The following is a 72,089-nucleotide window of genomic DNA, read 5'->3' on the forward strand; positions in this document are numbered from 1 at the left end:
TTTAAAGAAAGCCCAATGTCCAGTGAAAAGAAAGTTGACTGTGACCGATGTGGCTATAAGCATGAACAAAGAAAGTGCCCAGCCTATGGACAGACGTGCAGGAAATGTGATAGGAAAAATCACTTGTGTCGTGCAAACAGTCAACCCAAAAATAGGAAAATGCATGTTGTGGAACAGACTCAGGACAGTGACAGCAGTGAAGAGGAAATGTTCATTGGAACAATTGAGATGAGAAGCATAAAAGCAATTGAAAATGCAAAAAGTGACCAAGACAGATGGTCTGAAGAGCTGTTGATAAACAAGAAGAGGGTCAAATTTCGAATTGACACTGGAGCTGACTGTAACGTCATGTCAGCCAAAACGTTTCACATGTTAGAAGTCAGTGGAAAGCTACATACATCCAGCTGCAAGTTAGTGGCATATTCAGGCCACAAGATGGAGCCTTTGGGCAGGACGTCAATCACATGTCAGTACAAGGGTCAAAAACACAAGATTGACTTTGAAATAATAGAGAGAGATGCTCCAGCCATCCTGGGAAGAGAATCAAGCACAAAGCTGAAGATGGTAAAAAGACTGTATAGCATGGAAAAAGAAGAAAAAATCCAAAAAGACTATGAACATCTCTTCTCTGGACTTGGCTGTTTACCAGGTGAGCACAGCATAAAGATAGACCCTGAAATAAGGCCTGTGATTCATGCACCTAGGAGGATCCCAGTTGCTCTGAGGGACAGAGTGATTGAACAGCTTCACAAAATGGAGCAGTCAGATGTGATCACAAGGCAATCTGAGCCAACACAGTGGGTGAACAGCATGGTGACAGTAGTCACGCCCAAGAAGATAAGGATCTGTATGGATCCTAAAGATCTGAACACAGCAATAAGAAGAGAGCACTATCCACTCCTCACAGTGGAGGAAGTGGTGTCACGCATGCCAAATGCAAAACATTTCTCTGTGTTAGATGCAAACCAAGGATTTTATCAAATAAAACTGGATGAAGAGAGCTCCAAGCTGTGCACATTTAACACACCCATTGGAAGATACCGTTTCAAGAGGCTTCCCTTTGGCATCTCATCAGCGAGTGAGGTGTTCCAGAGAGCTGTGGCCCAGATGATCGAGGGATTGGATGGTGTGGTCAACATCATTGATGATCTGCTGGTCTGGGGGGACACATTAGAGCAACATGACAAGAGACTGATAAAGCTGCTGCAGAGAGCAGATGAGAATGGCCTGAGGTTCAATAAAAGCAAGTGCAAGTTCAGGATGACAGAGGTCAAGTACATTGGCCATATACTCAGTGCAGACGGGCTGAAGCCTGATGGAGAGAAGATAAGAGCCATTGTCCAAATACCCCCACCTGCTGACAAGCCAGCCTTGATGAGATTCATGGGAATGATACAATATCTAGCCAAATTCATTCCTAATCTGTCTGAAATCTCTGCACCTCTAAGGCAGCTGCTGCAGGGAGAAACAGAATGGCACTGGGAGGAGCCTCAACAGCAGAGCTATGACAAACTGAAGCAGCTGATCACCGGAGCTCCCACTCTGAAATATTATGATGTCAACAAGGCTGTGACGCTGTCTGTGGATGCCAGCTCGGAGGGCATCGGGGCTGTGATACTGCAGGATGAACGACCTGTGGCATACGGCTCAAGGGCGCTCACAGATTGTCAACGCAGGTACGCTCAGATCGAAAAAGAGCTGCTGGCCATAGTGTACGGATGTGAGAAATTCCATCAATATGTATATGGCAGAGAGGTCCAGGTCGAAAGTGACCACAAGCCACTAGAAAGCATTTTCAAGAAGCCACTGCATCAGGCTCCCATGAGACTGCAGAGAATGCTGCTGCGCTTACAAAAGTACAACATTGCAGTGACATACAAGCCAGGAAAGGAGCTTCACATTGCAGATGCTTTGAGCCGTGCTTATCTACGTGAGCAAAAGGAGGATCTGCTGGAAGAGGAACTGCAGGTGAACTGGATCACACCACAGTTGCCTATATCAGAGGAAAAGCAGGAGATGTTCAGGAATGCTACTGCACAAGACCCAGTACTGCAGGAGCTAAAGAACATGACAATGCGCGGATGGCCAAAAGACAGGTCTGCTGTATCAGACAGTGTGCAACCGTTTTGGACATTCAGAGAGGAGATCAGTTTTGCCTCAGGGCTGCTATTCAAGTCAGAGAAACTCATTGTACCACAGCAACTGAGACCACAGATGCTTGACAAGATACACTTCAGTCACACTTAGGCATGGTCAAATGTAAAGAAAGGGCCAGAGATGTTCTTTATTGGCCAGGCATGTCCGCCCAAATTGAACAGGTTGTAGCGCAGTGTGCTGTCTGCAATGAGCACAGGAATAGCAATCAAAAAGAGCCACTGATCTCACATCCCCTACCAAATAGACCATGGGAGAAGGTTGGCACCGACATGTTTCACAGCAGTGGTTCTGAATATCTGCTATGTGTTGACTACTTCTCCAAATACCCAGAGATAATGAGACTGACCGACACCACCAGTAAGGGTGTTATAACTGCCATGAAGTCCACATTTGCCAGGCACGGAATTCCGGATATTCTGGTCAGCGACAACGGTCCTCAGTATGCCAGTGCAGAATTCAGGAGCTTTGCAGAGAGCTGGGAGTTCAGTCATGTCACCTCGAGTCCACACTATGCTCAGTCAAATGGACAGGCTGAAAGAGCTGTGCAGACAGTTAAAAGGTTGCTCAAAAAGTCAGGTGACCCTTACATAGCGCTTCTGGAGTACAGAAATACACCACTGGAAGGTGTGGGCCTGTCACCTGCCCAGATGCTGATGGGGCGTCGGTTGAAGACAAAACTGCCAGTGTCCACCTCGCTACTCACCTCTGAAGTGGCACTTAGTGTTCACAACAAGTTAAAGGAACAGCAAGCTAAACAAAAAAGTTACTATGATCGCCATGCTAAACACCTACCTGGGCTGCGTGCTGGAGAAAATGTAAGGATGCAGTCTGGTGACACTTGGCAGCCAGCTGTAGTTCTGCGGGAGCACGAACAACAACGTTCCTATGTGGTGCGTACGCCTGAAGGCAGGATGTTTAGAAGGAACAGGAGACATCTCAGGGAGACGGCTGAGAGAGAGTTTCCATCCTCTGCTGCTGAGCAAGACGTGGATATGAACTGTGACAACCCGGGGTTTACTGATCAGGACAATTCACATGCACAGACCTCAGCACGCACTCCTCAGGGACACAGTGACACCACTGACTCTCTCACACAACCCTATCGCACTAGATCAGGAAGACTGATCAAAACTCCAGCAAGGTTTAAGGAGTAGAAACACAAAACGTGTTTTTTTTTTTTTTTATGCAGTAAGCACCTTTGTTTATTTGGAAGAAATGTTGCATATAGTGCCAAGTGATTTATTTTTCCAGGTATTGCTGCTATGTTCTGTGATGTTTGATTTAAAAAAAAAAAAAGAAAAAAAAGAAGATATGTTTGGTCAACTGTGAAAAAAATCTTAAGAAGAGGGATGTTGTGTATTGAGCTATGTGGGCACCCGTACTGTGAAGGAACCGGAAGTGACGAGGTCACATGATATACCGGTGTCTGTATGCTAGGCTATTACTATGCTACCTAAGAGAGAGTAAATGATTGACTCATTGATATATAAACCTGGTCTTCCTGTGTTGAGTTCTTTTACATCAAAAGACAAACATTACAGGCCTGGTCTTCAAGATACACCACAACATTGGTATCCCCCTGTATTTGTCAAAATACTTCCAAAACGTTAATGAAGTCCACGATCATAACACCAGAGGCAGCTCCACGAATGTTCAACCCAGATTTGGCTCAACAAAGGGAATGAACTCGTTCTCATGCTATTCAACAAAAATGTGGAATACCCTACCAAAAGGAGTAAAGAAGTGTAAAATAGGGGTGGGACGATATATCGATATCGCGATACTTTCTCCCTCGATAACTAATCGATATACTGCCGAAAAATATCGATATTATTTTAATTTTATTTTTTTAAGTTTGTGATACGTTGTTTTTCCTACTCTGTATTTGTGTAATGATGATTTTGAACTGTTTGGTGCTATTTTATGTGTTTATGAATTGAATACAAGGACTATCGTGATATATCGTTGGTGAAATTTCATGCAATATATCGTGATATCGCAATATATCGATATTTTCAGATATCGTGATATATCGTTGGTGAAATTTCTTGCAATATATATTGAATATCGTGATATCGCAATATATAGAATATCGTCGAATATCGTGATATATATTGTTATCGTGGGCCTAATATCGTGATATATATCGTATCGTGAGGTACCCATATCGTCTCACCCCTAGTGTAAAACCCTACTCACTTTCAAAACTGCCCTAAAGATACACCTTCAGGAGGCTGCAATTTGAAAATGGCCCCTGTCTAAAGTGGCGTACATACTAGACGGAGATGGGGATTGACGTACGTCGGGGGTGAGGAACTGGTACGTTCTTTACGTCAGTGCATTCAGTGCATTCATAGTTTGACACGTTTCTTATGCGTGATTAGGGCCAAGAGGCTATTCATCCTCCAGAGGGAAGCAGTGAACCTAAAGTGAACCTAACTAATCAAGGCCCTTTGTATTTGCATAGTTATTGAAACCATGAATGTGAACCATTTATGATGTTTGGATTCTGTAATGACACATAAAATGAATGATGTCACAACATTGTATAGATTCATATATAGATTTAGCCAAATGTGCATTGTTTTCTAATGATGAACTAAAGCAAAGTTGTGTGTATGTAATTACAAAACATTATTTATTTCTGCATGAAGGAAAAATGCATTAATTAATTATTTGGCATGAAGGCTAAATCAGAATACATGCAGAGAAACTAATTTATTTTAGCTACAAGATAGGTGTGATTACGATATCCCCTGCATGAATAGATTCAATAATTTAGTTCTCAATGGACTAGATTGCTCTTATAAATTGTCCAATGAACACTAAACCCAGCAGTGAGGAGGATTCAGAATGTATTTGTATTTATTTATAAAGCTGTTTTACAAAAGCCTCCTCTCAGCCCTGCATTCTTGGAACGTTGGTATTATAGCTCCCCCTGCAGGTTACAGAAAACATACACATACAGGAGTCCAACACATACTAGTTGACATTTTCTCTCAATGTCTCAATGTTATTGTCATCAATAACACTGAGAAAACATCCACGGTTTAATTGCCTGTTAATTGATTGACTGTCATTTGTTTCAGCTTATTATTGTATTGTATTTATATTTATCTATTAACCCGCAGCATTGTCTATTCTAGCCCTGGTTCAGAGTGTTAGTGAGTTCCCTCTAACGCCCTGGAAAGCTAGTTTGTTCTAAGTTTACATCGTTTATTTATTTCATTAACATTTATTGACGGATTCGCACGCGTGCGGGGACACCTCCCCTACAACGCCACACTCTCGGATAAGCCCGAGAGGTGTAAAGAAAAGTGTGGCGGACCGTCCAGTGAGGTCAGAGGTCAGAAAAGTGCAGTTTTCAGACAACGGTGGACACTGGACCGGCGCCGGCGGACACTGCCGACACTTCTGACATACGCACGCGTGCGGGGACACCTCCCCTACAACGCCAGACTCTCGGATAAGCCCGAGAGGTGTAAAGAAAAGTGTGGCGGACCGTCCAGTGAGGTCAGAGGTCAGAAAAGTGCCGTTTTCAGACAACAGTGGACACTGGACAGGCACCGGTGGACACTGCCGACACTTCTGACATACGCACGCGTGCGGGGACACCTCCCCTACAACGCCACACTCTCGGATAAGCCCGAGAGGTGTAAAGAAAAGTGTGGCGGACCGTCCAGTGAGGTCAGAGGTCAGAAAAGTGCAGTTTTCAGACAACGGTGGACACTGGACCGGCGCCGGCGGACACTGCCGACACTTCTGACATACGCACGCGTGCGGGGACACCTCCCCTACAACGCCAGACTCTCGGATAAGCCCGAGAGGTGTAAAGAAAAGTGTGGCGGACCGTCCAGTGAGGTCAGAGGTCAGAAAAGTGCAGTTTTCAGACAACGGTGGACACTGGACCGGCGCCGGCGGACACTGCCGACACTTCTGACATACACACGCGTGCGGGGACACCTCCCCTACAACGCCACACTCTCGGATAAGCCCAAGAGATGTAAAAAAAAGTGTGGCGGACCGTCCAGTGAGGTCAGAGGTCAGAAAAGTGCAGTTTTCAGACAACGGTGGACACTGGACCGGCGCCGGCGGACACTGCCGACACTTCTGACATACGCACGCGTGCGGGGACACCTCCCCTACAACGCCACACTCTCGGATAAGCCCGAGAGGTGTAAAAAAAAGTGTGGCGGACCGTCCAGTGAGGTCAGAGGTCAGAAAAGTGCCGTTTTCAGACAACAGTGGACACTGGACAGGCACCGGTGGACACTGCCGACACTTCTGACATACGCACGCGTGCGGGGACACCTCCCCTACAACGCCACACTCTCGGATAAGCCCGAGAGGTGTAAAGAAAAGTGTGGCGGACCGTCCAGTGAGGTCAGAGGTCAGAAAAGTGCAGTTTTCAGACAACGGTGGACACTGGACCGGCGCCGGCGGACACTGCCGACACTTCTGACATACGCACTCGTGCGGGGACACCTCCCCTACAACGCCAGACTCTCGGATAAGCCCGAGAGGTGTAAAGAAAAGTGTGGCGGACCGTCCAGTGAGGTCAGAGGTCAGAAAAGTGCAGTTTTCAGACAACGGTGGACACTGGACCGGCGCCGGCGGACACTGCCGACACTTCTGACATACGCACGCGTGCGGGGACACCTCCCCTACAACGCCACACTCTCGGATAAGCCCGAGAGATGTAAAATAAACTGTGGCGGACCGTCCAGTGAGGTCAGAGGTCAGAAAAGTGCAGTTTTCAGACAACGGTGGATACTGGACCGGCGCCGCCGGACACTGCCGACACTTCTGACATACGCACGCGTGCGGGGACACCTCCCCTACAACGCCACACTCTCGGATAAGCCCGAGAGGTGTAAAGAAAAGTGTGGCGGACCGTCCAGTGAGGTCAGAGGTCAGAAAAGTGCAGTTTTCAGACAACGGTGGACACTGGACCGGCGCCGGCGGACACTGCCGACACTTCTGACATACGCACGCGTGCGGGGACACCTCCCCTACAACGCCAGACTCTCGGATAAGCCCGAGAGGTGTAAAGAAAAGTGTGGCGGACCGTCCAGTGAGGTCAGAGGTCAGAAAAGTGCAGTTTTCAGACAACGGTGGACACTGGACCGGCGCCGGCGGACACTGCCGACACTTCTGACATACACACGCGTGCGGGGACACCTCCCCTACAACGCCACACTCTCGGATAAGCCCGAGAGATGTGAAAAAAAGTGTGGCGGACCGTCCAGTGAGGTCAGAGGTCAGAAAAGTGCAGTTTTCAGACAACGGTGGACACTGGACCGGCGCCGGCGGACACTGCCGACACTTCTGACATACGCACGCGTGCGGGGACACCTCCCCTACAACGCCACACTCTCGGATAAGCCCGAGAGGTGTAAAAATAATGTGTGGCGGACCGTCCAGTGAGGTCAGAGGTCAGAAAAGTGCCGTTTTCAGACAACAGTGGACACTGGACAGGCACCGGTGGACACTGCCGACACTTCTGACATACGCACGCGTGCGGGGACACCTCCCCTACAACGCCACACTCTCGGATAAGCCCGAGAGGTGTAAAGAAAAGTGTGGCGGACCGTCCAGTGAGGTCAGAGGTCAGAAAAGTGCAGTTTTCAGACAACGGTGGACACTGGACCGGCGCCGGCGGACACTGCCGACACTTCTGACATACGCACTCGTGCGGGGACACCTCCCCTACAACGCCAGACTCTCGGATAAGCCCGAGAGGTGTAAAGAAAAGTGTGGCGGACCGTCCAGTGAGGTCAGAGGTCAGAAAAGTGCAGTTTTCAGACAACGGTGGACACTGGACCGGCGCCGGCGGACACTGCCGACACTTCTGACATACGCACGCGTGCGGGGACACCTCCCCTACAACGCCACACTCTCGGATAAGCCCGAGAGATGTAAAATAAAGTGTGGCGGACCGTCCAGTGAGGTCAGAGGTCAGAAAAGTGCAGTTTTCAGACAACGGTGGATACTGGACCGGCGCCGCCGGACACTGCCGACACTTCTGACATACGCACGCGTGCGGGGACACCTCCCCTACAACGCCACACTCTCGGATAAGCCCGAGAGGTGTAAAGAAAAGTGTGGCGGACCGTCCAGTGAGGTCAGAGGTCAGAAAAGTGCAGTTTTCAGAGAACGGTGGACACTGGACCGGCGCCGGCGGACACTGCCGACACTTCTGACATACGCACGCGTGCGGGGACACCTCCCCTACAACGCCAGACTCTCGGATAAGCCCGAGAGGTGTAAAGAAAAGTGTGGCGGACCGTCCAGTGAGGTCAGAGGTCAGAAAAGTGCAGTTTTCAGACAACGGTGGACACTGGACCGGCGCCGGCGGACACTGCCGACACTTCTGACATACGCACGCGTGCGGGGACACCTCCCCTACAACGCCACACTCTCGGATAAGCCCGAGAGATGTAAAAAAAAGTGTGGCGGACCGTCCAGTGAGGTCAGAGGTCAGAAAAGTGCAGTTTTCAGACAACGGTGGACACTGGACCGGCGCCGGCGGACACTGCCGACACTTCTGACATACGCACGCGTGCGGGGACACCTCCCCTACAACGCCACACTCTCGGATAAGCCCGAGAGGTGTAAAAAAAGTGTGGCGGACCGTCCAGTGAGGTCAGAGGTCAGAAAAGTGCCGTTTTCAGACAACAGTGGACACTGGACAGGCACCGGTGGACACTGCCGACACTTCTGACATACGCACGCGTGCGGGGACACCTCCCCTACAACGCCACACTCTCGGATAAGCCCGAGAGGTGTAAAGAAAAGTGTGGCGGACCGTCCAGTGAGGTCAGAGGTCAGAAAAGTGCAGTTTTCAGACAACGGTGGACACTGGACCGGCGCCGGCGGACACTGCCGACACTTCTGACATACGCACGCGTGCGGGGACACCTCCCCTACAACGCCAGACTCTCGGATAAGCCCGAGAGGTGTAAAGAAAAGTGTGGCGGACCGTCCAGTGAGGTCAGAGGTCAGAAAAGTGCAGTTTTCAGACAACGGTGGACACTGGACCGGCGCCGGCGGACACTGCCGACACTTCTGACATACGCACGCGTGCGGGGACACCTCCCCTACAACGCCACACTCTCGGATAAGCCCGAGAGATGTAAAAAAAAGTGTGGCGGACCGTCCAGTGAGGTCAGAGGTCAGAAAAGTGCAGTTTTCAGACAACGGTGGACACTGGACCGGCGCCGGCGGACACTGCCGACACTTCTGACATACGCACGCGTGCGGGGACACCTCCCCTACAACGCCACACTCTCGGATAAGCCCGAGAGGTATAAAAAAAGTGTGGCGGACCGTCCAGTGAGGTCAGAGGTCAGAAAAGTGCCGTTTTCAGACAACAGTGGACACTGGACAGGCACCGGTGGACACTGCCGACACTTCTGACATACGCACGCGTGCGGGGACACCTCCCCTACAACGCCACACTCTCGGATAAACCCGAGAGGTGTAAAGAAAAGTGTGGCGGACCGTCCAGTGAGGTCAGAGGTCAGAAAAGTGCAGTTTTCAGACAACGGTGGACACTGGACCGGCGCCGGCGGACACTGCCGACACTTCTGACATACGCACGCGTGCGGGGACACCTCCCCTACAACGCCAGACTCTCGGATAAGCCCGAGAGGTGTAAAGAAAAGTCTGGCGGACCGTCCAGTGAGGTCAGAGGTCAGAAAAGTGCAGTTTTCAGACAACGGTGGACACTGGACCGGCGCCGGCGGACACTGCCGACACTTCTGACATACGCACGCGTGCGGGGACACCTCCCCTACAACGCCACACTCTCGGATAAGCCCGAGAGATGTAAAAAAAAGTGTGGCGGACCGTCCAGTGAGGTCAGAGGTCAGAAAAGTGCAGTTTTCAGACAACGGTGGACACTGGACCGGCGCCGGCGGACACTGCCGACACTTCTGACATACGCACGCGTGCGGGGACACCTCCCCTACAACGCCACACTCTCGGATAAGCCCGAGAGATGTAAAAAAAGTGTGGCGGACCGTCCAGTGAGGTCAGAGGTCAGAAAAGTGCAGTTTTCAGACAACGGTGGACACTGGACCGGCGCCGGCGGACACTGCCGACACTTCTGACATACGCACGCGTGCGGGGACACCTCCCCTACAACGCCACACTCTCGGATAAGCCCGAGAGGTGTAAAAAAAAGTGTGGCGGACCGTCCAGTGAGGTCAGAGGTCAGAAAAGTGCAGTTTTCAGACAACAGTGGACACTGGACAGGCACCGGTGGACACTGCCGACACTTCTGACATACGCACGCGTGCGGGGACACCTCCCCTACAACGCCACACTCTCGGATAAGCCCGAGAGGTGTAAAGAAAAGTGTGGCGGACCGTCCAGTGAGGTCAGAGGTCAGAAAAGTGCAGTTTTCAGACAACGGTGGACACTGGACCGGCGCCGGCGGACACTGCCGACACTTCTGACATACGCACGCATGCGGGGACACCTCCCCTACAACGCCAGACTCTCGGATAAGCCCGAGAGGTGTAAAGAAAAGTGTGGCGGACCGTCCAGTGAGGTCAGAGGTCAGAAAAGTGCAGTTTTCAGACAACGGTGGACACTGGACCGGCGCCGGCGGACACTGCCGACAATTCTGACATACGCACGCGTGCGGGGACACCTCCCCTACAACGCCACACTCTCGGATAAGCCCGAGAGGTGTAAAAAAAAGTGTGGCGGACCGTCCAGTGAGGTCAGAGGTCAGAAAAGTGCAGTTTTCAGACAACAGTGGACACTGGACAGGCACCGGTGGACACTGCCGACACTTCTGACATACGCACGCGTGCGGGGACACCTCCCCTACAACGCCACACTCTCGGATAAGCCCGAGAGGTGTAAAGAAAAGTGTGGCAGACCGTCCAGTGAGGTCAGAGGTCAGAAAAGTGCCGTTTTCAGACAACAGTGGACACTGGACAGGCACCGGTGGACACTGCCGACACTTCTGACATACGCACGCGTGCGGGGACACCTCCCCTACAACGCCACACTCTCGGATAAGCCCGAGAGGTGTAAAGAAAAGTGTGGCGGACCGTCCAGTGAGGTCAGAGGTCAGAAAAGTGCAGTTTTCAGACAACGGTGGACACTGGACCGGCGCCGGCGGACACTGCCGACACTTCTGACATACGCACGCGTGCGGGGACACCTCCCCTACAACGCCACACTCTCGGATAAGCCCGAGAGATGTAAAATAAAGTGTGGCGGACCGTCCAGTGAGGTCAGAGGTCAGAAAAGTGCAGTTTTCAGACAACGGTGGATACTGGACCGGCGCCGGCGGACACTGCCGACACTTCTGACATACGCACGCGTGCGGGGACACCTCCCCTACAACGCCACACTCTCGGATAAGCCCGAGAGGTGTAAAGAAAAGTGTGGCGGACCGTCCAGTGAGGTCAGAGGTCAGAAAAGTGCAGTTTTCAGACAACGGTGGACACTGGACCGGCGCCGGCGGACACTGCTGACACTTCTGACATACGCACGCGTGCGGGGACACCTCCCCTACAACGCCAGACTCTCGGATAAGCCCGAGAGGTGTAAAGAAAAGTGTGGCGGACCGTCCAGTGAGGTCAGAGGTCAGAAAAGTGCAGTTTTCAGACAACGGTGGACACTGGACCGGCGCCGGCGGACACTGCCGACACTTCTGACATACGCACGCGTGCGGGGACACCTCCCCTACAACGCCACACTCTCGGATAAGCCCGAGAGATGTAAAAAAAAGTGTGGCGGACCGTCCAGTGAGGTCAGAGGTCAGAAAAGTGCAGTTTTCAGACAACGGTGGACACTGGACCGGCGCCGGCGGACACTGCCGACACTTCTGACATACGCACGCGTGCGGGGACACCTCCCCTACAACGCCACACTCTCGGATAAGCCCGAGAGATGTAAAAAAAAGTGTGGCGGACCGTCCAGTGAGGTCAGAGGTCAGAAAAGTGCAGTTTTCAGACAACGGTGGACACTGGACCGGCGCCGGCGGACACTGCCGACACTTCTGACATACGCACGCGTGCGGGGACACCTCCCCTACAACGCCACACTCTCGGATAAGCCCGAGAGGTGTAAAAAAAAGTGTGGCGGACCGTCCAGTGAGGTCAGAGGTCAGAAAAGTGCCGTTTTCAGACAACAGTGGACACTGGACAGGCACCGGTGGACACTGCCGACACTTCTGACATACGCACGCATGCGGGGACACCTCCCCTACAACGCCACACTCTCGGATAAGCCCGAGAGGTGTAAAGAAAAGTGTGGCGGACCGTCCAGTGAGGTCAGAGGTCAGAAAAGTGCAGTTTTCAGACAACGGTGGACACTGGACCGGCGCCGGCGGACACTGCCGACACTTCTGACATACGCACGCGTGCGGGGACACCTCCCCTACAACGCCAGACTCTCGGATAAGCCCGAGAGGTGTAAAGAAAAGTGTGGCGGACCGTCCAGTGAGGTCAGAGGTCAGAAAAGTGCAGTTTTCAGACAACGGTGGACACTGGACCGGCGCCGGCGGACACTGCCGACACTTCTGACATACGCACGCGTGCGGGGACACCTCCCCTACAACGCCACACTCTCGGATAAGCCCGAGAGATGTAAAATAAAGTGTGGCGGACCGTCCAGTGAGGTCAGAGGTCAGAAAAGTGCAGTTTTCAGACAACGGTGGATACTGGACCGGCGCCGGCGGACACTGCCGACACTTCTGACATACGCACGCGTGCGGGGACACCTCCCCTACAACGCCACACTCTCGGATAAGCCCGAGAGGTGTAAAGAAAAGTGTGGCGGACCGTCCAGTGAGGTCAGAGGTCAGAAAAGTGCAGTTTTCAGACAACGGTGGACACTGGACCGGCGCCGGCGGACACTGCCGACACTTCTGACATACGCACGCGTGCGGGGACACCTCCCCTACAACGCCAGACTCTCAGATAAGCCCGAGAGGTGTAAAGAAAAGTGTGGCGGACCGTCCAGTGAGGTCAGAGATCAGAAAAGTGCAGTTTTCAGACAACGGTGGACACTGGACCGGCGCCGGCGGACACTGCCGACACTTCTGACATACGCACGCGTGCGGGGACACCTCCCCTACAACGCCACACTCTCGGATAAGCCCGAGAGATGTAAAAAAAAGTGTGGCGGACCGTCCAGTGAGGTCAGAGGTCAGAAAAGTGCAGTTTTCAGACAACGGTGGACACTGGACCGGCGCCGGCGGACACTGCCGACACTTCTGACATACGCACGCGTGCGGGGACACCTCCCCTACAACGCCACACTCTCGGATAAGCCCGAGAGATGTAAAATAAAGTGTGGCGGACCGTCCAGTGAGGTCAGAGGTCAGAAAAGTGCAGTTTTCAGACAACGGTGGATACTGGACCGGCGCCGGCGGACACTGCCGACACTTCTGACATACGCACGCGTGCGGGGACACCTCCCCTACAACGCCAGACTCTCGGATAAGCCCGAGAGGTGTAAAGAAAAGTGTGGCGGACCGTCCAGTGAGGTCAGAGGTCAGAAAAGTGCAGTTTTCAGACAACGGTGGACACTGGACCGGCGCCGGCGGACACTGCCGACACTTCTGACATACGCACGCGTGCGGGGACACCTCCCCTACAACGCCACACTCTCGGATAAGCCCGAGAGATGTAAAATAAAGTGTGGCGGACCGTCCAGTGAGGTCAGAGGTCAGAAAAGTGCAGTTTTCAGACAACGGTGGATACTGGACCGGCGCCGGCGGACACTGCCGACACTTCTGACATACGCACGCGTGCGGGGACACCTCCCCTACAACGCCACACTCTCGGATAAGCCCGAGAGGTGTAAAGAAAAGTGTGGCGGACCGTCCAGTGAGGTCAGAGGTCAGAAAAGTGCAGTTTTCAGACAACGGTGGACACTGGACCGGCGCCGGCGGACACTGCCGACACTTCTGACATACGCACGCGTGCGGGGACACCTCCCCTACAACGCCAGACTCTCGGATAAGCCCGAGAGGTGTAAAGAAAAGTGTGGCGGACCGTCCAGTGAGGTCAGAGATCAGAAAAGTGCAGTTTTCAGACAACGGTGGACACTGGACCGGCGCCGGCGGACACTGCCGACACTTCTGACATACGCACGCGTGCGGGGACACCTCCCCTACAACGCCACACTCTCGGATAAGCCCGAGAGATGTAAAAAAAAGTGTGGCGGACCGTCCAGTGAGGTCAGAGGTCAGAAAAGTGCAGTTTTCAGACAACGGTGGACACTGGACCGGCGCCGGCGGACACTGCCGACACTTCTGACATACGCACGCGTGCGGGGACACCTCCCCTACAACGCCACACTCTCGGATAAGCCCGAGAGGTGTAAAGAAAAGTGTGGCGGACCGTCCAGTGAGGTCAGAGGTCAGAAAAGTGCAGTTTTCAGACAACGGTGGACACTGGACCGGCGCCGGCGGACACTGCCGACACTTCTGACATACGCACGCGTGCGGGGACACCTCCCCTACAACGCCAGACTCTCGGATAAGCCCGAGAGGTGTAAAGAAAAGTGTGGCGGACCGTCCAGTGAGGTCAGAGATCAGAAAAGTGCAGTTTTCAGACAACGGTGGACACTGGACCGGCGCCGGCGGACACTGCCGACACTTCTGACATACGCACGCGTGCGGGGACACCTCCCCTACAACGCCACACTCTCGGATAAGCCCGAGAGATGTAAAAAAAAGTGTGGCGGACCGTCCAGTGAGGTCAGAGGTCAGAAAAGTGCAGTTTTCAGACAACGGTGGACACTGGACCGGCGCCGGCGGACACTGCCGACACTTCTGACATACGCACGCGTGCGGGGACACCTCCCCTACAACGCCACACTCTCGGATAAGCCCGAGAGATGTAAAAAAAAGTGTGGCGGACCGTCCAGTGAGGTCAGAGGTCAGAAAAGTGCAGTTTTCAGACAACGGTGGACACTGGACCGGCGCCGGCGGACACTGCCGACACTTCTGACATACGCACGCGTGCGGGGACACCTCCCCTACAACGCCAGACTCTCGGATAAGCCCGAGAGGTGTAAAGAAAAGTGTGGCGGACCGTCCAGTGAGGTCAGAGGTCAGAAAAGTGCAGTTTTCAGACAACGGTGGACACTGGACCGGCGCCGGCGGACACTGCCGACACTTCTGACATACGCACGCGTGCGGGGACACCTCCCCTACAACGCCACACTCTCGGATAAGCCCGAGAGATGTAAAATAAAGTATGGCGGACCGTCCAGTGAGGTCAGAGGTCAGAAAAGTGCAGTTTTCAGACAACGGTGGATACTGGACCGGCGCCGGCGGACACTGCCGACACTTCTGACATACGCACGCGTGCGGGGACACCTCCCCTACAACGCCACACTCTCGGATAAGCCCGAGAGGTGTAAAGAAAAGTGTGGCGGACCGTCCAGTGAGGTCAGAGGTCAGAAAAGTGCAGTTTTCAGACAACGGTGGACACTGGACCGGCGCCGGCGGACACTGCCGACACTTCTGACATACGCACGCGTGCGGGGACACCTCCCCTACAACGCCACACTCTCGGATAAGCCCGAGAGATGTAAAAAAAAGTGTGGCGGACCGTCCAGTGAGGTCAGAGGTCAGAAAAGTGCAGTTTTCAGACAACGGTGGACACTGGACCGGCGCCGGCGGACACTGCCGACACTTCTGACATACGCACGCGTGCGGGGACACCTCCCCTACAACGCCACACTCTCGGATAAGCCCGAGAGATGTAAAAAAAAGTGTGGCGGACCGTCCAGTGAGGTCAGAGGTCAGAAAAGTGCAGTTTTCAGACAACGGTGGACACTGGACCGGCGCCGGCGGACACTGCCGACACTTCTGACATACGCACGCGTGCGGGGACACCTCCCCTACAACGCCACACTCTCGGATAAGCCCGAGAGATGTAAAAAAAAGTGTGGCGGACCGTCCAGTGAGGTCAGAGGTCAGAAAAGTGCAGTTTTCAGACAACGGTGGACACTGGACCGGCGCCGGCGGACACTGCCGACACTTCTGACATACGCACGCGTGCGGGGACACCTCCCCTACAACGCCACACTCTCGGATAAGCCCGAGAGGTGTAAAAAAAAGTGTGGCGGACAGTCCAGTGAGGTCAGAGGTCAGAAAAGTGCCGTTTTCAGACAACAGTGGACACTGGACAGGCACCGGTGGACACTGCCGACACTTCTGACATACGCACGCATGCGGGGACACCTCCCCTACAACGCCACACTCTCGGATAAGCCCGAGAGGTGTAAAGAAAAGTGTGGCGGACCGTCCAGTGAGGTCAGAGGTCAGAAAAGTGCAGTTTTCAGACAACGGTGGACACTGGACCGGCGCCGGCGGACACTGCCGACACTTCTGACATACGCACGCGTGCGGGGACACCTCCCCTACAACGCCAGACTCTCGGATAAGCCCGAGAGGTGTAAAGAAAAGTGTGGCGGACCGTCCAGTGAGGTCAGAGGTCAGAAAAGTGCAGTTTTCAGACAACGGTGGACACTGGACCGGCGCCGGCGGACACTGCCGACACTTCTGACATACGCACGCGTGCGGGGACACCTCCCCTACAACGCCACACTCTCGGATAAGCCCGAGAGATGTAAAATAAAGTGTGGCGGACCGTCCAGTGAGGTCAGAGGTCAGAAAAGTGCAGTTTTCAGACAACGGTGGATACTGGACCGGCGCCGGCGGACACTGCCGACACTTCTGACATACGCACGCGTGCGGGGACACCTCCCCTACAACGCCACACTCTCGGATAAGCCCGAGAGGTGTAAAGAAAAGTGTGGCGGACCGTCCAGTGAGGTCAGAGGTCAGAAAAGTGCAGTTTTCAGACAACGGTGGACACTGGACCGGCGCCGGCGGACACTGCTGACACTTCTGACATACGCACGCGTGCGGGGACACCTCCCCTACAACGCCAGACTCTCGGATAAGCCCGAGAGGTGTAAAGAAAAGTGTGGCGGACCGTCCAGTGAGGTCAGAGGTCAGAAAAGTGCAGTTTTCAGACAACGGTGGACACTGGACCGGCGCCGGCGGACACTGCCGACACTTCTGACATACGCACGCGTGCGGGGACACCTCCCCTACAACGCCACACTCTCGGATAAGCCCGAGAGATGTAAAAAAAAGTGTGGCGGACCGTCCAGTGAGGTCAGAGGTCAGAAAAGTGCAGTTTTCAGACAACGGTGGACACTGGACCGGCGCCGGCGGACACTGCCGACACTTCTGACATACGCACGCGTGCGGGGACACCTCCCCTACAACGCCACACTCTCGGATAAGCCCGAGAGATGTAAAAAAAAGTGTGGCGGACCGTCCAGTGAGGTCAGAGGTCAGAAAAGTGCAGTTTTCAGACAACGGTGGACACTGGACCGGCGCCGGCGGACACTGCCGACACTTCTGACATACGCACGCGTGCGGGGACACCTCCCCTACAACGCCACACTCTCGGATAAGCCCGAGAGGTGTAAAAAAAAGTGTGGCGGACCGTCCAGTGAGGTCAGAGGTCAGAAAAGTGCCGTTTTCAGACAACAGTGGACACTGGACAGGCACCGGTGGACACTGCCGACACTTCTGACATACGCACGCATGCGGGGACACCTCCCCTACAACGCCACACTCTCGGATAAGCCCGAGAGGTGTAAAGAAAAGTGTGGCGGACCGTCCAGTGAGGTCAGAGGTCAGAAAAGTGCAGTTTTCAGACAACGGTGGACACTGGACCGGCGCCGGCGGACACTGCCGACACTTCTGACATACGCACGCGTGCGGGGACACCTCCCCTACAACGCCAGACTCTCGGATAAGCCCGAGAGGTGTAAAGAAAAGTGTGGCGGACCGTCCAGTGAGGTCAGAGGTCAGAAAAGTGCAGTTTTCAGACAACGGTGGACACTGGACCGGCGCCGGCGGACACTGCCGACACTTCTGACATACGCACGCGTGCGGGGACACCTCCCCTACAACGCCACACTCTCGGATAAGCCCGAGAGATGTAAAATAAAGTGTGGCGGACCGTCCAGTGAGGTCAGAGGTCAGAAAAGTGCAGTTTTCAGACAACGGTGGATACTGGACCGGCGCCGGCGGACACTGCCGACACTTCTGACATACGCACGCGTGCGGGGACACCTCCCCTACAACGCCACACTCTCGGATAAGCCCGAGAGGTGTAAAGAAAAGTGTGGCGGACCGTCCAGTGAGGTCAGAGGTCAGAAAAGTGCAGTTTTCAGACAACGGTGGACACTGGACCGGCGCCGGCGGACACTGCCGACACTTCTGACATACGCACGCGTGCGGGGACACCTCCCCTACAACGCCAGACTCTCGGATAAGCCCGAGAGGTGTAAAGAAAAGTGTGGCGGACCGTCCAGTGAGGTCAGAGATCAGAAAAGTGCAGTTTTCAGACAACGGTGGACACTGGACCGGCGCCGGCGGACACTGCCGACACTTCTGACATACGCACGCGTGCGGGGACACCTCCCCTACAACGCCACACTCTCGGATAAGCCCGAGAGATGTAAAAAAAAGTGTGGCGGACCGTCCAGTGAGGTCAGAGGTCAGAAAAGTGCAGTTTTCAGACAACGGTGGACACTGGACCGGCGCCGGCGGACACTGCCGACACTTCTGACATACGCACGCGTGCGGGGACACCTCCCCTACAACGCCACACTCTCGGATAAGCCCGAGAGATGTAAAAAAAAGTGTGGCGGACCGTCCAGTGAGGTCAGAGGTCAGAAAAGTGCAGTTTTCAGACAACGGTGGACACTGGACCGGCGCCGGCGGACACTGCCGACACTTCTGACATACGCACGCGTGCGGGGACACCTCCCCTACAACGCCAGACTCTCGGATAAGCCCGAGAGGTGTAAAGAAAAGTGTGGCGGACCGTCCAGTGAGGTCAGAGGTCAGAAAAGTGCAGTTTTCAGACAACGGTGGACACTGGACCGGCGCCGGCGGACACTGCCGACACTTCTGACATACGCACGCGTGCGGGGACACCTCCCCTACAACGCCACACTCTCGGATAAGCCCGAGAGATGTAAAATAAAGTGTGGCGGACCGTCCAGTGAGGTCAGAGGTCAGAAAAGTGCAGTTTTCAGACAACGGTGGATACTGGACCGGCGCCGGCGGACACTGCCGACACTTCTGACATACGCACGCGTGCGGGGACACCTCCCCTACAACGCCACACTCTCGGATAAGCCCGAGAGGTGTAAAGAAAAGTGTGGCGGACCGTCCAGTGAGGTCAGAGGTCAGAAAAGTGCAGTTTTCAGACAACGGTGGACACTGGACCGGCGCCGGCGGACACTGCCGACACTTCTGACATACGCACGCGTGCGGGGACACCTCCCCTACAACGCCACACTCTCGGATAAGCCCGAGAGATGTAAAATAAAGTGTGGCGGACCGTCCAGTGAGGTCAGAGGTCAGAAAAGTGCAGTTTTCAGACAACGGTGGATACTGGACCGGCGCCGGCGGACACTGCCGACACTTCTGACATACGCACGCGTGCGGGGACACCTCCCCTACAACGCCACACTCTCGGATAAGCCCGAGAGGTGTAAAGAAAAGTGTGGCGGACCGTCCAGTGAGGTCAGAGGTCAGAAAAGTGCAGTTTTCAGACAACGGTGGACACTGGACCGGCGCCGGCGGACACTGCCGACACTTCTGACATACGCACGCGTGCGGGGACACCTCCCCTACAACGCCACACTCTCGGATAAGCCCGAGAGGTGTAAAGAAAAGTGTGGCGGACCGTCCAGTGAGGTCAGAGGTCAGAAAAGTGCAGTTTTCAGACAACGGTGGACACTGGACCGGCGCCGGCGGACACTGCCGACACTTCTGACATACGCACGCGTGCGGGGACACCTCCCCTACAACGCCACACTCTCGGATAAGCCCGAGAGGTGTAAAAAAAAGTGTGGCGGACAGTCCAGTGAGGTCAGAGGTCAGAAAAGTGCCGTTTTCAGACAACAGTGGACACTGGACAGGCACCGGTGGACACTGCCGACACTTCTGACATACGCACGCATGCGGGGACACCTCCCCTACAACGCCACACTCTCGGATAAGCCCGAGAGGTGTAAAGAAAAGTGTGGCGGACCGTCCAGTGAGGTCAGAGGTCAGAAAAGTGCAGTTTTCAGACAACGGTGGACACTGGACCGGCGCCGGCGGACACTGCCGACACTTCTGACATACGCACGCGTGCGGGGACACCTCCCCTACAACGCCAGACTCTCGGATAAGCCCGAGAGGTGTAAAGAAAAGTGTGGCGGACCGTCCAGTGAGGTCAGAGGTCAGAAAAGTGCAGTTTTCAGACAACGGTGGACACTGGACCGGCGCCGGCGGACACTGCCGACACTTCTGACATACGCACGCGTGCGGGGACACCTCCCCTACAACGCCACACTCTCGGATAAGCCCGAGAGATGTAAAATAAAGTGTGGCGGACCGTCCAGTGAGGTCAGAGGTCAGAAAAGTGCAGTTTTCAGACAACGGTGGATACTGGACCGGCGCCGGCGGACACTGCCGACACTTCTGACATACGCACGCGTGCGGGGACACCTCCCCTACAACGCCACACTCTCGGATAAGCCCGAGAGGTGTAAAGAAAAGTGTGGCGGACCGTCCAGTGAGGTCAGAGGTCAGAAAAGTGCAGTTTTCAGACAACGGTGGACACTGGACCGGCGCCGGCGGACACTGCCGACACTTCTGACATACGCACGCGTGCGGGGACACCTCCCCTACAACGCCAGACTCTCGGATAAGCCCGAGAGGTGTAAAGAAAAGTGTGGCGGACCGTCCAGTGAGGTCAGAGGTCAGAAAAGTGCAGTTTTCAGACAACGGTGGACACTGGACCGGCGCCGGCGGACACTGCCGACACTTCTGACATACGCACGCGTGCGGGGACACCTCCCCTACAACGCCACACTCTCGGATAAGCCCGAGAGATGTAAAAAAAAGTGTGGCGGACCGTCCAGTGAGGTCAGAGGTCAGAAAAGTGCAGTTTTCAGACAACGGTGGACACTGGACCGGCGCCGGCGGACACTGCTGACACTTCTGACATACGCACGCGTGCGGGGACACCTCCCCTACAACGCCACACTCTCGGATAAGCCCGAGAGATGTAAAAAAAAGTGTGGCGGACCGTCCAGTGAGGTCAGAGGTCAGAAAAGTGCAGTTTTCAGACAACGGTGGACACTGGACCGGCGCCGGCGGACACTGCCGACACTTCTGACATACGCACGCGTGCGGGGACACCTCCCCTACAACGCCACACTCTCGGATAAGCCCGAGAGATGTAAAAAAAAGTGTGGCGGACCGTCCAGTGAGGTCAGAGGTCAGAAAAGTGCCGTTTTCAGACAACAGTGGACACTGGACAGGCACCGGTGGACACTGCCGACACTTCTTACATACGCACGCGTGCGGGGACACCTCCCCTACAACGGAGACTCGGATAAGCCCGAGAGGTGTAAAGAAAAATGTGGCGGACCGTCCAGTGAGGTCAGAGGTCAGAAAAGTGCAGTTTTCAGACAACGGTGGACACTGGACCGGCGCCGGCGGACACTGCCGACACTTCTGACATACGCACGCGTGCGGGGACACCTCCCCTACAACGCCACACTCTCGGATAAGCCCGAGAGATGTAAAAAAAAGTGTGGCGGACCGTCCAGTGAGGTCAGAGGTCAGAAAAGTGCAGTTTTCAGACAACGGTGGACACTGGACCGGCGCCGGCGAACACTGCCGACACTTCTGACATACGCACGCGTGCGGGGACACCTCCCCTACAACGCCAGACTCTCGGATAAGCCCGAGAGATGTAAAAAAAAGTGTGGCGGACCGTCCAGTGAGGTCAGAGGTCAGAAAAGTGCAGTTTTCAGACAACGGTGGACACTGGACCGGCGCCGGCGGACACTGCCGACACTTCTGACATACGCACGCGTGCGGGGACACCTCCCCTACAACGCCACACTCTCGGATAAGCCCGAGAGATGTAAAAAAAAGTGTGGCGGACCGTCCAGTGAGGTCAGAGGTCAGAAAAGTGCAGTTTTCAGACAACGGTGGACACTGGACCGGCGCCGGCGGACACTGCCGACACTTCTGACATACGCACGCGTGCGGGGACACCTCCCCTACAACGCCACACTCTCGGATAAGCCCGAGAGGTGTAAAAAAAAGTGTGGCGGACAGTGCAGTGAGGTCAGAGGTCAGAAAAGTGCCGTTTTCAGACAACAGTGGACACTGGACAGGCACCGGTGGACACTGCCGACACTTCTGACATACGCACGCATGCGGGGACACCTCCCCTACAACGCCACACTCTCGGATAAGCCCGAGAGGTGTAAAGAAAAGTGTGGCGGACCGTCCAGTGAGGTCAGAGGTCAGAAAAGTGCAGTTTTCAGACAACGGTGGACACTGGACCGGCGCCGGCGGACACTGCCGACACTTCTGACATACGCACGCGTGCGGGGACACCTCCCCTACAACGCCACACTCTCGGATAAGCCCGAGAGATGTAAAAAAAAGTGTGGCGGACCGTCCAGTGAGGTCAGAGGTCAGAAAAGTGCAGTTTTCAGACAACGGTGGACACTGGACCGGCGCCGGCGGACACTGCCGACACTTCTGACATACGCACGCGTGCGGGGACACCTCCCCTACAACGCCACACTCTCGGATAAGCCCGAGAGATGTAAAAAAAAAGTGTGGCGGACCGTCCAGTGAGGTCAGAGGTCAGAAAAGTGCAGTTTTCAGACAACGGTGGACACTGGACCGGCGCCGGCGGACACTGCCGACACTTCTGACATACGCACGCGTGCGGGGACACCTCCCCTACAACGCCACACTCTCGGATAATCACGAGAGATGTAAAAAAACGTGTGGCGGACCGTCCAGTGAGGTCAGAGGTCAGAAAAGTGCAGTTTTTAGACAACGGTGGACACTGGACCGGCGCCGGCGGACACTGCCGACACTTCTGACATACGCACGCGTGCGGGGACACCTCCCCTACAACGCCACACTCTCGGATAAGCCCGAGAGATGTAAAAAAAAGTGTGGCGGACCGTCCAGTGAGGTCAGAGGTCAGAAAAGTGCAGTTTTCAGACAACGGTGGACACTGGACCGGCGCCGGCGAACACTGCCGACACTTCTGACATACGCACGCATGCGGGGACACCTCCCCTACAACGCCAGACTCTCGGATAAGCCCGAGAGATGTAAAAAAAAGTGTGGCGGACCGTCCAGTGAGGTCAGAGGTCAGAAAAGTGCAGTTTTCAGACAACGGTGGACACTGGACCGGCGCCGGCGGACACTGCCGACACTTCTGACATACGCACGCGTGCGGGGACACCTCCCCTACAACGCCACACTCTCGGATAAGCCCGAGAGATGTAAAAAAAAGTGTGGCGGACCGTCCAGTGAGGTCAGAGGTCAGAAAAGTGCCGTTTTCAGACAACAGTGGACACTGGACAGGCACCGGTGGACACTGCCGACACTTTTTACATACGCACGCGTGCGGGGACACCTCCCCTACAACGGAGACTCGGATAAGCCCGAGAGGTGTAAAGAAAAATGTGGCGGACCGTCCAGTGAGGTCAGAGGTCAGAAAAGTGCAGTTTTCAGACAACGGTGGACACTGGACCGGCGCCGGCGGACACTGCCGACACTTCTGACATACGCACGCGTGCGGGGACACCTCCCCTACAACGCCACACTCTCGGATAAGCCCGAGAGATGTAAAAAAAAGTGTGGCGGACCGTCCAGTGAGGTCAGAGGTCAGAAAAGTACAGGCACCGGTGGACACTGCCGACACTTCTGACATACGCACGCGTGCGGGGACACCTCCCCTACAACGCCAGACTCTCGGATAAGCCCGAGAGGTGTAAAGAAAAGTGTGGCGGACCGTCCAGTGAGGTCAGAGGTCAGAAAAGTGCAGTTTTCAGACAACGGTGGACACTGGACCGGCGCCGGCGGACACTGCCGACACTTCTGACATACGCACGCGTGCGGGGACACCTCCCCTACAACGCCACACTCTCGGATAAGCCCGAGAGATGTAAAAAAAAGTTTGGCGGACCGTCCAGTGAGGTCAGAGGTCAGAAAAGTGCAGTTTTCAGACAACGGTGGACACTGGACCGGCGCCGGCGGACACTGCCGACACTTCTGACATACGCACGCGTGCGGGGACACCTCCCCTACAACGCCACACTCTCGGATAAGCCCGAGAGATGTAAAAAAAAGTGTGGCGGACCGTCCAGTGAGGTCAGAGGTCAGAAAAGTGCAGTTTTCAGACAACGGTGGACACTGGACCGGCGCCGGCGGACACTGCCGACACTTCTGACATACGCACGCGTGCGGGGACACCTCCCCTACAACGCCACACTCTCGGATAAGCCCGAGAGATGTAAAAAAAAGTGTGGCGGACCGTCCAGTGAGGTCAGAGGTCAGAAAAGTGCAGTTTTCAGACAACGGTGGACACTGGACCGGCGCCGGCGGACACTGCCGACACTTCTGACATACGCACGCGTGCGGGGACACCTCCCCTACAACGCCAGACTCTCGGATAAGCCCGAGAGGTGTAAAGAAAAGTGTGGCGGACCGTCCAGTGAGGTCAGAGGTCAGAAAAGTGCAGTTTTCAGACAACGGTGGACACTGGACCGGCGCCGGCGGACACTGCCGACACTTCTGACATACGCACGCGTGCGGGGACACCTCCCCTACAACGCCACACTCTCGGATAAGCCCGAGAGATGTAAAAAAAAGTTTGGCGGACCGTCCAGTGAGGTCAGAGGTCAGAAAAGTGCAGTTTTCAGACAACGGTGGACACTGGACCGGCGCCGGCGGACACTGCCGACACTTCTGACATACGCACGCGTGCGGGGACACCTCCCCTACAACGCCACACTCTCGGATAAGCCCGAGAGATGTAAAAAAAAGTGTGGCGGACCGTCCAGTGAGGTCAGAGGTCAGAAAAGTGCAGTTTTCAGACAACGGTGGACACTGGACCGGCGCCGGCGGACACTGCCGACACTTCTGACATACGCACGCGTGCGGGGACACCTCCCCTACAACGCCACACTCTCGGATAAGCCCGAGAGATGTAAAAAAAAGTGTGGCGGACCGTCCAGTGAGGTCAGAGGTCAGAAAAGTGCCTTTTTCAGACAACAGTGGACACTGGACAGGCACCGGTGGACACTGCCGACACTTCTTACATACGCACGCGTGCGGGGACACCTCCCCTACAACGGAGACTCGGATAAGCCCGAGAGGTGTAAAGAAAAATGTGGCGGACCGTCCAGTGAGGTCAGAGGTCAGAAAAGTGCAGTTTTCAGACAACGGTGGACACTGGACCGGCGCCGGCGGACACTGCCGACACTTCTGACATACGCACGCGTGCGGGGACACCTCCCCTACAACGCCAGACTCTCGGATAAGCCCGAGAGATGTAAAAAAAAGTGTGGCGGACCGTCCAGTGAGGTCAGAGGTCAGAAAAGTGCAGTTTTCAGACAACGGTGGACACTGGACCGGCGCCGGCGAACACTGCCGACACTTCTGACATACGCACGCGTGCGGGGACACCTCCCCTACAACGCCAGACTCTCGGATAAGCCCGAGAGATGTAAAAAAAGTGTGGCGGACCGTCCAGTGAGGTCAGAGGTCAGAAAAGTGCAGTTTTCAGACAACGGTGGACACTGGACCGGCGCCGGCGGACACTGCCGACACTTCTGACATACGCACGCGTGCGGGGACACCTCCCCTACAACGCCACACTCTCGGATAAGCCCGAGAGATGTAAAAAAAAGTGTGGCGGACCGTCTAGTGAGGTCAGAGGTCAGAAAAGTACAGGCACCGGTGGACACTGCCGACACTTCTGACATACGCACGCGTGCGGGGACACCTCCCCTACAACGCCAGACTCTCGGATAAGCCCGAGAGGTGTAAAGAAAAGTGTGGCGGACCGTCCAGTGAGGTCAGAGGTCAGAAAAGTGCAGTTTTCAGACAACGGACACCTCCCCTACAACGCCAGACTCTCGGATAAGCCCGAGAGGTGTAAAAAAAAGTGTGGCGGACCGTCCAGTGAGGTCAGAGGTCAGAAAAGTGCCGTTTTCAGACAACAGTGGACACTGGACAGGCACCGGTGGACACTGCCGACACTTCTGACATACGCACGCGTGCGGGGACACCTCCCCTACAACGCCACACTCTCGGATAAGCCCGAGAGATGTAAAAAAAAGTGTGGCGGACTGTCCAGTGAGGTCAGAGGTCAGAAAAGTGCAGTTTTCAGACAACGGTGGACACTGGACCGGCGCCGGCGGACACTGCCGACACTTCTGACATACGCACGCGTGCGGGGACACCTCCCCTACAACGCCAGACTCTCGGATAAGCCCGAGAGGTGTAAAGAAAAGTGTGGCGGACCGTCCAGTGAGGTCAGAGGTCAGAAAAGTGCCGTTTTCAGACAACAGTGGACACTGGACAGGCACCGGTGGACACTGCCGACACTTCTGACATACGCACGCGTGCGGGGACACCTCCCCTACAACGCCACACTCTCGGATAAGCCCGAGAGGTGTAAAGAAAAGTGTGGCGGACCGTCCAGTGAGGTCAGAGGTCAGAAAAGTGCAGTTTTCAGACAACGGTGGACACTGGACCGGCGCCGGCGGACACTGCCGACACTTCTGACATACGCACGCGTGCGGGGACACCTCCCCTACAACGCCACACTCTCGGATAAGCCCGAGAGATGTAAAAAAAAGTGTGGCGGACCGTCCAGTGAGGTCAGAGGTCAGAAAAGTGCCGACACTTCTGACATACGCACGCGTGCGGGGACACCTCCCCTACAACGCCACACTCTCGGATAAGCCCGAGAGATGTAAAAAAAAGTGTGGCGGACCGTCCAGTGAGGTCAGAGGTCAGAAAAGTGCAGTTTTCAGACAACGGTGGACACTGGACCGGCGCCGGCGGACACTGCCGACACTTCTGACATACGCACGCGTGCGGGGACACCTCCCCTACAACGCCACACTCTCGGATAAGCCCGAGAGATGTAAAAAAAAGTGTGGCGGACCGTCCAGTGAGGTCAGAGGTCAGAAAAGTGCAGTTTTCAGACAACGGTGGACACTGGACCGGCGCCGGCGGACACTGCCGACACTTCTGGCATACGCACGCGTGCGGGGACACCTCCCCTACAACGCCACACTCTCGGATAATCCCGAGAGATGTAAAAAAACGTGTGGCGGACCGTCCAGTGAGGTCAGAGGTCAGAAAAGTGCAGTTTTCAGACAACGGTGGACACTGGACCGGCGCCGGCGGACACTGCCGACACTTCTGACATACGCACGCGTGCGGGGACACCTCCCCTACAACGCCACACTCTCGGATAAGCCCGAGAGATGTAAAAAAAAGTGTGGCGGACCGTCCAGTGAGGTCAGAGGTCAGAAAAGTGCAGTTTTCAGACAACGGTGGACACTGGACCGGCGCCGGCGGACACTGCCGACACTTCTGACATACGCACGCGTGCGGGGACACCTCCCCTACAACGCCAGACTCTCGGATAAGCCCGAGAGATGTAAAAGAAAGTGTGGCGGACCGTCCAGTGAGGTCAGAGGTCAGAAAAGTGCAGTTTTCAGACAACGGTGGACACTGGACCGGCGCCGGCGGACACTGCCGACACTTCTGACATACGCACGCGTGCGGGGACACCTCCCCTACAACGCCACACTCTCGGATAAGCCCGAGAGATGTAAAAAAAAGTGTGGCGGACCGTCCAGTGAGGTCAGAGGTCAGAAAAGTGCCGTTTTCAGACAACAGTGGACACTGGACAGGCACCGGTGGACACTGCCGACACTTCTGACATACGCACGCGTGCGGGGACACCTCCCCTACAACGGAGACTCGGATAAGCCCGAGAGGTGTAAAGAAAAATGTGGCGGACCGTCCAGTGAGGTCAGAGGTCAGAAAAGTGCAGTTTTCAGACAACGGTGGACACTGGACCGGCGCCGGCGGACACTGCCGACACTTCTGACATACGCACGCGTGCGGGAACACCTCCCCTACAACGCCAGACTCTCGGATAAGCCCGAGAGGTGTAAAGAAAAGTGTGGCGGACCGTCCAGTGAGGTCAGAGGTCAGAAAAGTGCAGTTTTCAGACAACGGTGGACACTGGACCGGCGCCGGCGGACACTGCCGACACTTCTGACATACGCACGCGTGCGGGGACACCTCCCCTACAACGCCACACTCTCGGATAATCCCGAGAGATGTAAAAAAACGTGTGGCGGACCGTCCAGTGAGGTCAGAGGTCAGAAAAGTGCAGTTTTCAGACAACGGTGGACACTGGACCGGCGCCGGCGGACACTGCCGACACTTCTGACATACGCACGCGTGCGGGGACACCTCCCCTACAACGCCACACTCTCGGATAAGCCCGAGAGATGTAAAAAAAAGTGTGGCGGACCGTCCAGTGAGGTCAGAGGTCAGAAAAGTGCAGTTTTCAGACAACGGTGGACACTGGACCGGCGCCGGCGGACACTGCCGACACTTCTGACATACGCACGCGTGCGGGGACACCTCCCCTACAACGCCAGACTCTCGGATAAGCCCGAGAGATGTAAAAAAAAGTGTGGCAGACCGTCCAGTGAGGTCAGAGGTCAGAAAAGTGCAGTTTTCAGACAACGGTGGACACTGGACCGGCGCCGGCGGACACTGCCGACACTTCTGACATACGCACGCGTGCGGGGACACCTCCCCTACAACGCCACACTCTCGGATAAGCCCGAGAGATGTAAAAAAAAGTGTGGCGGACCGTCCAGTGAGGTCAGAGGTCAGAAAAGTGCAGTTTTCAGACAACGGTGGACACTGGACCGGCGCCGGCGGACACTGCCGACACTTCTGACATACGCACGCGTGCGGGGACACCTCCCCTACAACGCCACACTCTCGGATAAGCCCGAGAGATGTAAAAAAAAGTGTGGCGGACCGTCCAGTGAGGTCAGAGGTCAGAAAAGTGCCGTTTTCAGACAACAGTGGACACTGGACAGGCACCGGTGGACACTGCCGACACTTCTGACATACGCACGCGTGCGGGGACACCTCCCCTACAACGGAGACTCGGATAAGCCCGAGAGGTGTAAAGAAAAATGTGGCGGACCGTCCAGTGAGGTCAGAGGTCAGAAAAGTGCAGTTTTCAGACAACGGTGGACACTGGACCGGCGCCGGCGGACACTGCCGACACTTCTGACATACGCACGCGTGCGGGGACACCTCCCCTACAACGCCAGACTCTCGGATAAGCCCGAGAGATGTAAAAGAAAGTGTGGCGGACCGTCCAGTGAGGTCAGAGGTCATAAAAGTGCAGTTTTCAGACAACGGTGGACACTGGACCGGCGCCGGCGGACACTGCCGACACTTCTGACATACGCACGCGTGCGGGGACACCTCCCCTACAACGCCACACTCTCGGATAAGCCCGAGAGATGTAAAAAAAAGTGTGGCGGACCGTCCAGTGAGGTCAGAGGTCAGAAAAGTGCCGTTTTCAGACAACAGTGGACACTAGACAGGCACCGGTGGACACTGCCGACACTTCTGACATACGCACGCGTGCGGGGACACCTCCCCTACAACGGAGACTCGGATAAGCCCGAGAGGTGTAAAGAAAAATGTGGCGGACCGTCCAGTGAGGTCAGAGGTCAGAAAAGTGCAGTTTTCAGACAACGGTGGACACTGGACCGGCGCCGGCGGACACTGCCGACACTTCTGACATACGCACGCGTGCGGGGACACCTCCCCTACAACGCCAGACTCTCGGATAAGCCCGAGAGGTGTAAAGAAAAGTGTGGCGGACCGTCCAGTGAGGTCAGAGGTCAGAAAAGTGCAGTTTTCAGACAACGGTGGACACTGGACCGGCGCCGGCGGACACTGCCGACACTTCTGACATACGCACGCGTGCGGGGACACCTCCCCTACAACGCCACACTCTCGGATAATCCCGAGAGATGTAAAAAAACGTGTGGCGGACCGTCCAGTGAGGTCAGAGGTCAGAAAAGTGCAGTTTTCAGACAACGGTGGACACTGGACCGGCGCCGGCGGACACTGCCGACACTTCTGACATACGCACGCGTGCGGGGACACCTCCCCTACAACGCCACACTCTCGGATAAGCCCGAGAGATGTAAAAAAAAGTGTGGCGGACCGTCCAGTGAGGTCAGAGGTCAGAAAAGTGCAGTTTTCAGACAACGGTGGACACTGGACCGGCGCCGGCGGACACTGCCGACACTTCTGACATACGCACGCGTGCGGGGACACCTCCCCTACAACGCCAGACTCTCGGATAAGCCCGAGAGATGTAAAAAAAAGTGTGGCAGACCGTCCAGTGAGGTCAGAGGTCAGAAAAGTGCAGTTTTCAGACAACGGTGGACACTGGACCGGCGCCGGCGGACACTGCCGACACTTCTGACATACGCACGCGTGCGGGGACACCTCCCCTACAACGCCACACTCTCGGATAAGCCCGAGAGATGTAAAAAAAAGTGTGGCGGACCGTCCAGTGAGGTCAGAGGTCAGAAAAGTGCAGTTTTCAGACAACGGTGGACACTGGACCGGCGCCGGCGGACACTGCCGACACTTCTGACATACGCACGCGTGCGGGGACACCTCCCCTACAACGCCACACTCTCGGATAAGCCCGAGAGATGTAAAAAAAAGTGTGGCGGACCGTCCAGTGAGGTCAGAGGTCAGAAAAGTGCCGTTTTCAGACAACAGTGGACACTGGACAGGCACCGGTGGACACTGCCGACACTTCTGACATACGCACGCGTGCGGGGACACCTCCCCTACAACGGAGACTCGGATAAGCCCGAGAGGTGTAAAGAAAAATGTGGCGGACCGTCCAGTGAGGTCAGAGGTCAGAAAAGTGCAGTTTTCAGACAACGGTGGACACTGGACCGGCGCCGGCGGACACTGCCGACACTTCTGACATACGCACGCGTGCGGGGACACCTCCCCTACAACGCCAGACTCTCGGATAAGCCCGAGAGGTGTAAAGAAAAGTGTGGCGGACCGTCCAGTGAGGTCAGAGGTCAGAAAAGTGCAGTTTTCAGACAACGGTGGACACTGGACCGGCGCCGGCGGACACTGCCGACACTTCTGACATACGCACGCGTGCGGGGACACCTCCCCTACAACGCCACACTCTCGGATAAGCCCGAGAGATGTAAAAAAAAGTTTGGCGGACCGTCCAGTGAGGTCAGAGGTCAGAAAAGTGCAGTTTTCAGACAACGGTGGACACTGGACCGGCGCCGGCGGACACTGCCGACACTTCTGACATACGCACGCGTGCGGGGACACCTCCCCTACAACGCCACACTCTTGGATAAGCCCGAGAGATGTAAAAAAAAGTGTGGCGGACCGTCCAGTGAGGTCAGAGGTCAGAAAAGTGCAGTTTTCAGACAACGGTGGACACTGGACCGGCGCCGGCGGACACTGCCGACACTTCTGACATACGCACGCGTGCGGGGACACCTCCCCTACAACGCCAGACTCTCGGATAAGCCCGAGAGGTGTAAAGAAAAGTGTGGCGGACCGTCCAGTGAGGTCAGAGGTCAGAAAAGTGCAGTTTTCAGACAACGGTGGACACTGGACCGGCGCCGGCAGACACTGCCGACACTTTTGACATACGCACGCGTGCGGGGACACCTCCCCTACAACGCCACACTCTCGGATAAGCCCGAGAGATGTAAAAAAAAGTGTGGCGGACCGTCCAGTGAGGTCAGAGGTCAGAAAAGTGCAGTTTTCAGACAACGGTGGACACTGGACCGGCGCCGGCGGACACTGCCGACACTTCTGACATACGCACGCGTGCGGGGACACCTCCCCTACAACGCCACACTCTCGGATAAGCCCGAGAGATGTAAAAAAACGTGTGGCGGACCGTCCAGTGAGGTCAGAGGTCAGAAAAGTGCAGTTTTCAGACAACGGTGGACACTGGACCGGCGCCGGCGGACACTGCCGACACTTCTGACATACGCACGCGTGCGGGGACACCTCCCCTACAACGCCACACTCTCGGATAAGCCCGAGAGATGTAAAAAAAAATGTGGCGGACCGTCCAGTGAGGTCAGAGGTCAGAAAAGTGCAGTTTTCAGACAACGGTGGACACTGGACCGGCGCCGGCGGACACTGCCGACACTTCTGACATACGCACGCGTGCGGGGACACCTCCCCTACAACGCCACACTCTCGGATAAGCCCGAGAGATGTAAAGAAAAGTGTGGCGGACCGTCCAGTGAGGTCAGAGGTCAGAAAAGTGCAGTTTTCAGACAACGGTGGACACTGGACCGGCGCCGGCGGACACTGCCGACACTTCTGACATACGCACGCGTGCGGGGACACCTCCCCTACAACGCCACACTCTCGGATAAGCCCGAGAGGTGTAAAAAAAAGTGTGGCGGACCGTCCAGTGAGGTCAGAGGTCAGAAAAGTGCAGTTTTCAGACAACAGTGGACACTGGACAGGCACCGGTGGACACTGCCGACACTTCTGACATACGCACGCGTGCGGGGACACCTCCCCTACAACGCCACACTCTCGGATAAGCCCGAGAGGTGTAAAGAAAAGTGTGGCGGACCGTCCAGTGAGGTCAGAGGTCAGAAAAGTGCAGTTTTCAGACAACGGTGGACACTGGACCGGCGCCGGCGGACACTGCCGACACTTCTGACATACGCACGCGTGCGGGGACACCTCCCCTACAACGCCAGACTCTCGGATAAGCCCGAGAGGTGTAAAGAAAAGTGTGGCGGACCGTCCAGTGAGGTCAGAGGTCAGAAAAGTGCAGTTTTCAGACAACGGTGGACACTGGACCGGCGCCGGCGGACACTGCCGACACTTCTGACATACGCACGCGTGCGGGGACACCTCCCCTACAACGCCAGACTCTCGGATAAGCCCGAGAGATGTAAAAAAAAGTGTGGCGGACCGTCCAGTGAGGTCAGAGGTCAGAAAAGTGCAGTTTTCAGACAACGGTGGACACTGGACCGGCGCCGGCGGACACTGCCGACACTTCTGACATACGCACGCGTGCGGGGACACCTCCCCTACAACGCCACACTCTCGGATAAGCCCGAGAGGTGTTAAAAGAAAGTGTGGCGGACCGTCCAGTGAGGTCAGAGGTCAGAAAAGTGCCGTTTTCAGACAACAGTGGACACTGGACAGGCACCGGTGGACACTGCCGACACTTCTGACATACGCACGCGTGCGGGGACACCTCCCCTACAACGCCACACTCTCGGATAAGCCCGAGAGGTGTAAAGAAAAGTGTGGCGGACCGTCCAGTGAGGTCAGAGGTCAGAAAAGTGCAGTTTTCAGACAACGGTGGACACTGGACCGGCGCCGGCGGACACTGCCGACACTTCTGACATACGCACGCGTGCGGGGACACCTCCCCTACAACGCCACACTCTCGGATAAGCCCGAGAGATGTAAAAAAAAGTGTGGCGGACCGTCCAGTGAGGTCAGAGGTCAGAAAAGTGCAGTGTCCAACGGTGGACACTGGACCGGCGCCGGCGGACACTGCCGACACTTCTGACATACGCACGCGTGCGGGGACACCTCCCCTACAACGCCAGACTCTCGGATAAGCCCGAGAGGTGTAAAGAAAAGTGTGGCGGACCGTCCAGTGAGGTCAGAGGTCAGAAAAGTGCAGTTTTCAGACAACGGTGGACACTGGACCGGCGCCGGCGGACACTGCCGACACTTCTGACATACGCACGCGTGCGGGGACACCTCCCCTACAACGCCAGACTCTCGGATAAGCCCGAGAGGTGTAAAGAAAAATGTGGCGGACCGTCCAGTGAGGTCAGAGGTCAGAAAAGTGCAGTTTTCAGACAACGGTGGACACTGGACCGGCGCCGGCGGACACTGCCGACACTTCTGACATACGCACGCGTGCGGGGACACCTCCCCTACAACGCCACACTCTCGGATAAGCCCGAGAGGTGTAAAAAAAAGTGTGGCGGACCGTCCAGTGAGGTCAGAGGTCAGAAAAGTGTCGTTTCCAGACAACAGTGGACACTGGACAGGCACCGGTGGACACTGCCGACACTTCTGACATACGCACGCGTGCGGGGACACCTCCCCTACAACGCCAGACTCTCGGATAAGCCCGAGAGGTGTAAAGAAAAGTGTGGCGGACCGTCCAGTGAGGTCAGAGGTCAGAAAAGTGCAGTTTTCAGACAACGGTGGACACTGGACCGGCGCCGGCGGACACTGCCGACACTTCTGACATACGCACGCGTGCGGGGACACCTCCCCTACAACGCCACACTCTCGGATAAGCCCGATAGATGTAATAAAAAGTGTGGCGGACCGTCCAGTGAGGTCAGAGGTCAGAAAAGTGCAGTTTTCAGACAACGGTGGACACTGGACCGGCGCCGGCGGACACTGCCGACACTTCTGACATACGCACGCGTGCGGGGACACCTATCCTACAACGCCACACTCTCGGATAAGCCCGAGAGGTGTAAAGAAAAGTGTGGCGGACCGTCCAGTGAGGTCAGAGGTCAGAAAAGTGCAGTTTTCAGACAACGGTGGACACTGGACCGGCGCCGGCGGACACTGCCGACACTTCTGACATACGCACGCGTGCGGGGACACCTCCCCTACAACGCCAGACTCTCGGATAAGCCCGAGAGGTGTAAAGAAAAGTGTGGCGGACCGTCCAGTGAGGTCAGAGGTCAGAAAAGTGCAGTTTTCAGACAACGGTGGACACTGGACCGGCGCCGGCGGACACTGCCGACACTTCTGACATACGCACGCGTGCGGGGACACCTCCCCTACAATGCCACACTCTCGGATAAGCCCGAGAGATGTAAAAAAAAGTGTGGCGGACCGTCCAGTGAGGTCAGAGGTCAGAAAAGTGCAGTTTTCAGACAACGGTGGACACTGGACCGGCGCCGGCGGACACTGCCGACACTTCTGACATACGCACGCGTGCGGGGACACCTCCCCTACAACGCCACACTCTCGGATAAGCCAGAGAGATGTAAAAAAAAGTGTGGCGGACCGTCCAGTGAGGTCAGAGGTCAGAAAAGTGCAGTTTTCAGACAACGGTGGACACTGGACCGGCGCCGGCGGACACTGCAGACACTTCTGACATACGCACGCGTGCGGGGACACCTCCCCTACAACGCCAGACTCTCGGATAAGCCCGAGAGGTGTAAAGAAAAGTGTGGCGGACCGTCCAGTGAGGTCAGAGGTCAGAAAAGTGCAGTTTTCAGACAACGGTGGACACTGGACCGGCGCCGGCGGACACTGCCGACACTTCTGACATACGCACGCGTGCGGGGACACCTCCCCTACAACGCCACACTCTCGGATAAGCCCGAGAGATGTAAAAAAAAGTGTGGCGGACCGTCCAGTGAGGTCAGAGGTCAGAAAAGTGCAGTGTCCAACGGTGGACACTGGACCGGCGCCGGCGGACACTGCCGACACTTCTGACATACGCACGCGTGCGGGGACACCTCCCCTACAACGCCAGACTCTCGGATAAGCCCGAGAGGTGTAAAGAAAAGTGTGGCGGACCGTCCAGTGAGGTCAGAGGTCAGAAAAGTGCAGTTTTCAGACAACGGTGGACACTGGACCGGCGCCGGCGGACACTGCCGACACTTCTGACATACGCACGCGTGCGGGGACACCTCCCCTACAACGCCAGACTCTCGGATAAGCCCGAGAGGTGTAAAGAAAAATGTGGCGGACCGTCCAGTGAGGTCAGAGGTCAGAAAAGTGCAGTTTTCAGACAACGGTGGACACTGGACCGGCGCCGGCGGACACTGCCGACACTTCTGACATACGCACGCGTGCGGGGACACCTCCCCTACAACGCCACACTCTCGGATAAGCCCGAGAGGTGTAAAAAAAAGTGTGGCGGACCGTCCAGTGAGGTCAGAGGTCAGAAAAGTGTCGTTTTCAGACAACAGTGGACACTGGACAGGCACCGGTGGACACTGCCGACACTTCTGACATACGCACGCGTGCGGGGACACCTCCCCTACAACGCCACACTCTCGGATAAGCCCGAGAGGTGTAAAGAAAAGTGTGGCGGACCGTCCAGTGAGGTCAGAGGTCAGAAAAGTGCAGTTTTCAGACAACGGTGGACACTGGACCGGCGCCGGCGGACACTGCCGACACTTCTGACATCCGCACGCGTGCGGGGACACCTCCCCTACAACGCCAGACTCTCGGATAAGCCCGAGAGGTGTAAAGAAAAGTGTGGCGGACCGTCCAGTGAGGTCAGAGGTCAGAAAAGTGCAGTTTTCAGACAACGGTGGACACTGGACCGGCGCCGGCGGACACTGCCGACACTTCTGACATACGCACGCGTGCGGGGACACCTCCCCTACAACGCCACACTCTCGGATAAGCCCGAGAGATGTAAAAAAAAGTGTGGCGGACCGTCCAGTGAGGTCAGAGGTCAGAAAAGTGCAGTTTTCAGACAACGGTGGACACTGGACCGGCGCCGGCGGACACTGCCGACACTTCTGACATACGCACGCGTGCGGGGACACCTATCCTACAACGCCACACTCTCGGATAAGCCCGAGAGGTGTAAAAAAAAGTGTGGCGGACCGTCCAGTGAGGTCAGAGGTCAGAAAAGTGCAGTTTTCAGACAACAGTGGACACTGGACAGGCACCGGTGGACACTGCCGACACTTCTGACATACGCACGCGTGCGGGGACACCTCCCCTACAACGCCACACTCTCGGATAAGCCCGAGAGGTGTAAAGAAAAGTGTGGCGGACCGTCCAGTGAGGTCAGAGGTCAGAAAAGTGCAGTTTTCAGACAACGGTGGACACTGGACCGGCGCCGGCGGACACTGCCGACACTTCTGACATACGCACGCGTGCGGGGACACCTCCCCTACAACGCCAGACTCTCGGATAAGCCCGAGAGGTGTAAAGAAAAGTGTGGCGGACCGTCCAGTGAGGTCAGAGGTCAGAAAAGTGCAGTTTTCAGACAACGGTGGACACTGGACCGGCGCCGGCGGACACTGCCGACACTTCTGACATACGCACGCGTGCGGGGACACCTCCCCTACAACGCCACACTCTCGGATAAGCCCGAGAGATGTAAAAAAAAGTGTGGCGGACCGTCCAGTGAGGTCAGAGGTCAGAAAAGTGCAGTTTTCAGACAACGGTGGACACTGGACCGGCGCCGGCGGACACTGCCGACACTTCTGACATACGCACGCGTGCGGGGACACCTCCCCTACAACGCCACACTCTCGGATAAGCCAGAGAGGTGTAAAAAAAAGTGTGGCGGACCGTCCAGTGAGGTCAGAGGTCAGAAAAGTGTCGTTTTCAGACAACAGTGGACACTGGACAGGCACCGGTGGACACTGCCGACACTTCTGACATACGCACACGTGCGGGGACACCTCCCCTACAACGCCACACTCTCGGATAAGCCCGAGAGGTGTAAAGAAAAGTGTGGCGGACCGTCCAGTGAGGTCAGAGGTCAGAAAAGTGCAGTTTTCAGACAACGGTGGACACTGGACCGGCGCCGGCGGACAGTGCCGACACTTCTGACATACGCACGCGTGCGGGGACACCTCCCCTACAACGCCAGACTCTCGGATAAGCCCGAGAGATGTAAAGAAAAGTGTGGCGGACCGTCCAGTGAGGTCAGAGGTCAGAAAAGTGCAGTTTTCAGACAACGGTGGACACTGGACCGGCGCCGGCGGACACTGCCGACACTTCTGACATACGCACGCGTGCGGGGACACCTCCCCTACAACGCCACACTCTCGGATAAGCCCGAGAGATGTAAAAAAAAGTGTGGCGGACCGTCCAGTGAGGTCAGAGGTCAGAAAAGTGCAGTTTTCAGACAACGGTGGACACTGGACCGGCGCCGGCGGACACTGCCGACACTTCTGACATACGCACGCGTGCGGGGACACCTCCCCTACAACGCCAGACTCTCGGATAAGCCCGAGAGGTGTAAAGAAAAGTGTGGCGGACCGTCCAGTGAGGTCAGAGGTCAGAAAAGTGCAGTTTTCAGACAACGGTGGACACTGGACCGGCGCCGGCGGACACTGCCGACACTTCTGACATACGCACGCGTGCGGGGACACCTCCCCTACAACGCCAGACTCTCGGATAAGCCCGAGAGGTGTAAAGAAAAGTGTGGCGGACCGTCCAGTGAGGTCAGAGGTCAGAAAAGTGCAGTTTTCAGACAACGGTGGACACTGGACCGGCGCCGGCGGACACTGCCGACACTTCTGACATACGCACGCGTGCGGGGACACCTCCCCTACAACGCCACACTCTCGGATAAGCCCGAGAGGTGTAAAAAAAAGTGTGGCGGACCGTCCAGTGAGGTCAGAGGTCAGAAAAGTGTCGTTTTCAGACAACAGTGGACACTGGACAGGCACCGGTGGACACTGCCGACACTTCTGACATACGCACGCGTGCGGGGACACCTCCCCTACAACGCCACACTCTCGGATAAGCCCGAGAGGTGTAAAGAAAAGTGTGGCGGACCGTCCAGTGAGGTCAGAGGTCAGAAAAGTGCAGTTTTCAGACAACGGTGGACACTGGACCGGCGCCGGCGGACACTGCCGACACTTCTGACATACGCACGCGTGCGGGGACACCTCCCCTACAACGCCAGACTCTCGGATAAGCCCGAGAGGTGTAAAGAAAAGTGTGGCGGACCGTCCAGTGAGGTCAGAGGTCAGAAAAGTGCAGTTTTCAGACAACGGTGGACACTGGACCGGCGCCGGCGGACACTGCCGACACTTCTGACATACGCACGCGTGCGGGGACACCTCCCCTACAACGCCACACTCTCGGATAAGCCCGAGAGATGTAAAAAAAAGTGTGGCGGACCGTCCAGTGAGGTCAGAGGTCAGAAAAGTGCAGTTTTCAGACAACGGTGGACACTGGACCGGCGCCGGCGGACACTGCCGACACTTCTGACTTACGCACGCGTGCGGGGACACCTATCCTACAACGCCACACTCTCGGATAAGCCCGAGAGGTGTAAAAAAAAGTGTGGCGGACCGTCCAGTGAGGTCAGAGGTCAGAAAAGTGCCGTTTTCAGACAACAGTGGACACTGGACAGGCACCGGTGGACACTGCCGACACTTCTGACATACGCACGCGTGCGGGGACACCTCCCCTACAACGCCACACTCTCGGATAAGCCCGAGAAGTGTAAAGAAAAGTGTGGCGGACCGTCCAGTGAGGTCAGAGGTCAGAAAAGTGCAGTTTTCAGACAACAGTGGACACTGGACAGGCACCGGTGGACACTGCCGACACTTCTGACATACGCACGCGTGCGGGGACACCTCCCCTACAACGCCACACTCTCGGATAAGCCCGAGAGGTGTAAAGAAAAGTGTGGCGGACCGTCCAGTGAGGTCAGAGGTCAGAAAAGTGCAGTTTTCAGACAACGGTGGACACTGGACCGGCGCCGGCGGACACTGCCGACACTTCTGACATACGCACGCGTGCGGGGACACCTCCCCTACAACGCCAGACTCTCGGATAAGCCCGAGAGGTGTAAAGAAAAGTGTGGCGGACCGTCCAGTGAGGTCAGAGGTCAGAAAAGTGCAGTTTTCAGACAACGGTGGACACTGGACCGGCGCCGGCGGACACTGCCGACACTTCTGACATACGCACGCGTGCGGGGACACCTCCCCTACAACGCCAGACTCTCGGATAAGCCCGAGAGGTGTAAAGAAAAGTGTGGCGGACCGTCCAGTGAGGTCAGAGGTCAGAAAAGTGCAGTTTTCAGACAACGGTGGACACTGGACCGGCGCCGGCGGACACTGCCGACACTTCTGACATACGCACGCGTGCGGGGACACCTCCCCTACAACGCCACACTCTCGGATAAGCCCGAGAGGTGTAAAAAAAAGTGTGGCGGACCGTCCAGTGAGGTCAGAGGTCAGAAAAGTGTCGTTTTCAGACAACAGTGGACACTGGACAGGCACCGGTGGACACTGCCGACACTTCTGACATACGCACGCGTGCGGGGACACCTCCCCTACAACGCCACACTCTCGGATAAGCCCGAGAGGTGTAAAGAAAAGTGTGGCGGACCGTCCAGTGAGGTCAGAGGTCAGAAAAGTGCAGTTTTCAGACAACGGTGGACACTGGACCGGCGCCGGCGGACACTGCCGACACTTCTGACTTACGCACGCGTGCGGGGACACCTATCCTACAACGCCACACTCTCGGATAAGCCCGAGAGGTGTAAAAAAAAGTGTGGCGGACCGTCCAGTGAGGTCAGAGGTCAGAAAAGTGCCGTTTTCAGACAACAGTGGACACTGGACAGGCACCGGTGGACACTGCCGACACTTCTGACATACGCAGGTGTGCGGGGACACCTCCCCTACAACGCCACACTCTCGGATAAGCCCGAGAAGTGTAAAGAAAAGTGTGGCGGACCGTCCAGTGAGGTCAGAGGTCAGAAAAGTGCAGTTTTCAGACAACGGTGGACACTGGACCGGCGCCGGCGGACACTGCCGACACTTCTGACATACGCACGCGTGCGGGGACACCTCCCCTACAACGCCAGTCTCTCGGATAAGCCCGAGAGGTGTAAAGAAAAGTGTGGCGGACCGTCCAGTGAGGTCAGAGGTCAGAAAAGTGCAGTTTTCAGACAACGGTGGACACTGGACCGGCGCCGGCGGACACTGCCGACACTTCTGACATACGCACGCGTGCGGGGACACCTCCCCTACAACGCCACACTCTCGGATAAGCCCGAGAGATGTAAAAAAAAGTGTGGCGGACCGTCCAGTGAGGTCAGAGGTCAGAAAAGTGCAGTTTTCAGACAACGGTGGACACTGGACCGGCGCCGGCGGACACTGCCGACACTTCTGACATACGCACGCGTGCGGGGACACCTCCCCTACAACGCCACACTCTCGGATAAGCCCGAGAGATGTAAAAAAAAGTGTGGCGGACCGTCCAGTGAGGTCAGAGGTCAGAAAAGTGCAGTTTTCAGACAACGGTGGACACTGGACCGGCGCCGGCGGACACTGCCGACACTTCTGACATACGCACGCGTGCGGGGACACCTCCCCTACAACGCCAGACTCTCGGATAAGCCCGAGAGGTGTAAAGAAAAGTGTGGCGGACCGTCCAGTGAGGTCAGAGGTCAGAAAAGTGCAGTTTTCAGACAACGGTGGACACTGGACCGGCGCCGGCGGACACTGCCGACACTTCTGACATACGCACGCGTGCGGGGACACCTCCCCTACAACGCCACACTCTCGGATAAGCCAGAGAGATGTAAAAAAAAGTGTGGCGGACCGTCCAGTGAGGTCAGAGGTCAGAAAAGTGCAGTTTTCAGACAACGGTGGACACTGGACCGGCGCCGGCGGACACTGCCGACACTTATGACATACGCACGCGTGCGGGGACACCTCCCCTACAACGCCAGACTCTCGGATGAGCCCGAGAGGTGTAAAGAAAAGTGTGGCGGACCGTCCAGTGAGGTCAGAGGTCAGAAAAGTGCAGTTTTCAGACAACGGTGGACACTGGACCGACGCCGGCGGACACTGCCGACACTTCTGACATACGCACGCGTGCGGGGACACCTCCCCTACAACGCCAGACTCTCGGATAAGCCCGAGAGGTGTAAAGAAAAGTGTGGCGGACCGTCCAGTGAGGTCAGAGGTCAGAAAAGTGCAGTTTTCAGACAACGGTGGACACTGGACCGGCGCCGGCGGACACTGCCGACACTTCTGACATACGCACGCGTGCGGGGACACCTCCCCTACAACGCCACACTCTCGGATAAGCCCGAGAGATGTAAAAAAAAGTGTGGCGGACCGTCCAGTGAGGTCAGAGGTCAGAAAAGTGCAGTTTTCAGACAACGGTGGACACTGGACCGGCGCCGGCGGACACTGCCGACACTTCTGACATACGCACGCGTGCGGGGACACCTCCCCTACAACGCCACACTCTCGGATAAGCCCGAGAGATGTAAAAAAAAGTGTGGCGGACCGTCCAGTGAGGTCAGAGGTCAGAAAAGTGCAGTTTTCAGACAACGGTGGACACTGGACCGGCGCCGGCGGACACTGCCGACACTTCTGACATACGCACGCGTGCGGGGACACCTCCCCTACAACGCCAGACTCTCGGATAAGCCCGAGAGGTGTAAAGAAAAGTGTGGCGGACCGTCCAGTGAGGTCAGAGGTCAGAAAAGTGCAGTTTTCAGACAACGGTGGACACTGGACCGGCGCCGGCGGACACTGCCGACACTTCTGACATACGCACGCGTGCGGGGACACCTCCCCTACAACGCCACACTCTCGGATAAGCCAGAGAGATGTAAAAAAAAGTGTGGCAGACCGTCCAGTGAGGTCAGAGGTCAGAAAAGTGCAGTTTTCAGACAACGGTGGACACTGGACCGGCGCCGGCGGACACTGCCGACACTTATGACATACGCACGCGTGCGGGGACACCTCCCCTACAACGCCAGACTCTCGGATAAGCCCGAGAGGTGTAAAGAAAAGTGTGGCGGACCGTCCAGTGAGGTCAGAGGTCAGAAAAGTGCAGTTTTCAGACAACGGTGGACACTGGACCGGCGCCGGCGGACACTGCCGACACTTCTGACATACGCACGCGTGCGGGGACACCTCCCCTACAACGCCACACTCTCGGATAAGCCAGAGAGATGTAAAAAAAAGTGTGGCGGACCGTCCAGTGAGGTCAGAGGTCAGAAAAGTGCAGTTTTCAGACAACGGTGGAAACTGGACCGGCGCCGGCGGACACTGCCGACACTTATGACATACGCACGCGTGCGGGGACACCTCCCCTACAACGCCAGACTCTCGGATGAGCCCGAGAGGTGTAAAGAAAAGTGTGGCGGACCGTCCAGTGAGGTCAGAGGTCAGAAAAGTGCAGTTTTCAGACAACGGTGGACACTGGACCGGCGCCGGCGGACACTGCCGACACTTCTGACATACGCACGCGTGCGGGGACACCTCCCCTACAACGCCAGACTCTCGGATAAGCCCGAGAGGTGTAAAGAAAAGTGTGGCGGACCGTCCAGTGAGGTCAGAGGTCAGAAAAGTGCAGTTTTCAGACAACGGTGGACACTGGACCGGCGCCGGCGGACACTGCCGACACTTCTGACATACGCACGCGTGCGGGGACACCTCCCCTACAACGCCAGACTCTCGGATAAGCCCGAGAGGTGTAAAGAAAAGTGTGGCGGACCGTCCAGTGAGGTCAGAGGTCAGAAAAGTGCAGTTTTCAGACAACGGTGGACACTGGACCGGCGCCGGCGGACACTGCCGACACTTCTGACATACGCACGCGTGCGGGGACACCTCCCCTACAACGCCAGACTCTCGGATAAGCCCGAGAGGTGTAAAGAAAAGTGTGGCGGACCGTCCAGTGAGGTCAGAGGTCAGAAAAGAGCAGTTTTCAGACAACGGTGGACACTGGACCGGCGCCGGCGGACACTGCCGACACTTCTGACATACGCACGCGTGCGGGGACACCTCCCCTACAACGCCACACTCTCGGATAAGCCCGAGAGGTGTAAAGAAAAGTGTGGCGGACCGTCCAGTGAGGTCAGAGGTCAGAAAAGTGCAGTTTTCAGACAACGGTGGACACTGGACCGCGCCGGCGGACACTGCCGACACTTCTGACATACGCACGCGTGCGGGGACACCTCCCCTACAACGCCAGACTCTCGGATAAGCCCGAGAGGTGTAAAGAAAAGTGTGGCGGACCGTCCAGTGAGGTCAGAGGTCAGAAAAGTGCAGTTTTCAGACAACGGTGGACACTGGACCGGCGCCGGCGGACACTGACGACACTTCTGACATACGCACGCGTGCGGGGACACCTCCCCTACAACGCCACACTCTCGGATAAACCCGAGAGATGTAAAGAAAAGTGTGGCGGACCGTCCAGTGAGGTCAGAGGTCAGAAAAGTGCCGTTTTCAGACAACAGTGGACACCGGACAGGCACCGGTGGACACTGCCGACACTTCTGACATACGCACGCGTGCGGGGACACCTCCCCTACAACGCCACACTCTCGGATAAGCCCGAGAGGTGTAAAGAAAAGTGTGGCGGACCGTCCAGTGAGGTCAGAGGTCAGAAAAGTGCAGTTTTCAGACAACGGTGGACACTGGACCGGCGCCGGCGGACACTGCCGACACTTCTGACATACGCACGCGTGCGGGGACACCTCCCCTACAACGCCAGACTCTCGGATAAGCCCGAGAGGTGTAAAGAAAAGTGTGGCGGACCGTCCAGTGAGGTCAGAGGTCAGAAAAGTGCAGTTTTCAGATAACGGTGGACACTGGACCGGCGCCGGCGGACACTGCCGACACTTCTGACATACGCACGCGTGCGGGGACACCTCCCCTACAACGCCACACTCTCGGATAAGCCCGAGAGATGTAAAAAAAAGTGTGGCGGACCGTCCAGTGAGGTCAGAGGTCAGAAAAGTGCAGTTTTCAGACAACGGTGGACACTGGACCGGCGCCGGCGGACACTGCCGACACTTCTGACATACGCACGCGTGCGGGGACACCTCCCCTACAACGCCAGACTCTCGGATAAGCCCGAGAGGTGTAAAGAAAAGTGCGGCGGACCGTCCAGTGAGGTCAAAGGTCAGAAAAGTGCAGTTTTCAGACAACGGTGGACACTGGACCGGCGCCGGCGGACACTGCCGACACTTCTGACATACGCACGCGTGCGGGGACACCTCCCCTACAACGCCACACTCTCGGATAAGCCCGAGAGATGTAAAAAAAAGTGTGGCGGACCGTCCAGTGAGGTCAGAGGTCAGAAAAGTGCAGTTTTCAGACAACGGTGGACACTGGACCGGCGCCGGCGGACACTGCCGACACTTCTGACATACGCACGCGTGCGGGGACACCTTCCCTACAACGCCACACTCTCGGATAAGCCCGAGAGGTGTAAAAAAAAGTGTGGCGGACCGTCCAGTGAGGTCAGAGGTCAGAAAAGTGCCGTTTTCAGACAACAGTGGACACTGGACAGGCACCGGTGGACACTGCCGACACTTCTGACATACGCACGCGTGCGGGGACACCTCCCCTACAACGCCACACTCTCGGATAAGCCCGAGAGGTGTAAAGAAAAGTGTGGCGGACCGTCCAGTGAGGTCAGAGGTCAGAAAAGTGCAGTTTTCAGACAACGGTGGACACTGGACCGGCGCCGGCGGACACTGCCGACACTTCTGACATACGCACGCGTGCGGGGACACCTCCCCTACAACGCCAGACTCTCGGATAAGCCCGAGAGGTGTAAAGAAAAGTGTGGCGGACCGTCCAGTGAGGTCAGAGGTCAGAAAAGTGCAGTTTTCAGACAACGGTGGACACTGGACCGGCGCCGGCGGACACTGCCGACACTTCTGACATACGCACGCGTGCGGGGACACCTCCCCTACAACGCCACACTCTCGGATAAGCCCGAGAGATGTAAAAAAAACGTGTGGCGGACCGTCCAGTGAGGTCAGAGGTCAGAAAAGTGCAGTTTTCAGACAACGGTGGACACTGGACCGGCGCCGGCGGACACTGCCGACACTTCTGACATACGCACGCGTGCGGGGACACCTCCCCTACAACGCCAGACTCTCGGATAAGCCCGAGAGGTGTAAAGAAAAGTGTGGCGGACCGTCCAGTGAGGTCAGAGGTCAGAAAAGAGCAGTTTTCAGACAACGGTGGACACTGGACCGGCGCCGGCGGACACTGCCGACACTTCTGACATACGCACGCGTGCGGGGACACCTCCCCTACAACGCCACACTCTCGGATAAGCCCGAGAGGTGTAAAGAAAAGTGTGGCGGACCGTCCAGTGAGGTCAGAGGTCAGAAAAGTGCAGTTTTCAGACAACGGTGGACACTGGACCGCGCCGGCGGACACTGCCGACACTTCTGACATACGCACGCGTGCGGGGACACCTCCCCTACAACGCCAGACTCTCGGATAAGCCCGAGAGGTGTAAAGAAAAGTGTGGCGGACCGTCCAGTGAGGTCAGAGGTCAGAAAAGTGCAGTTTTCAGACAACGGTGGACACTGGACCGGCGCCGGCGGACACTGACGACACTTCTGACATACGCACGCGTGCGGGGACACCTCCCCTACAACGCCACACTCTCGGATAAACCCGAGAGATGTAAAGAAAAGTGTGGCGGACCGTCCAGTGAGGTCAGAGGTCAGAAAAGTGCCGTTTTCAGACAACAGTGGACACCGGACAGGCACCGGTGGACACTGCCGACACTTCTGACATACGCACGCGTGCGGGGACACCTCCCCTACAACGCCACACTCTCGGATAAGCCCGAGAGGTGTAAAGAAAAGTGTGGCGGACCGTCCAGTGAGGTCAGAGGTCAGAAAAGTGCAGTTTTCAGACAACGGTGGACACTGGACCGGCGCCGGCGGACACTGCCGACACTTCTGACATACGCACGCGTGCGGGGACACCTCCCCTACAACGCCAGACTCTCGGATAAGCCCGAGAGGTGTAAAGAAAAGTGTGGCGGACCGTCCAGTGAGGTCAGAGGTCAGAAAAGTGCAGTTTTCAGATAACGGTGGACACTGGACCGGCGCCGGCGGACACTGCCGACACTTCTGACATACGCACGCGTGCGGGGACACCTCCCCTACAACGCCACACTCTCGGATAAGCCCGAGAGATGTAAAAAAAAGTGTGGCGGACCGTCCAGTGAGGTCAGAGGTCAGAAAAGTGCAGTTTTCAGACAACGGTGGACACTGGACCGGCGCCGGCGGACACTGCCGACACTTCTGACATACGCACGCGTGCGGGGACACCTCCCCTACAACGCCAGACTCTCGGATAAGCCCGAGAGGTGTAAAGAAAAGTGCGGCGGACCGTCCAGTGAGGTCAAAGGTCAGAAAAGTGCAGTTTTCAGACAACGGTGGACACTGGACCGGCGCCGGCGGACACTGCCGACACTTCTGACATACGCACGCGTGCGGGGACACCTCCCCTACAACGCCACACTCTCGGATAAGCCCGAGAGATGTAAAAAAAAGTGTGGCGGACCGTCCAGTGAGGTCAGAGGTCAGAAAAGTGCAGTTTTCAGACAACGGTGGACACTGGACCGGCGCCGGCGGACACTGCCGACACTTCTGACATACGCACGCGTGCGGGGACACCTTCCCTACAACGCCACACTCTCGGATAAGCCCGAGAGGTGTAAAAAAAAGTGTGGCGGACCGTCCAGTGAGGTCAGAGGTCAGAAAAGTGCCGTTTTCAGACAACAGTGGACACTGGACAGGCACCGGTGGACACTGCCGACACTTCTGACATACGCACGCGTGCGGGGACACCTCCCCTACAACGCCACACTCTCGGATAAGCCCGAGAGGTGTAAAGAAAAGTGTGGCGGACCGTCCAGTGAGGTCAGAGGTCAGAAAAGTGCAGTTTTCAGACAACGGTGGACACTGGACCGGCGCCGGCGGACACTGCCGACACTTCTGACATACGCACGCGTGCGGGGACACCTCCCCTACAACGCCAGACTCTCGGATAAGCCCGAGAGGTGTAAAGAAAAGTGTGGCGGACCGTCCAGTGAGGTCAGAGGTCAGAAAAGTGCAGTTTTCAGACAACGGTGGACACTGGACCGGCGCCGGCGGACACTGCCGACACTTCTGACATACGCACGCGTGCGGGGACACCTCCCCTACAACGCCACACTCTCGGATAAGCCCGAGAGATGTAAAAAAAACGTGTGGCGGACCGTCCAGTGAGGTCAGAGGTCAGAAAAGTGCAGTTTTCAGACAACGGTGGACACTGGACCGGCGCCGGCGGACACTGCCGACACTTCTGACATACGCACGCGTGCGGGGACACCTCCCCTACAACGCCACACTCTCGGATAAGCCCGAGAGGTGTAAAGAAAAGTGTGGCGGACCGTCCAGTGAGGTCAGAGGTCAGAAAAGTGCAGTTTTCAGACAACGGTGGACACTGGACCGGCGCCGGCGGACACTGCCGACACTTCTGACATACGCACGCGTGCGGGGACACCTCCCCTACAACGCCAGACTCTCGGATAAGCCCGAGAGGTGTAAAGAAAAGTGTGGCGGACCGTCCAGTGAGGTCAGAGGTCAGAAAAGAGCAGTTTTCAGACAACGGTGGACACTGGACCGGCGCCGGCGGACACTGCCGACACTTCTGACATACGCACGCGTGCGGGGACACCTCCCCTACAACGCCACACTCTCGGATAAGCCCGAGAGGTGTAAAGAAAAGTGTGGCGGACCGTCCAGTGAGGTCAGAGGTCAGAAAAGTGCAGTTTTCAGACAACGGTGGACACTGGACCGGCGCCGGCGGACACTGCCGACACTTCTGACATACGCACGCGTGCGGGGACACCTCCCCTACAACGCCAGACTCTCGGATAAGCCCGAGAGGTGTAAAGAAAAGTGTGGCGGACCGTCCAGTGAGGTCAGAGGTCAGAAAAGTGCAGTTTTCAGACAACGGTGGACACTGGACCGGCGCCGGCGGACACTGCCGACACTTCTGACATACGCACGCGTGCGGGGACACCTCCCCTACAACGCCACACTCTCGGATAAACCCGAGAGATGTAAAAAAAAGTGTGGCGGACCGTCCAGTGAGGTCAGAGGTCAGAAAAGTGCCGTTTTCAGACAACAGTGGACACTGGACAGGCACCGGTGGACACTGCCGACACTTCTGACATACGCACGCGTGCGGGGACACCTCCCCTACAACGCCACACTCTCGGATAAGCCCGAGAGGTGTAAAGAAAAGTGTGGCGGACCGTCCAGTGAGGTCAGAGGTCAGAAAAGTGCAGTTTTCAGACAACGGTGGACACTGGACCGGCGCCGGCGGACACTGCCGACACTTCTGACATACGCACGCGTGCGGGGACACCTCCCCTACAACGCCAGACTCTCGGATAAGCCCGAGAGGTGTAAAGAAAAGTGTGGCGGACCGTCCAGTGAGGTCAGAGGTCAGAAAAGTGCAGTTTTCAGACAACGGTGGACACTGGACCGGCGCCGGCGGACACTGCCGACACTTCTGACATACGCACGCGTGCGGGGACACCTCCCCTACAACGCCACACTCTCGGATAAGCCCGAGAGATGTAAAAAAAAGTGTGGCGGACCGTCCAGTGAGGTCAGAGGTCAGAAAAGTGCAGTTTTCAGACAACGGTGGACACTGGACCGGCGCCGGCGGACACTGCCGACACTTCTGACATACGCACGCGTGCGGGGACACCTCCCCTACAACGCCAGACTCTCGGATAAGCCCGAGAGGTGTAAAGAAAAGTGTGGCGGACCGTCCAGTGAGGTCAAAGGTCAGAAAAGTGCAGTTTTCAGACAACGGTGGACACTGGACCGGCGCCGGCGGACACTGCCGACACTTCTGACATACGCACGCGTGCGGGGACACCTCCCCTACAACGCCACACTCTCGGATAAGCCCGAGAGATGTAAAAAAAAGTGTGGCGGACCGTCCAGTGAGGTCAGAGGTCAGAAAAGTGCAGTTTTCAGACAACGGTGGACACTGGACCGGCGCCGGCGGACACTGCCGACACTTCTGACATACGCACGCGTGCGGGGACACCTTCCCTACAACGCCACACTCTCGGATAAGCCCGAGAGGTGTAAAAAAAAGTGTGGCGGACCGTCCAGTGAGGTCAGAGGTCAGAAAAGTGCCGTTTTCAGACAACAGTGGACACTGGACAGGCACCGGTGGACACTGCCGACACTTCTGACATACGCACGCGTGCGGGGACACCTCCCCTACAACGCCACACTCTCGGATAAGCCCGAGAGGTGTAAAGAAAAGTGTGGCGGACCGTCCAGTGAGGTCAGAGGTCAGAAAAGTGCAGTTTTCAGACAACGGTGGACACTGGACCGGCGCCGGCGGACACTGCCGACACTTCTGACATACGCACGCGTGCGGGGACACCTCCCCTACAACGCCAGACTCTCGGATAAGCCCGAGAGGTGTAAAGAAAAGTGTGGCGGACCGTCCAGTGAGGTCAGAGGTCAGAAAAGTGCAGTTTTCAGACAACGGTGGACACTGGACCGGCGCCGGCGGACACTGCCGACACTTCTGACATACGCACGCGTGCGGGGACACCTCCCCTACAACGCCACACTCTCGGATAAACCCGAGAGATGTAAAAAAAAGTGTGGCGGACCGTCCAGTGAGGTCAGAGGTCAGAAAAGTGCCGTTTTCAGACAACAGTGGACACTGGACAGGCACCGGTGGACACTGCCGACACTTCTGACATACGCACGCGTGCGGGGACACCTCCCCTACAACGCCACACTCTCGGATAAGCCCGAGAGGTGTAAAGAAAAGTGTGGCGGACCGTCCAGTGAGGTCAGAGGTCAGAAAAGTGCAGTTTTCAGACAACGGTGGACACTGGACCGGCGCCGGCGGACACTGCCGACACTTCTGACATACGCACGCGTGCGGGGACACCTCCCCTACAACGCCAGACTCTCGGATAAGCCCGAGAGGTGTAAAGAAAAGTGTGGCGGACCGTCCAGTGAGGTCAGAGGTCAGAAAAGTGCAGTTTTCAGACAACGGTGGACACTGGACCGGCGCCGGCGGACACTGCCGACACTTCTGACATACGCACGCGTGCGGGGACACCTCCCCTACAACGCCACACTCTCGGATAAGCCCGAGAGATGTAAAAAAAAGTGTGGCGGACCGTCCAGTGAGGTCAGAGGTCAGAAAAGTGCAGTTTTCAGACAACGGTGGACACTGGACCGGCGCCGGCGGACACTGCCGACACTTCTGACATACGCACGCGTGCGGGGACACCTCCCCTACAACGCCAGACTCTCGGATAAGCCCGAGAGGTGTAAAGAAAAGTGTGGCGGACCGTCCAGTGAGGTCAAAGGTCAGAAAAGTGCAGTTTTCAGACAACGGTGGACACTGGACCGGCGCCGGCGGACACTGCCGACACTTCTGACATACGCACGCGTGCGGGGACACCTCCCCTACAACGCCACACTCTCGGATAAGCCCGAGAGATGTAAAAAAAAGTGTGGCGGACCGTCCAGTGAGGTCAGAGGTCAGAAAAGTGCAGTTTTCAGACAACGGTGGACACTGGACCGGCGCCGGCGGACACTGCCGACACTTCTGACATACGCACGCGTGCGGGGACACCTTCCCTACAACGCCACACTCTCGGATAAGCCCGAGAGGTGTAAAAAAAAGTGTGGCGGACCGTCCAGTGAGGTCAGAGGTCAGAAAAGTGCCGTTTTCAGACAACAGTGGACACTGGACAGGCACCGGTGGACACTGCCGACACTTCTGACATACGCACGCGTGCGGGGACACCTCCCCTACAACGCCACACTCTCGGATAAGCCCGAGAGGTGTAAAGAAAAGTGTGGCGGACCGTCCAGTGAGGTCAGAGGTCAGAAAAGTGCAGTTTTCAGACAACGGTGGACACTGGACCGGCGCCGGCGGACACTGCCGACACTTCTGACATACGCACGCGTGCGGGGACACCTCCCCTACAACGCCAGACTCTCGGATAAGCCCGAGAGGTGTAAAGAAAAGTGTGGCGGACCGTCCAGTGAGGTCAGAGGTCAGAAAAGTGCAGTTTTCAGACAACGGTGGACACTGGACCGGCGCCGGCGGACACTGCCGACACTTCTGACATACGCACGCGTGCGGGGACACCTCCCCTACAACGCCACACTCTCGGATAAGCCCGAGAGATGTAAAAAAAACGTGTGGCGGACCGTCCAGTGAGGTCAGAGGTCAGAAAAGTGCAGTTTTCAGACAACGGTGGACACTGGACCGGCGCCGGCGGACACTGCCGACACTTCTGACATACGCACGTGTGCGGGGACACCTCCCCTACAACGCCACACTCTCGGATAAGCCCGAGAGGTGTAAAAAAAAGTGTGGCGGACCGTCCAGTGAGGTCAGAGGTCAGAAAAGTGCAGTTTTCAGACAACGGTGGACACTGGACCGGCGCCGGCGGACACTGCCGACACTTCTGACATACGCACGCGTGCGGGGACACCTCCCCTACAACGCCACACTCTCGGATAAGCCCGAGAGGTGTAAAGAAAAGTGTGGCGGACCGTCCAGTGAGGTCAGAGGTCAGAAAAGTGCAGTTTTCAGACAACGGTGGACACTGGACCGGCGCCGGCGGACACTGCCGACACTTCTGACATACGCACACGTGCGGGGACACCTCCCCTACAACGCCACACTCTCGGATAAGCCCGAGAGGTGTAAAGAAAAGTGTGGCGGACCGTCCAGTGAGGTCAGAGGTCAGAAAAGTGCAGTTTTCAGACAACGGTGGACACTGGACAGGCACCGGTGGACACTGCCGACACTTCTGACATACGCACACGTGCGGGGACACCTCCCCTACAACGCCACACTCTCGGATAAGCCCGAGAGGTGTAAAGAAAAGTCTGGCGGACCGTCCAGTGAGGTCAGAGGTCAGAAAAGTGCAGTTTTCAGACAACGGTGGACACTGGACCGGCGCCGGCGGACACTGCCGACACTTCTGACATACGCACGCGTGCGGGGACACCTCCCCTACAACGCCAGACTCTCGGATAAGCCCGAGAGGTGTAAAGAAAAGTGTGGCGGACCGTCCAGTGAGGTCAGAGGTCAGAAAAGTGCAGTTTTCAGATAACGGTGGACACTGGACCGGCGCCGGCGGACACTGCCGACACTTCTGACATACGCACGCGTGCGGGGACACCTCCCCTACAACGCCACACTCTCGGATAAGCCCGAGAGATGTAAAAAAAAGTGTGGCGGACCGTCCAGTGAGGTCAGAGGTCAGAAAAGTGCAGTTTTCAGACAACGGTGGACACTGGACCGGCGCCGGCGGACACTGCCGACACTTCTGACATACGCACGCGTGCGGGGACACCTCCCCTACAACGCCAGACTCTCGGATAAGCCCGAGAGGTGTAAAGAAAAGTGTGGCGGACCGTCCAGTGAGGTCAGAGGTCAGAAAAGTGCAGTTTTCAGACAACGGTGGACACTGGACCGGCGCCGGCGGACACTGCCGACACTTCTGACATACGCACGCGTGCGGGGACACCTCCCCTACAACGCCAGACTCTCGGATAAGCCCGAGAGGTGTAAAGAAAAGTGTGGCGGACCGTCCAGTGAGGTCAGAGGTCAGAAAAGTGCAGTTTTCAGACAACGGTGGACACTGGACCGGCGCCGGCGGACACTGCCGACACTTCTGACATACGCACGCGTGCGGGGACACCTCCCCTACAACGCCACACTCTCGGATAAGCCCGAGAGATGTAAAAAAAACGTGTGGCGGACCGTCCAGTGAGGTCAGAGGTCAGAAAAGTGCAGTTTTCAGACAACGGTGGACACTGGACCGGCGCCGGCGGACACTGCCGACACTTCTGACATACGCACGCGTGCGGGGACACCTCCCCTACAACGCCACACTCTCGGATAAGCCCGAGAGGTGTAAAGAAAAGTGTGGCGGACCGTCCAGTGAGGTCAGAGGTCAGAAAAGTGCAGTTTTCAGACAACGGTGGACACTGGACCGGCGCCGGCGGACACTGCCGACACTTCTGACATACGCACGCGTGCGGGGACACCTCCCCTACAACGCCAGACTCTCGGATAAGCCCGAGAGGTGTAAAGAAAAGTGTGGCGGACCGTCCAGTGAGGTCAGAGGTCAGAAAAGAGCAGTTTTCAGACAACGGTGGACACTGGACCGGCGCCGGCGGACACTGCCGACACTTCTGACATACGCACGCGTGCGGGGACACCTCCCCTACAACGCCACACTCTCGGATAAGCCCGAGAGGTGTAAAGAAAAGTGTGGCGGACCGTCCAGTGAGGTCAGAGGTCAGAAAAGTGCAGTTTTCAGACAACGGTGGACACTGGACCGGCGCCGGCGGACACTGCCGACACTTCTGACATACGCACGCGTGCGGGGACACCTCCCCTACAACGCCAGACTCTCGGATAAGCCCGAGAGGTGTAAAGAAAAGTGTGGCGGACCGTCCAGTGAGGTCAGAGGTCAGAAAAGTGCAGTTTTCAGACAACGGTGGACACTGGACCGGCGCCGGCGGACACTGCCGACACTTCTGACATACGCACGCGTGCGGGGACACCTCCCCTACAACGCCACACTCTCGGATAAACCCGAGAGATGTAAAAAAAAGTGTGGCGGACCGTCCAGTGAGGTCAGAGGTCAGAAAAGTGCCGTTTTCAGACAACAGTGGACACTGGACAGGCACCGGTGGACACTGCCGACACTTCTGACATACGCACGCGTGCGGGGACACCTCCCCTACAACGCCACACTCTCGGATAAGCCCGAGAGGTGTAAAGAAAAGTGTGGCGGACCGTCCAGTGAGGTCAGAGGTCAGAAAAGTGCAGTTTTCAGACAACGGTGGACACTGGACCGGCGCCGGCGGACACTGCCGACACTTCTGACATACGCACGCGTGCGGGGACACCTCCCCTACAACGCCAGACTCTCGGATAAGCCCGAGAGGTGTAAAGAAAAGTGTGGCGGACCGTCCAGTGAGGTCAGAGGTCAGAAAAGTGCAGTTTTCAGACAACGGTGGACACTGGACCGGCGCCGGCGGACACTGCCGACACTTCTGACATACGCACGCGTGCGGGGACACCTCCCCTACAACGCCACACTCTCGGATAAGCCCGAGAGATGTAAAAAAAAGTGTGGCGGACCGTCCAGTGAGGTCAGAGGTCAGAAAAGTGCAGTTTTCAGACAACGGTGGACACTGGACCGGCGCCGGCGGACACTGCCAACACTTCTGACATACGCACGCGTGCGGGGACACCTCCCCTACAACGCCAGACTCTCGGATAAGCCCGAGAGGTGTAAAGAAAAGTGTGGCGGACCGTCCAGTGAGGTCAAAGGTCAGAAAAGTGCAGTTTTCAGACAACGGTGGACACTGGACCGGCGCCGGCGGACACTGCCGACACTTCTGACATACGCACGCGTGCGGGGACACCTCCCCTACAACGCCACACTCTCGGATAAGCCCGAGAGATGTAAAAAAAAGTGTGGCGGACCGTCCAGTGAGGTCAGAGGTCAGAAAAGTGCAGTTTTCAGACAACGGTGGACACTGGACCGGCGCCGGCGGACACTGCCGACACTTCTGACATACGCACGCGTGCGGGGACACCTTCCCTACAACGCCACACTCTCGGATAAGCCCGAGAGGTGTAAAAAAAAGTGTGGCGGACCGTCCAGTGAGGTCAGAGGTCAGAAAAGTGCCGTTTTCAGACAACAGTGGACACTGGACAGGCACCGGTGGACACTGCCGACACTTCTGACATACGCACGCGTGCGGGGACACCTCCCCTACAACGCCACACTCTCGGATAAGCCCGAGAGGTGTAAAGAAAAGTGTGGCGGACCGTCCAGTGAGGTCAGAGGTCAGAAAAGTGCAGTTTTCAGACAACGGTGGACACTGGACCGGCGCCGGCGGACACTGCCGACACTTCTGACATACGCACGCGTGCGGGGACACCTCCCCTACAACGCCAGACTCTCGGATAAGCCCGAGAGGTGTAAAGAAAAGTGTGGCGGACCGTCCAGTGAGGTCAGAGGTCAGAAAAGTGCAGTTTTCAGACAACGGTGGACACTGGACCGGCGCCGGCGGACACTGCCGACACTTCTGACATACGCACGCGTGCGGGGACACCTCCCCTACAACGCCACACTCTCGGATAAGCCCGAGAGATGTAAAAAAAACGTGTGGCGGACCGTCCAGTGAGGTCAGAGGTCAGAAAAGTGCAGTTTTCAGACAACGGTGGACACTGGACCGGCGCCGGCGGACACTGCCGACACTTCTGACATACGCACGTGTGCGGGGACACCTCCCCTACAACGCCACACTCTCGGATAAGCCCGAGAGGTGTAAAAAAAAGTGTGGCGGACCGTCCAGTGAGGTCAGAGGTCAGAAAAGTGCAGTTTTCAGACAACGGTGGACACTGGACCGGCGCCGGCGGACACTGCCGACACTTCTGACATACGCACGCGTGCGGGGACACCTCCCCTACAACGCCACACTCTCGGATAAGCCCGAGAGGTGTAAAGAAAAGTGTGGCGGACCGTCCAGTGAGGTCAGAGGTCAGAAAAGTGCAGTTTTCAGACAACGGTGGACACTGGACCGGCGCCGGCGGACACTGCCGACACTTCTGACATACGCACACGTGCGGGGACACCTCCCCTACAACGCCACACTCTCGGATAAGCCCGAGAGGTGTAAAGAAAAGTGTGGCGGACCGTCCAGTGAGGTCAGAGGTCAGAAAAGTGCAGTTTTCAGACAACGGTGGACACTGGACAGGCACCGGTGGACACTGCCGACACTTCTGACATACGCACACGTGCGGGGACACCTCCCCTACAACGCCACACTCTCGGATAAGCCCGAGAGGTGTAAAGAAAAGTCTGGCGGACCGTCCAGTGAGGTCAGAGGTCAGAAAAGTGCAGTTTTCAGACAACGGTGGACACTGGACCGGCGCCGGCGGACACTGCCGACACTTCTGACATACGCACGCGTGCGGGGACACCTCCCCTACAACGCCACACTCTCGGATAAGCCCGAGAGGTGTAAAAAAAAGTGTGGCGGACCGTCCAGTGAGGTCAGAGGTCAGAAAAGTGCCGTTTTCAGACAACAGTGGACACTGGACAGGCACCGGTGGACACTGCCGACACTTCTGACATACGCACGCGTGCGGGGACACCTCCCCTACAACGCCACACTCTCGGATAAGCCCGAGAGGTGTAAAGAAAAGTGTGGCGGACCGTCCAGTGAGGTCAGAGGTCAGAAAAGTGCAGTTTTCAGACAACGGTGGACACTGGACCGGCGCCGGCGGACACTGCCGACACTTCTGACATACGCACGCGTGCGGGGACACCTCCCCTACAACGCCAGACTCTCGGATAAGCCCGAGAGGTGTAAAGAAAAGTGTGGCGGACCGTCCAGTGAGGTCAGAGGTCAGATAAGTGCAGTTTTCAGACAACGGTGGACACTGGACCGGCGCCGGCGGACACTGCCGACACTTCTGACATACGCACGCGTGCGGGGACACCTCCCCTACAACGCCACACTCTCGGATAAGCCCGAGAGGTGTAAAAAAAAGTGTGGCGGACCGTCCAGTGAGGTCAGAGGTCAGAAAAGTGCAGTTTTCAGACAACGGTGGACACTGGACCGGCGCCGGCGGACACTGCCGACACTTCTGACATACGCACGCGTGCGGGGACACCTCCCCTACAACGCCACACTCTCGGATAAGCCCGAGAGGTGTAAAAAAAAGTGTGGCGGACCGTCCAGTGAGGTCAGAGGTCAGAAAAGTGCAGTTTTCAGACAACGGTGGACACTGGACCGGCGCCGGCGGACACTGCCGACACTTCTGACATACGCACGCGTGCGGGGACACCTCCCCTACAACGCCACACTCTCGGATAAGCCCGAGGGGTGTAAAAAAAAGTGTGGCGGACCGTCCAGTGAGGTCAGAGGTCAGAAAAGTGCCGTTTTCAGACAACAGTGGACACTGGACAGGCACCGGTGGACACGCCACACTCTCGGATAAGCCCGAGAGATGTAAAAAAAAGTGTGGCGGACCGTCCAGTGAGGTCAGAGGTCAGAAAAGTGCAGTTTTCAGACAACGGTGGACACTGGACCGGCGCCGGCGGACACTGCCGACACTTCTGACATACGCACGCGTGCGGGGACACCTCCCCTACAACGCCACACTCTCGGATAAGCCAGAGAGATGTAAAAAAAAGTGTGGCGGACCGTCCAGTGAGGTCAGAGGTCAGAAAAGTGCAGTTTTCAGACAACGGTGGACACTGGACCGGCGCCGGCGGACACTGCCGACACTTCTGACATACGCACGCGTGCGGGGACACCTCCCCTACAACGCCAGACTCTCGGATAAGCCCGAGAGGTGTAAAGAAAAGTGTGGCGGACCGTCCAGTGAGGTCAGAGGTCAGAAAAGTGCAGTTTTCAGACAACGGTGGACACTGGACCGGCGCCGGCGGACACTGCCGACACTTCTGACATACGCACGAGTGCGGGGACACCTCCCCTACAACGCCACACTCTCGGATAAGCCCGAGAGATGTAAAAAAAAGTGTGGCGGACCGTCCAGTGAGGTCAGAGGTCAGAAAAGTGCAGTTTTCAGACAACGGTGGACACTGGACCGGCGCCGGCGGACACTGCCGACACTTCTGACATACGCACGCGTGCGGGGACACCTCCCCTACAACGCCACACTCTCGGATAAGCCCGAGAGATGTAAAAAAAAGTGTGGCGGACCGTCCAGTGAGGTCAGAGGTCAGAAAAGTGCAGTTTTCAGACAACGGTGGACACTGGACCGGCGCCGGCGGACACTGCCGACACTTCTGACATACGCACGCGTGCGGGGACACCTCCCCTACAACGCCAGACTCTCGGATAAGCCCGAGAGGTGTAAAGAAAAGTGTGGCGGACCGTCCAGTGAGGTCAGAGGTCAGAAAAGTGCAGTTTTCAGACAACGGTGGACACTGGACCGGCGCCGGCGGACACTGCCGACACTTCTGACATACGCACGCGTGCGGGGACACCTCCCCTACAACGCCACACTCTCGGATAAGCCCGAGAGATGTAAAAAAAAGTGTGGCGGACCGTCCAGTGAGGTCAGAGGTCAGAAAAGTGCAGTTTTCAGACAACGGTGGACACTGGACCGGCGCCGGCGGACACTGCCGACACTTCTGACATACGCACGCGTGCGGGGACACCTCCCCTACAACGCCACACTCTCGGATAAGCCCGAGAGGTGTAAAGAAAAGTGTGGCGGACCGTCCAGTGAGGTCAGAGGTCAGAAAAGTGCAGTTTTCAGACAACGGTGGACACTGGACCGGCGCCGGCGGACACTGCCGACACTTCTGACATACGCACGCGTGCGGGGACACCTCCCCTACAACGCCACACTCTCGGATAAGCCCGAGAGGTGTAAAGAAAAGTGTGGCGGACCGTCCAGTGAGGTCAGAGGTCAGAAAAGTGCAGTTTTCAGACAACGGTGGACACTGGACCGGCGCCGGCGGACACTGCCGACACTTCTGACATACGCACGCGTGCGGGGACACCTCCCCTACAACGCCAGACTCTCGGATAAGCCCGAGAGGTGTAAAGAAAAGTGTGGCGGACCGTCCAGTGAGGTCAGAGGTCAGAAAAGTGCAGTTTTCAGACAACGGTGGACACTGGACCGGCGCCGGCGGACACTGCCGACACTTCTGACATACGCACGCGTGCGGGGACACCTCCCCTACAACGCCACACTCTCGGATAAGCCCGAGAGGTGTAAAGAAAAGTGTGGCGGACCGTCCAGTGAGGTCAGAGGTCAGAAAAGTGCAGTTTTCAGACAACGGTGGACACTGGACCGGCGCCGGCGGACACTGCCGACACTTCTGACATACGCACGCGTGCGGGGACACCTCCCCTACAACGCCACACTCTCGGATAAGCCAGAGAGATGTAAAAAAAAGTGTGGCGGACCGTCCAGTGAGGTCAGAGGTCAGAAAAGTGCAGTTTTCAGACAACGGTGGACACTGGACCGGCGCCGGCGGACACTGCCGACACTTATGACATACGCACGCGTGCGGGGACACCTCCCCTACAACGCCAGACTCTCGGATGAGCCCGAGAGGTGTAAAGAAAAGTGTGGCGGACCGTCCAGTGAGGTCAGAGGTCAGAAAAGTGCAGTTTTCAGACAACGGTGGACGCTGGACCGGCGCCGGCGGACACTGCCGACACTTCTGACATACGCACGCGTGCGGGGACACCTCCCCTACAACGCCAGACTCTCGGATAAGCCCGAGAGGTGTAAAGAAAAGTGTGGCGGACCGTCCAGTGAGGTCAGAGGTCAGAAAAGTGCAGTTTTCAGACAACGGTGGACACTGGACCGGCGCCGGCGGACACTGCCGACACTTCTGACATACGCACGCGTGCGGGGACACCTCCCCTACAACGCCAGACTCTCGGATAAGCCCGAGAGGTGTAAAGAAAAGTGTGGCGGACCGTCCAGTGAGGTCAGAGGTCAGAAAAGAGCAGTTTTCAGACAACGGTGGACACTGGACCGGCGCCGGCGGACACTGCCGACACTTCTGACATACGCACGCGTGCGGGGACACCTCCCCTACAACGCCACACTCTCGGATAAGCCCGAGAGGTGTAAAGAAAAGTGTGGCGGACCGTCCAGTGAGGTCAGAGGTCAGAAAAGTGCAGTTTTCAGACAACGGTGGACACTGGACCGGCGCCGGCGGACACTGCCGACACTTCTGACATACGCACGCGTGCGGGGACACCTCCCCTACAACGCCAGACTCTCGGATAAGCCCGAGAGGTGTAAAGAAAAGTGTGGCGGACCGTCCAGTGAGGTCAGAGGTCAGAAAAGTGCAGTTTTCAGACAACGGTGGACACTGGACCGGCGCCGGCGGACACTGCCGACACTTCTGACATACGCACGCGTGCGGGGACACCTCCCCTACAACGCCACACTCTCGGATAAACCCGAGAGATGTAAAAAAAAGTGTGGCGGACCGTCCAGTGAGGTCAGAGGTCAGAAAAGTGCCGTTTTCAGACAACAGTGGACACTGGACAGGCACCGGTGGACACTGCCGACACTTCTGACATACGCACGCGTGCGGGGACACCTCCCCTACAACGCCACACTCTCGGATAAGCCCGAGAGGTGTAAAGAAAAGTGTGGCGGACCGTCCAGTGAGGTCAGAGGTCAGAAAAGTGCAGTTTTCAGACAACGGTGGACACTGGACCGGCGCCGGCGGACACTGCCGACACTTCTGACATACGCACGCGTGCGGGGACACCTCCCCTACAACGCCAGACTCTCGGATAAGCCCGAGAGGTGTAAAGAAAAGTGTGGCGGACCGTCCAGTGAGGTCAGAGGTCAGAAAAGAGCAGTTTTCAGACAACGGTGGACACTGGACCGGCGCCGGCGGACACTGCCGACACTTCTGACATACGCACGCGTGCGGGGACACCTCCCCTACAACGCCACACTCTCGGATAAGCCCGAGAGGTGTAAAGAAAAGTGTGGCGGACCGTCCAGTGAGGTCAGAGGTCAGAAAAGTGCAGTTTTCAGACAACGGTGGACACTGGACCGGCGCCGGCGGACACTGCCGACACTTCTGACATACGCACGCGTGCGGGGACACCTCCCCTACAACGCCAGACTCTCGGATAAGCCCGAGAGGTGTAAAGAAAAGTGTGGCGGACCGTCCAGTGAGGTCAGAGGTCAGAAAAGTGCAGTTTTCAGACAACGGTGGACACTGGACCGGCGCCGGCGGACACTGCCGACACTTCTGACATACGCACGCGTGCGGGGACACCTCCCCTACAACGCCACACTCTCGGATAAGCCCGAGAGGTGTAAAGAAAAGTGTGGCGGACCGTCCAGTGAGGTCAGAGGTCAGAAAAGTGCAGTTTTCAGACAACGGTGGACACTGGACCGGCGCCGGCGGACACTGCCGACACTTCTGACATACGCACGCGTGCGGGGACACCTCCCCTACAACGCCACACTCTCGGATAAGCCAGAGAGATGTAAAAAAAAGTGTGGCGGACCGTCCAGTGAGGTCAGAGGTCAGAAAAGTGCAGTTTTCAGACAACGGTGGACACTGGACCGGCGCCGGCGGACACTGCCGACACTTATGACATACGCACGCGTGCGGGGACACCTCCCCTACAACGCCAGACTCTCGGATGAGCCCGAGAGGTGTAAAGAAAAGTGTGGCGGACCGTCCAGTGAGGTCAGAGGTCAGAAAAGTGCAGTTTTCAGACAACGGTGGACGCTGGACCGGCGCCGGCGGACACTGCCGACACTTCTGACATACGCACGCGTGCGGGGACACCTCCCCTACAACGCCAGACTCTCGGATAAGCCCGAGAGGTGTAAAGAAAAGTGTGGCGGACCGTCCAGTGAGGTCAGAGGTCAGAAAAGTGCAGTTTTCAGACAACGGTGGACACTGGACCGGCGCCGGCGGACACTGCCGACACTTCTGACATACGCACGCGTGCGGGGACACCTCCCCTACAACGCCAGACTCTCGGATAAGCCCGAGAGGTGTAAAGAAAAGTGTGGCGGACCGTCCAGTGAGGTCAGAGGTCAGAAAAGAGCAGTTTTCAGACAACGGTGGACACTGGACCGGCGCCGGCGGACACTGCCGACACTTCTGACATACGCACGCGTGCGGGGACACCTCCCCTACAACGCCACACTCTCGGATAAGCCCGAGAGGTGTAAAGAAAAGTGTGGCGGACCGTCCAGTGAGGTCAGAGGTCAGAAAAGTGCAGTTTTCAGACAACGGTGGACACTGGACCGGCGCCGGCGGACACTGCCGACACTTCTGACATACGCACGCGTGCGGGGACACCTCCCCTACAACGCCAGACTCTCGGATAAGCCCGAGAGGTGTAAAGAAAAGTGTGGCGGACCGTCCAGTGAGGTCAGAGGTCAGAAAAGTGCAGTTTTCAGACAACGGTGGACACTGGACCGGCGCCGGCGGACACTGCCGACACTTCTGACATACGCACGCGTGCGGGGACACCTCCCCTACAACGCCACACTCTCGGATAAACCCGAGAGATGTAAAAAAAAGTGTGGCGGACCGTCCAGTGAGGTCAGAGGTCAGAAAAGTGCCGTTTTCAGACAACAGTGGACACTGGACAGGCACCGGTGGACACTGCCGACACTTCTGACATACGCACGCGTGCGGGGACACCTCCCCTACAACGCCACACTCTCGGATAAGCCCGAGAGGTGTAAAGAAAAGTGTGGCGGACCGTCCAGTGAGGTCAGAGGTCAGAAAAGTGCAGTTTTCAGACAACGGTGGACACTGGACCGGCGCCGGCGGACACTGCCGACACTTCTGACATACGCACGCGTGCGGGGACACCTCCCCTACAACGCCAGACTCTCGGATAAGCCCGAGAGGTGTAAAGAAAAGTGTGGCGGACCGTCCAGTGAGGTCAGAGGTCAGAAAAGTGCAGTTTTCAGACAACGGTGGACACTGGACCGGCGCCGGCGGACACTGCCGACACTTCTGACATACGCACGCGTGCGGGGACACCTCCCCTACAACGCCACACTCTCGGATAAGCCCGAGAGATGTAAAAAAAAGTGTGGCGGACCGTCCAGTGAGGTCAGAGGTCAGAAAAGTGCAGTTTTCAGACAACGGTGGACACTGGACCGGCGCCGGCGGACACTGCCGACACTTATGACATACGCACGCGTGCGGGGACACCTCCCCTACAACGCCACACTCTCGGATAAGCCCGAGAGATGTAAAAAAAAGTGTGGCGGACCGTCCAGTGAGGTCAGAGGTCAGAAAAGTGCAGTTTTCAGACAACGGTGGACACTGGACCGGCGCCGGCGGACACTGCCGACACTTCTGACATACGCACGCGTGCGGGGACACCTCCCCTACAACGCCAGACTCTCGGATAAGCCCGAGAGGTGTAAAGAAAAGTGTGGCGGACCGTCCAGTGAGGTCAGAGGTCAGAAAAGTGCAGTTTTCAGACAACGGTGGACACTGGACCGGCGCCGGCGGACACTGCCGACACTTCTGACATACGCACGCGTGCGGGGACACCTCCCCTACAACGCCAGACTCTCGGATAAGCCCGAGAGGTGTAAAGAAAAGTGTGGCGGACCGTCCAGTGAGGTCAGAGGTCAGAAAAGTGCAGTTTTCAGACAACGGTGGACACTGGACCGGCGCCGGCGGACACTGCCGACACTTCTGACATACGCACGCGTGCGGGGACACCTCCCCTACAACGCCACACTCTCGGATAAGCCCGAGAGATGTAAAAAAAAGTGTGGCGGACCGTCCAGTGAGGTCAGAGGTCAGAAAAGTGCAGTTTTCAGACAACGGTGGACACTGGACCGGCGCCGGCGGACACTGCCGACACTTCTGACATACGCACGCGTGCGGGGACACCTCCCCTACAACGCCAGACTCTCGGATAAGCCCGAGAGGTGTAAAGAAAAGTGTGGCGGACCGTCCAGTGAGGTCAAAGGTCAGAAAAGTGCAGTTTTCAGACAACGGTGGACACTGGACCGGCGCCGGCGGACACTGCCGACACTTCTGACATACGCACGCGTGCGGGGACACCTCCCCTACAACGCCACACTCTCGGATAAGCCCGAGAGATGTAAAAAAAAGTGTGGCGGACCGTCCAGTGAGGTCAGAGGTCAGAAAAGTGCAGTTTTCAGACAACGGTGGACACTGGACCGGCGCCGGCGGACACTGCCGACACTTCTGACATACGCACGCGTGCGGGGACACCTCCCCTACAACGCCACACTCTCGGATAAGCCCGAGAGGTGTAAAAAAAAGTGTGGCGGACCGTCCAGTGAGGTCAGAGGTCAGAAAAGTGCCGTTTTCAGACAACAGTGGACACTGGACAGGCACCGGTGGACACTGCCGACACTTCTGACATACGCACGCGTGCGGGGACACCTCCCCTACAACGCCACACTCTCGGATAAGCCCGAGAGGTGTAAAGAAAAGTGTGGCGGACCGTCCAGTGAGGTCAGAGGTCAGAAAAGTGCAGTTTTCAGACAACGGTGGACACTGGACCGGCGCCGGCGGACACTGCCGACACTTCTGACATACGCACGCGTGCGGGGACACCTCCCCTACAACGCCACACTCTCGGATAAGCCCGAGAGATGTAAAAAAAAATGTGGCGGACCGTCCAGTGAGGTCAGAGGTCAGAAAAGTGCAGTTTTCAGACAACGGTGGACACTGGACCGGCGCCGGCGGACACTGCCGACACTTCTGACATACGCACGCGTGCGGGGACACCTCCCCTACAACGCCACACTCTCGGATAAGCCCGAGAGATGTAAAAAAAACGTGTGGCGGACCGTCCAGTGAGGTCAGAGGTCAGAAAAGTGCAGTTTTCAGACAACGGTGGACACTGGACCGGCGCCGGCGGACACTGCCGACACTTCTGACATACGCACGTGTGCGGGGACACCTCCCCTACAACGCCACACTCTCGGATAAGCCCGAGAGGTGTAAAAAAAAGTGTGGCGGACCGTCCAGTGAGGTCAGAGGTCAGAAAAGTGCAGTTTTCAGACAACGGTGGACACTGGACCGGCGCCGGCGGACACTGCCGACACTTCTGACATACGCACGAATGCGGGGACACCTCCCCTACAACGCCACACTCTCGGATAAGCCCGAGAGGTGTAAAGAAAAGTGTGGCGGACCGTCCAGTGAGGTCAGAGGTCAGAAAAGTGCAGTTTTCAGACAACGGTGGACACTGGACCGGCGCCGGCGGACACTGCCGACACTTCTGACATACGCACACGTGCGGGGACACCTCCCCTACAACGCCACACTCTCGGATAAGCCCGAGAGGTGTAAAGAAAAGTGTGGCGGACCGTCCAGTGAGGTCAGAGGTCAGAAAAGTGCAGTTTTCAGACAACGGTGGACACTGGACCGGCGCCGGCGGACACTGCCGACACTTCTGACATACGCACGCGTGCGGGGACACCTCCCCTACAACGCCAGACTCTCGGATAAGCCCGAGAGGTGTAAAGAAAAGTGTGGCGGACCGTCCAGTGAGGTCAGAGGTCAGAAAAGTGCAGTTTTCAGACAACGGTGGACACTGGACCGGCGCCGGCGGACACTGCCGACACTTCTGACATACGCACGCGTGCGGGGACACCTCCCCTACAACGCCACACTCTCGGATAAGCCCGAGAGATGTAAAAAAAAGTGTGGCGGACCGTCCAGTGAGGTCAGAGGTCAGAAAAGTGCAGTTTTCAGACAACGGTGGACACTGGACCGGCGCCGGCGGACACTGCCGACACTTATGACATACGCACGCGTGCGGGGACACCTCCCCTACAACGCCACACTCTCGGATAAGCCCGAGAGATGTAAAAAAAAGTGTGGCGGACCGTCCAGTGAGGTCAGAGGTCAGAAAAGTGCAGTTTTCAGACAACGGTGGACACTGGACCGGCGCCGGCGGACACTGCCGACACTTCTGACATACGCACGCGTGCGGGGACACCTCCCCTACAACGCCAGACTCTCGGATAAGCCCGAGAGGTGTAAAGAAAAGTGTGGCGGACCGTCCAGTGAGGTCAGAGGTCAGAAAAGTGCAGTTTTCAGACAACGGTGGACACTGGACCGGCGCCGGCGGACACTGCCGACACTTCTGACATACGCACGCGTGCGGGGACACCTCCCCTACAACGCCACACTCTCGGATAAGCCCGAGAGATGTAAAAAAAGTGTGGCGGACCGTCCAGTGAGGTCAGAGGTCAGAAAAGTGCAGTTTTCAGACAACGGTGGACACTGGACCGGCGCCGGCGGACACTGCCGACACTTCTGATATACGCACGCGTGCGGGGACACCTCCCCTACAACGCCACACTCTCGGATAAGCCCGAGAGATGTAAAAAAAAGTGTGGCGGACCGTCCAGTGAGGTCAGAGGTCAGAAAAGTGCAGTTTTCAGACAACGGTGGACACTGGACCGGCGCCGGCGGACACTGCCGACACTTCTGACATACGCACGCGTGCGGGGACACCTCCCCTACAACGCCACACTCTCGGATAAGCCCGAGAGGTGTAAAAAAAAGTGTGGCGGACCGTCCAGTGAGGTCAGAGGTCAGAAAAGTGTCGTTTTCAGACAACAGTGGACACTGGACAGGCACCGGTGGACACTGCCGACACTTCTGACATACGCACGCGTGCGGGGACACCTCCCCTACAACGCCACACTCTCGGATAAGCCCGAGAGGTGTAAAGAAAAGTGTGGCGGACCGTCCAGTGAGGTCAGAGGTCAGAAAAGTGCAGTTTTCAGACAACGGTGGACACTGGACCGGCGCCGGCGGACACTGCCAACACTTCTTACATACGCACGCGTGCGGGGACACCTCCCCTACAACGCCAGACTCTCGGATAAGCCCGAGAGGTGTAAAGAAAAGTGTGGCGGACCGTCCAGTGAGGTCAGAGGTCAGAAAAGTGCAGTTTTCAGACAACGGTGGACACTGGACCGGCGCCGGCGGACACTGCCGACACTTCTGACATACGCACGCGTGCGGGGACACCTCCCCTACAACGCCACACTCTCGGATAAGCCCGAGAGGTGTAAAGAAAAGTGTGGCGGACCGTCCAGTGAGGTCAGAGGTCAGAAAAGTGCAGTTTTCAGACAACGGTGGACACTGGACCGGCGCCGGCGGACACTGCCGACACTTCTGACATACGCACGCGTGCGGGGACACCTCCCCTACAACGCCAGACTCTCGGATAAGCCCGAGAGGTGTAAAGAAAAGTGTGGCGGACCGTCCAGTGAGGTCAGAGGTCAGAAAAGTGCAGTTTTCAGACAACGGTGGACACTGGACCGGCGCCGGCGGACACTGCCGACACTTCTGACATACGCACGCGTGCGGGGACACCTCCCCTACAACGCCACACTCTCGGATAAGCCCGAGAGATGTAAAAAAAAGTGTGGCGGACCGTCCAGTGAGGTCAGAGGTCAGAAAAGTGCAGTTTTCAGACAACGGTGGACACTGGACCGGCGCCGGCGGACACTGCCGACACTTCTGACATACGCACGCGTGCGGGGACACCTATCCTACAACGCCACACTCTCGGATAAGCCCGAGAGGTGTAAAAAAAAGTGTGGCGGACCGTCCAGTGAGGTCAGAGGTCAGAAAAGTGCAGTTTTCAGACAACAGTGGACACTGGACAGGCACCGGTGGACACTGCCGACACTTCTGACATACGCACGCGTGCGGGGACACCTCCCCTACAACGCCACACTCTCGGATAAGCCCGAGAGGTGTAAAGAAAAGTGTGGCGGACCGTCCAGTGAGGTCAGAGGTCAGAAAAGTGCAGTTTTCAGACAACGGTGGACACTGGACCGGCGCCGGCGGACACTGCCGACACTTCTGACATACGCACGCGTGCGGGGACACCTCCCCTACAACGCCAGACTCTCGGATAAGCCCGAGAGGTGTAAAGAAAAGTGTGGCGGACCGTCCAGTGAGGTCAGAGGTCAGAAAAGTGCAGTTTTCAGACAACGGTGGACACTGGACCGGCGCCGGCGGACACTGCCGACACTTCTGACATACGCACGCGTGCGGGGACACCTCCCCTACAACGCCAGACTCTCGGATAAGCCCGAGAGGTGTAAAGAAAAGTGTGGCGGACCGTCCAGTGAGGTCAGAGGTCAGAAAAGTGCAGTTTTCAGACAACGGTGGACACTGGACCGGCGCCGGCGGACACTGCCGATACTTCTGACATACGCACGCGTGCGGGGACACCTCCCCTACAACGCCACACTCTCGGATAAGCCCGAGAGATGTAAAAAAAAGTGTGGCGGACCGTCCAGTGAGGTCAGAGGTCAGAAAAGTGCAGTTTTCAGACAACGGTGGACACTGGACCGGCGCCGGCGGACACTGCCGACACTTCTGACATACGCACGCGTGCGGGGACACCTCCCCTACAACGCCACACTCTCGGATAAGCCCGAGAGGTGTAAAAAAAAGTGTGGCGGACCGTCCAGTGAGGTCAGAGGTCAGAAAAGTGTCGTTTTCAGACAACAGTGGACACTGGACAGGCACCGGTGGACACTGCCGACACTTCTGACATACGCACGCGTGCGGGGACACCTCCCCTACAACGCGACACTCTCGGATAAGCCCGAGAGGTGTAAAGAAAAGTGTGGCGGACCGTCCAGTGAGGTCAGAGGTCAGAAAAGTGCAGTTTTCAGACAACGGTGGACACTGGACCGGCGCCGGCGGACACTGCCGACACTTCTGACATACGCACGCGTGCGGGGACACCTCCCCTACAACGCCACACTCTCGGATAAGCCCGAGAGGTGTAAAAAAAAGTGTGGCGGACCGTCCAGTGAGGTCAGAGGTCAGAAAAGTGTCGTTTTCAGACAACAGTGGACACTGGACAGGCACCGGTGGACACTGCCGACACTTCTGACATACGCACGCGTGCGGGGACACCTCCCCTACAACGCCACACTCTCGGATAAGCCCGAGAGGTGTAAAGAAAAGTGTGGCGGACCGTCCAGTGAGGTCAGAGGTCAGAAAAGTGCAGTTTTCAGACAACGGTGGACACTGGACCGGCGCCGGCGGACACTGCCGACACTTCTGACATACGCACGCGTGCGGGGACACCTCCCCTACAACGCCACACTCTCGGATAAGCCCGAGAGATGTAAAAAAAAGTGTGGCGGACCGTCCAGTGAGGTCAGAGGTCAGAAAAGTGCAGTTTTCAGACAACGGTGGACACTGGACCGGCGCCGGCGGACACTGCCGACACTTCTGACATACGCACGCGTGCGGGGACACCTCCCCTACAACGCCAGACTCTCGGATAAGCCCGAGAGGTGTAAAGAAAAGTGTGGCGGACCGTCCAGTGAGGTCAGAGGTCAGAAAAGTGCAGTTTTCAGACAACGGTGGACACTGGACCGGCGCCGGCGGACACTGCCGACACTTCTGACATACGCACGCGTGCGGGGACACCTCCCCTACAACGCCACACTCTCGGATAAGCCCGAGAGATGTAAAAAAAAGTGTGGCGGACCGTCCAGTGAGGTCAGAGGTCAGAAAAGTGCAGTTTTCAGACAACGGTGGACACTGGACCGGCGCCGGCGGACACTGCCGACACTTCTGACATACGCACGCGTGCGGGGACACCTCCCCTACAACGCCACACTCTCGGATAAGCCCGAGAGGTGTAAAGAAAAGTGTGGCGGACCGTCCAGTGAGGTCAGAGGTCAGAAAAGTGCAGTTTTCAGACAACGGTGGACACTGGACCGGCGCCGGCGGACACTGCCGACACTTCTGACATACGCACGCGTGCGGGGACACCTCCCCTACAACGCCAGACTCTCGGATAAGCCAGAGAGATGTAAAAAAAAGTGTGGCGGACCGTCCAGTGAGGTCAGAGGTCAGAAAAGTGCAGTTTTCAGACAACGGTGGACACTGGACCGGCGCCGGCGGACACTGCCGACACTTATGACATACGCACGCGTGCGGGGACACCTCCCCTACAACGCCAGACTCTCGGATGAGCCCGAGAGGTGTAAAGAAAAGTGTGGCGGACCGTCCAGTGAGGTCAGAGGTCAGAAAAGTGCAGTTTTCAGACAACGGTGGACACTGGACCGGCGCCGGCGGACACTGCCGACACTTCTGACATACGCACGCGTGCGGGGACACCTCCCCTACAACGCCACACTCTCGGATAAGCCCGAGAGGTGTAAAGAAAAATGTGGCGGACCGTCCAGTGAGGTCAGAGGTCAGAAAAGTGCAGTTTTCAGACAACGGTGGACACTGGACCGGCGCCGGCGGACACTGCCGACACTTCTGACATACGCACGCGTGCGGGGACACCTCCCCTACAACGCCAGACTCTCGGATAAGCCCGAGAGGTGTAAAGAAAAGTGTGGCGGACCGTCCAGTGAGGTCAGAGGTCAGAAAAGAGCAGTTTTCAGACAACGGTGGACACTGGACCGGCGCCGGCGGACACTGCCGACACTTCTGACATACGCACGCGTGCGGGGACACCTCCCCTACAACGCCACACTCTCGGATAAGCCCGAGAGGTGTAAAGAAAAGTGTGGCGGACCGTCCAGTGAGGTCAGAGGTCAGAAAAGTGCAGTTTTCAGACAACGGTGGACACTGGACCGGCGCCGGCGGACACTGCCGACACTTCTGACATACGCACGCGTGCGGGGACACCTCCCCTACAACGCCAGACTCTCGGATAAGCCCGAGAGGTGTAAAGAAAAGTGTGGCGGACCGTCCAGTGAGGTCAGAGGTCAGAAAAGTGCAGTTTTCAGACAACGGTGGACACTGGACCGGCGCCGGCGGACACTGCCGACACTTCTGACATACGCACGCGTGCGGGGACACCTCCCCTACAACGCCACACTCTCGGATAAACCCGAGAGATGTAAAAAAAAGTGTGGCGGACCGTCCAGTGAGGTCAGAGGTCAGAAAAGTGCCGTTTTCAGACAACAGTGGACACTGGACAGGCACCGGTGGACACTGCCGACACTTCTGACATACGCACGCGTGCGGGGACACCTCCCCTACAACGCCACACTCTCGGATAAGCCCGAGAGGTGTAAAGAAAAGTGTGGCGGACCGTCCAGTGAGGTCAGAGGTCAGAAAAGTGCAGTTTTCAGACAACGGTGGACACTGGACCGGCGCCGGCGGACACTGCCGACACTTCTGACATACGCACGCGTGCGGGGACACCTCCCCTACAACGCCAGACTCTCGGATAAGCCCGAGAGGTGTAAAGAAAAGTGTGGCGGACCGTCCAGTGAGGTCAGAGGTCAGAAAAGTGCAGTTTTCAGACAACGGTGGACACTGGACCGGCGCCGACGGACACTGCCGACACTTCTGACATACGCACGCGTGCGGGGACACCTCCCCTACAACGCCACACTCTCGGATAAGCCCGAGAGATGTAAAAAAAAGTGTGGCGGACCGTCCAGTGAGGTCAGAGGTCAGAAAAGTGCAGTTTTCAGACAACGGTGGACACTGGACCGGCGCCGGCGGACACTGCCGACACTTCTGACATACGCACGCGTGCGGGGACACCTCCCCTACAACGCCAGACTCTCAGATAAGCCCGAGAGGTGTAAAGAAAAGTGTGGCGGACCGTCCAGTGAGGTCAAAGGTCAGAAAAGTGCAGTTTTCAGACAACGGTGGACACTGGACCGGCGCCGGCGGACACTGCCGACACTTCTGACATACGCACGCGTGCGGGGACACCTCCCCTACAACGCCACACTCTCGGATAAGCCCGAGAGATGTAAAAAAAAGTGTGGCGGACCGTCCAGTGAGGTCAGAGGTCAGAAAAGTG

The sequence above is a fragment of the Gymnoscopelus braueri genome (genome assembly GCF_963280865.1).
Source record: "Gymnoscopelus braueri genome assembly, chromosome: 17".
Lineage (NCBI taxonomy): Eukaryota > Metazoa > Chordata > Actinopteri > Myctophiformes > Myctophidae > Gymnoscopelus > Gymnoscopelus braueri.